A 67,205-nucleotide genomic window follows, 5' to 3' on the forward strand; every position below is an offset into this window, starting at 1 on the left:
GCTTCCTGTCAGGAGATGCATTTACTGTAATTACTTACAGAAAATAAATGCCTTTAGTTTCTTCATCTGATTCCTAAAGGTCCTAAAATCCATCTGTTGGATTCAAACCACGAAATGTCAGTTGAACTTTTCTCGCTCCATTGTTCAAGAGAAAACGTATAAGAACTTCCCCCCCTCTTCTTTGTTGCAGTTTACATCATCCTAACGTTCATGACTATTGAAGTTCGGCCAAAACAATAAATCATTGTGAAAAATGAGTTCTTGTCCATCGACGCAAGATGTCATGGCATCATTTTATTTCCAGATTTAGCGTAAATAATATGGCGTCATTATATATAATGATTGTGATACTGTTATGGTTTCCAAGTCTTGTGGGGGTTCATATCATATGAGCCTTTTGTGCCAACCTCCCACAGTACTATACAGGCAGACAGACTGAGGACTGTTTCATTGGTATTGATTTAACCCAGTGGTTCTTAACCTTGTTGGAGGTACTGACCCCCACCAGTTTCATATGCGCATACACCGAACCCTTCTTAATTGGAAAAATAAAATTCAAAACATAGGTATATATTTTACTGGTGCACAAAATGAACCGTGCATCAACATCAGTGTTCAAAGAACAAAACCATTAAAACATGATTTTCACACAAAAACAAAAACATACTAATGAATATTTACTGCAAATCAGTGTGACTTCTGCTGTTGCCTTTCAGAGACCAGTTCAGAAATGCGCGGCTTCACCTTGGCAAGTGCCACTCTCATGTCATTTTCGCAAAAAAGTCTGTTCCTTTTCTTCGTTTTTATGTCCAGCATCCTCGAAAAGGATTGCTCGCAAAGATATGTTGTAACAAACGGTACGAAAATCTCCAGAGCTTTCTTAGCAATAACAGGGTACGTTACCATTTGTTGACACCAAAACATTGAGAGCGCTGTTGTTCTGAAGAGTTGCTGTTGAACCTGGCTCTGCTGAATTTCAATGATTTCATCGAGGTATTCATCATTGACATCTGTTGTCTCAACACTAAACGTGAACGGCTGTCTCACCCATGCTGGATATGACTCTCTTGTAGGGAAGTATCCGTCGAGAGACTTTGCAAGCTCATCTAAGTGCGTGGCAATTGCTTGCTTCAGTTCCGCGGGTACAGAAATGTCTCCGATTCCAGATACATCTTCGATCTTACTTACACAGTCGTCCAGCAGGGGAAAGTTTGCGAAGTTATCGTTCTCTGTTCGTCGTTTCCATAACGGTAGTTTTTTTTTTAAAAGCCTTCAGGTTTTCTTCCGCTTCGATGGTGTTGACTCCACCGCCCTGCATCTGTTGATTGAGATGATTGAGAGCTGCGAAGATATCAGCCATGTACGCTAAAATGAGAATGAACTCAGAATTTTTTAAGCAATCTGCATGACGATGTTGGCGCTCTTGCAAAAACAGGGCTAATTCCACACGCACGGCAAAAACACGATTCAGCACCTGTCCCCGGGATAACCACCGAACGTTAGAATGGTACAGAAGTACCTTGAATTCAGAGCCCATTTCTTTACACAGCTCACTGAAGATGCGCTGCCTCAGAGCACTATTTCGCACATAGTTCACGCATTCCACTACAATTTTTAATACTTCTGCCAGTTTTGGAGGCAAGGTTTTTGTTGCCAACGCATGCCTGTGCAGAATACAATGCGTAACAATGATGTGTGGTGCATCGGCTTTCACTAGCACACCAAAACCAGACTTTCTTCCCAGCATGACTGGAGCTCCGTCCGAACAAACTGCAGAAACCATATCCCACGAAAGATTGTTGTCTTTGAAGAAGTCATCCACAAGTTTCTTCACATCGGCTGCCTTAGTTGTTGTCGTAAGAGGCTTACAAAATAAAAAATCTTCCTTTATCACGTCGTCTTTCACATAGCGCACAAATACAGCAAGCTGGCTTAGATTGGAAACGTCTGTGGTCTCGTCGAGTTGAAGGCTGAATTTTGCCGGGCTTGAAATCAGATCTGCAACTACTTGAGCCAAGATGTCTTTGCTCATGTCCTCTATTCTGTTGCTAATGGTGTCATTTGAAAGAGGAATTTGGGATAACTTAACTTCAGCCGCTTTTCCCAGCATGATATTCGCCATCTTCAACACAGCTGGTTTTATGAGTGTTTTACCAATGGTGTGTGGTTTGCCCTGCTTTGCGATCAGGTAAGCAACTTCGTACGATGCTGTGAGGATCGGTTTGTTGATGGGTACAAAGCCGAGAACAGGCAGAGTAGCCTTTTCATCGAATCTGGCTCTCTTCACCTTGAATTCAGCGAGCGTTGTGTTCTTGTATTGTCCATCTCCATGCAGCTTAAGGAAGTGTTCTCTTAGTTTTGCCGGTGCTAGACTAGAATTGCTCAACTTGGCATTGCAAATCATGCAGTTAGGACGCTGACTCTCACCACGTTCCGTTATACATGTGAATCCATATTGTACATATTCGTCCGACCACTTTCTTTTTTTGCTCGACATAGTTAGTATGAAGGGATTAAAATATTAAGAAAGAAATCACACGACGTACCATCACGACAGTCACAATTCGACTACTGAGCGCGCCAAATTTCCTGCAGCACAGATAGGCCAAGCGATGTTGCGTGATCACCTGCAGCCAATGATGGCCAAGCGGGGCGTGTCATCACGAATCATATGAGTCGGGTGTGTGTCTTGACCTCCGCCGAACCCCTGAGACTGACTCACCGAACCCCTGGGGTTCGATCGAACCCAGGTTAAGAACCACTGATTTAACCTCATGCCTCTGGACGTGACAATGATTATAAAAAATGGCGTCACCATGTCTGTCTATATCACATCTCTCATAATCCTTATGGTATCCTCCCCAGGCTTTCAGATGATGTAAGCGCCAAAGGGCATAATAACTGCATGTTTATTATTTGAATTAATGGACATTCTTGGCCTTTCATTTTGATGTAATCACAGTGTTCTGCCACAATTAACAGGGAGCAGACAGGGTGTAAAGTCCCATCAGAGACAAAGCAATTTGACAGCCCTTTTATTTCTATGTAGTTGGCTGCTGCATCCAACTGAATCTCCCCTGCCAAGAAAACACAGATAAATAAAATGCTGAGAAGGCGTGTGTGTGTGTGTGTGTGTGTGTGTGTGGGGGGGGGGGGGGGGGGGTGTACAGCAGGGACTCTCAGAGAGATGCCGTGGCTCCTTCCCCTCCATGCTTCCCCGCTTCTTCAAACAGAGAAAACACACCATGAAGTGATGTTGGGGGGGATAACGTTGGGCAATAACACATCATGGTTTTCTAAGACTGCTCACCGGAGGCCTGCCTTTTCATGGAACGATTCCAGAAAATAGTATAACCTTCCCCTGCCCTGACTCGTAATAATGACAAATTCCAGTAAATTCCACTTTTGAAATATCTTTTTGCATTCATGGTTCATGGTCTGTCTCATGAAATGTCCTGAAGTGCATGGTATTAAAGCAGACTTTCTTCCCAGGCTTTTGACCAGATCATTTCAAGTAACGTTCTATTTATTTAGAACCGTGAGGAGTCGCCTCACCCTGAAAACACACACAGGGGCTCGCTGAACAACCACAGAACACAGCCTACATGAAGATGAACAGGGCACAGGAAAGTATCGGACTTCTGTGGAGCGACACAGATCGGCTACTAAAAGCACCAGAGAGGAGCATGGGATGGGACCGGACAGCACTGGCTTGTGTTGCCAATTAACAGGCATCTGGATGTAGTTGCTCCCCCCAGGCCAGCGGGGCTGGATCCCCAGCAGGGCCAGGCAGGGCTCTGCTCTGCTCACTAAACAAACAGCCAGACCTGCCATGATTAGAACCAGAGGTCCAGCCCCTCTCTCTTAGATACACTCGTGTGCTTGTCAAAGGACCAGTTTTAATAACACTTCCTGCAGAGGGGAGAGTTCCTTTCCTGCCCAGGTAGCTCTGTGGTCAGAGTAGAGAGGGTGGGCTCCGTAGAAGAGAGACAGATCTGGTAGTCCAACCTTGAGTTGGTTAGAACATTTTTGTGAATGAGGAATAAAAACAGTGCGTGTTTGGGCCTGGGTTTGGGCCTTCTGATTCAAGGCTGAATCATTACTCTGTGGGCTTTTAGATTCCCTCTGAGAAGGAAGTCATAACACAGTAGTTCCTGCTAATCGCAATTATCATAAAATGTTGTATTTACATTTGGAAAAATATATCAACCATCCAATATGGACTCTGAGCTGTTATTCAGGGGTTGAGGCCAGATGGCTGTAGTAAACTTATCCATTAAAACAGATCCTCTCTCTCCTATAAAGTCTGTAGTCAACAGGAACAAATTATGAGAATATAACAGGACCCTATTAAGCAACATATGAGAGTAAATGATGTAGGTCTCAAAGCCTCGGCTCAATGACACACACAATTTCCACTCCTTTTCATCCCAACTTAGTGCAAGCTAGATTTGACCAGCATTAGCATTGGGGAGCCCGTGCCAGGGAGCGGGAGGAGAGGAGCGTACAGCACCGAGCCACACTGGGGATGGAGGTTTAGCATTAGATGGCAGGTCCTTCAGGAAAGCCGAGCTCGCCACATGTCATCCACATGACAGAGAAACAGAGTGCAGCACTGAACGGCGAAGCCACAATTCCACACAGCCTGCCGCTGTGGTTGTGGGGGCTGACGAGAGCAGATCGTGAGTGTTGGCAGCAGCCTCGGTGGTCCCTTATGAGTCAACGATGACATCCATCAGGCTGAGGAGAGCCTACGATGTGGGATTTAGGCTAAATCCATGGCTGGACCGGTGGATACACACAAACGCTTGGCATGTTGGGGACATGTTGCTACGTGCTTTAGAGTACAATGTTGGTCCAGATGTGTTTTCTCTCCCAGGCGTGTTGTTCCACTGTGCCAGTGTCTCTATGGTCTGCCTTTGGCACACTACAAATACACAAAGTTGGAACACATGGAAATTCTGTTCAATTATTGCTAATAAGGATTACTTGATATGGAGTTTGTATACTGTACCAATGTGACAGCATGTTGTGCAGAGCGTGATAAGCTGAAACCCCAAGAACATGTGACTTCATTGTGATGGAATGAGCTCGACTCACATACAGCATACATCAGGCCATGGATTTGGAATCCTGTCAAATCATTCCAAATGTTCTGCAGCAGGCAGCAGTAGGAGGGATTGAAGTCAGGGCCCGTTTCCCTGACAGGAAACCAACCCCAAAGACTCTGTATACAGCATGTCTTGCCAGAATGTTCTTCTCTCACGGCACATATCATCCCTAATGTCGATATGGACTGTCATTCAGTCATGAACTACATGTTGAGGGCCTACGGTTAGTCCTCACCTGTAGCACTCATGTGGGATGTTCATTTCCAACAGGAAAAACATGTGTTCCCAGTCGGAGCTGGAGTCAGGTTCACAGGACTATGGAACTAAAGTGGACAGCTGAGCGAGTTGAGACACATGGTTTCTCTATGTGCTTTGAGAGAATGTTAGGATAACATTTTAACAGCTGTTCCTGCCTTAATCAAAACCTTCCAACCCACCTCCCCTTTGCCACACCCTCATCCCTCTGCTGTCGAACCGCCCATTCAAGCCTCCTGCCCTGGATGAGTTGGAGGTTGGGCTGGATGGTGGATGGGTGTCATCCAGGCCTGGAGAGGTCTGGGTCTTGAGTCCCTGGGTCTTGTTTCTCTGTGGTCTGATGAAGGTCTGGGCCGGGGCATGAGAGAGAGTGAAGTTGACATAATAAACTGTTCCTCGGACACACGTACTGTACCCACTACAGCACCCTCGTGACCATGACGCTAGAGAGAGAGGCTGTGTGTGTTGGAATCTGTGTTTCTCACTCACACTGAGGTCCCTAGTGGGAAGGCTCCCTGAGTAGATTCCCACAGCCTCCATGTCCTGGTCCCACCAGGAGTCCGCGAGGTCACAGGAGGAGAAGAAAGAGCTCTTTCTAAGCCTGCGTCTCCCTCACGCCACAGAACGTTTTACTGGGGGGCGTTTTGTGGTGCTTTTAATGAACTGGAGGAGCATTTCCTCCAGGTTCAGACTTGACCTTTTTGAACCCCACAGCCAGGTCTCAGACAGACAGACTGACAGTCAGGCCTCAAACAGACAGACTGACTTAAGGGTCGCACAATTCCGGTAACTTTCACAAAAGTCAACTCAAAACTCCGAGACATTTGGAGACAGTTGCTTTTGTATTACTTTTGTCTCCGCTCGTCCTGAAATGTGTATCTCGCCCTCTCAGTGTTGTGCGCCAGTGTTAGCGGTGCGATGGAGGCATGTGAGGCACTTCACATGCACTGACTGGCACTTGACCAACAGGACTGAATGACTAGCTTTATACTAACATAATGTACTACACTTGTTGTCCCCCTGCACTTCAATCTTTACATTCATCCAATACTGATTAGGCTACACTGTTCAACAAGGAATGACGTAATCTGATCAACAGTACGCAGTGTCATTTTATCAAGAAGGTTTGGAAACTATTACTGTCTGTTTAGTGTTTCCACATCTTAATTGTTTTAATTCTATGATCCAGTTTGTGTATATTAGCAAAACTAGCATGACTGCTTTTCCATGTTAGGGAAGTCAAGGCAGTCTGCTGACCTTGACATGAACCAGGAGATTACATCTATGGCAACTGGATGCATTCTTTCTCATTCACTGCTGGTGGTCATGGATGCGGTTGTCTTTGTTACTTGCTGATCATCAAAGACATCAAAGAGGGAGTTGTGAAAACTTTGGCTTGGGGACTGACCACTTGACCCTCGGATGCCCTCTTCGTGAAGAACTGTAGTAGGAAATGAACTGAAGATTACTACCACCACAGTGTCAATGGATGATTGTGGGCTTTACATCATAGGGCTAATGCCGATTCAGAGAGGAGAAAAGAGAACGGGAGGGGGGGCATCCAGAGACAAATACGAGGGTGGGGTGCATCCAGAGACAAATACGAGGGTGGGGGGCATCCAGAGATAAATACGAGGGAGGGGGGCATCCAGAGATAAATACGAGGGTGGGGGGCATCCAGAGATAAATACGAGGGTGGGGGGCATCCAGAGATAAATACGAGGGTGGGGGGCATCCAGAGATAAATACGAGGGAGGGGGGCATCCAGAGATAAATACGAGGGTGGGGGGCATCCAGAGACAAATACGAGGGTGGGGGGCATCCAGAGATAAATACAAAGGTGGTGGTCCTTCAAATTCAATTAATACTGACTCTGGTGGTGACTGGACTGCTCATTCATTCTTCTCTTAGTTTTTTTTTGGTAAGATATATGATTTCTTTTTTACAATACAAAAAATCCTTCTCTTTCTATACACGTTCATTAGACAGACATGAAAAGCCGAGATAGAAAGAAGGAAGACCAATAAAGTGCTCTGGTCAAAGTGTCATCTCTGAAGTCACCTCGGTCCCTGATGTGATGGTGTGGTTTAGATTTGCATTAGTTTCGACTCCTTCAGTTCAGTTCCATGTGAGTTGATCACCATGCAACCACCCCAGACTAATCCTCACTCTGTGAAATTCTGCTCACTGCCAATAAATGATTTAATAACAAACTCATGCGATATAATTTAGACGGATGCATTAAGCTCAAAACAAATCTGAAGTTATAACAAGCTGGAAAATACGGTATATAGACAAGTACTCTGGAAGTCCCTTTGATTTCTAACCTCTGATTATGTTTGTGAGGTTTGTGAGGTTTGAGCTAGATGTAAAGTTACAGATTGCTCAGCGCGGCGGCTGAGTCTAACTGTTTGGGGCGTGTGTGCTGTAGCAGAAAGCCTGGGCGCTGATGTGTGTGCAAGGGGCCAGTGGAGGGAACCACAGTGTCTGTGAAAAGCAGAGCTGAATAGGTAAGCAGACGATTCATGTGGACAGGCCATGCCACAACATTGTGTACTGCTCTACAGAGGCCTACAGATTGCCCCCAGTCCAAAGAGAGGAAAACTCAGGCTGCTTTCATTCCGGTACTAAAAATGAACGTCTCGCAGCACTTCAAAAGGTTTTCTGGGATTGGTTGAGCAGCTTCACTTTCAAAATGTTCTCATCTTTATTTTGGAGACTTTGTTTTTGCAGTTTTGCCACTCTCATCACAGTGAATGGACCAGCAATTGGCTGCAGGCAGAGGGAAAAAACTAACAAACAAGGTTGTCAATATGTTGTGATTTGATTGCCTATATAAGGATGGGAGCCAACATTGATCAGGCCAGCTGAAGGCCCTAGAGTCAATAGGAATTGTGAGGCAAAACATGTTTCCCACTGCTGGCTTCTGTCCATTCCATTTCTGAGAAAATGTCAGCCACAGAAACACAAGGACCAGGGGAGAATCAGATGCAGCTCATGTGATGCCTTCCTTGTATTTTTCTGGCTGGAATTATGCAGAAATAGATCCTGTGGCTGAACTGGAGGGAGCACTCATATAGAGCTCTATTCAGAAAGGCCGCAATGAAAAATGGTTATGTGCTCATTGTAAACAACCTTGCGCATATGTCTTCAGTCATGATTTTTTAGCCTTGGGGTGCTTTCTACGTTCTATAAAATGTTATGTTTTCTTACCTAGAACTCATTTACTGCTTACAGTCTGGTGGTAGGACAATAGTGTCTTCTGATTATTGTTTACCACGTGTATAGCTAGTGTAATCATAGGTCTGTACATGAACACCAGCTTTATGATATACACCTAGATAATGAGATACCTCATTCCTCCACAGTTTCCCTCTTCCTCCTTGATTCCTTGATTCCTTCATGCCTTCCTTCCTTCCTTCCCCTTCCCCTTCCCCTTCCCCTTCCCCTTCCCCTTCCCCTTCCCCTCCCTCCCTCCCTCCTTTTCTCTGAGCTGTTGTGGTTGTGCCCGGGCGTCCTGTGTGGAGCCATAGGGGTGACTCTGCAGTTCTGTGGCCCCATGCCAAGTGGTTGGGAGCAGACTCTGCAGTTCTGTGGCCCCATTTAAGCGGCTCAGTGGAGGCGAGGCGCTGGGCTCGGCCCCTGTCCAGCCCTGTCCCAGCTGCATTCCTCCGGGCGAGCTGTCCAATATCATTTCTGCTCTCTCTGCCAGGGGCCCCCGAAACCACAAAGGACCCGCTGTGTTTGCCTCTCCTCACCCTGGCCCCTCCAGGCCACCATCTCCACTGGAGAGGAGAGGCTGGAGCTCTGAAATATATGTAACTATCCCGACGCCACGGCCAAACCGTCTCCCTTCTGCAGACCACAACCAAAGAGTCTTTCAACAGGTGTCTGGGCCCACGTTGTGTGTCCCGGGCCAGAGAGGACACTATTTGTGGGAAACTCATTAGGCCCTGTCAGTTCAAAACACAGTGTTTCTGACACATTGGTCTTGATCACATTTTCAATCACTAATAAGAATATTTCTTGGCTGGGTGGATTTCCCCCCCAGTGGCATTACATTATTCATTGCTCCAGTAACTTCTTGTTTAGAAGATACATGTTAAGGGAGGAGGGGGTTCTTTCTACTGTAAGTTTCAGTTTTTGATACAGCTGCACTGTATCAAAGACACACACACACAGCAGACTGGAAGTTCCCAGTGAGTCGGGCTTTGCTATCACTATACAGGTCTGAACACGAACAGAGTAAAGTGCCCTCTGCCTATAAATCCCAGATGTAAATATATCTTCTATGATATCATGACTAAGCCTGCAGAGGAACAGGCTTCCCAGGTAGCCCAGACAGCATGGGACGCTGCAGGTGTGTGTGCTTTCATCAGAGAGAGAGAGAGAGAGAGAGAGAGAGAGAGAGAGAGAAGAGAGAGAGAGAGAGAGAGAGAGAGAGAGAGAGAGAGAGAGAGAGAGAGAGAGAGAGAGAGAGAGAGACGCTCTGGGTTGGCCTGAGTTCCAGAGCAGGGATCTATAGTGTTGCATTTCTGTGGGGGAATTAGGGTTGTCTGATATGAGATGGGCATGTGAGATCACAGTGTTGTTAAACGTACCTGACAGAGACCCAGCCAGGCCAGGACCCAGTGGAGGAGCAGCAGCAGCCATCCCGAAGCTCACAACTCTGCCAACATTCCTAGGGATCAACACCAGTCCTATTCTTCCCACTCACTCTAAACCCACTCTCTCTCTCACTGCCTAAACTTACACAATACATTACACAGGCGGTTGGCGGCACCTTAATTTGGGAGGATGGGTCCATAGAAATGGCTTGAATGGAATAAATGGAATGGTATTAAACACATCAAACAAATGGTTTCAGTGTGTTTGATATAATTCCATTCACTTCATTCCTTCAGTTATTATGAGCCTCCTGTGATACAGTCCCTGATGAAGTCAACTCAGTATATTCAAAGACCAGACAATGTTTAACTTACTGTATATAGATCTCTGACTCACTTGGCTTCCAATATGTTTCCATATTTACATAACGGTATATACTCTACTAGCCTAGCTACCCAGTGGGCAAAGCTGGTTTTAATGACGTCATGGCAACAAGTTTTCCCGGTGGGGGAATCATAGCCTACATGTAGAACATTCAAATCAATCCCTCTACTGTGATTTGTTTGTTCCTATGTTTAATTTGCTCAGTTTGTGTAGCTATCAGAGGAAGCTCCTCAGAGGAGGAAGGGGAGGACCTCGGTGAATTTCATAAAAATAAAAATAGTGAAACATTATAAAAGTTGTCATTTTCAGATAAAACTATACAAAATATAGTCACGTCACTAAATAATTGATTAAAACACAATATTTTGCAATGAAGGTCTGCAGTAGTCTCAACAGCACTCTGTTGGGCAGTACCACGGTGTAGCCGGAGGACAGCTAATTTCCGTCCTCCTCTGGGTACATTGACTTCTATACAAAACCTAGGAGGCTCGCGGTTCTCACCTCCTTCCATAGACTTATACAGTAACTATGACAACTTCCGGAGGACGTCCTCCAACCTATCAGAGCTCCTGCAGCATGAACTGGCATGTTGTTCACCCAATCAAAGGATCAGAGAATGAATCTGGTACTGAAAGCATAAGCTACAGCTAGCTAGCACTGCAGTGCATAACATGTGGTGAGTAGTTGACTAAAAGAGAGAGAAAGACAATAGTTGGACAGTTTTCAATAAATGAATTTCTTCAAAAATGAAGGAGAAGCAAGAGAGAGGGAGAGAGAGCCAACTATATTTATTTGTATTTTTTGTTCACTTTCACTTAGCTAGTGAATGCAGCTAGCTAGTTTAGCCTACTCAAACACCCAACTCAAATAGAGAGGGATGCTTTGTTAGCTAGCTGGCTATATAATATTTAGTTTTTATTATTTTATTGCCACCGGGGCCTGCTGGTGTAACTGCTAAACTGCTTGCTGGCTGTACGCTGTAATGGCATGATTGTAGTGGGTTTACTAATGTGTTAGTTCTAGTAGCTAGAACGATGTAGGTAGGCTGTGTGTAGTGATTAGTCATTATGATAGGAAGGTTTGGCTTGGAAAGGTTTTTTCGCCTGGTCACAGACAGCTGATGTGTTGTGCACTGAAGTCCACAAGCGAAGGGAAGAGGTGGAGAGTGTGTAGATGCAAGAAGGAATTCTACAACGAGCAAAACGATCATGCTGTTTGGATGTGGCTGCTATGAAAGTGAACTGTGTTTGGGTCTGGGGTGTATTCATTCTGCGTATTCGTTTCTTAAACTGAAGCAAATGGAACGAAACTGGGATAAACATACCTGAATTTGTCCAATAGAAACTCTCGTTTGCAATTGTTGGACTAATGATTACACCCTAGATCAGTTTGATGCAGGCAAGAGTGTGAAAGGTGGTCTGTCACCTCGATTACTTACATTTTTCTCTCGACCTATGCACCTACGTTGTAAACTTTCATTCATAGACTGAGGTCCTGAGCGCTCTGGAGCAGGCTCTGTCTGTACTTTGCTCTGTTCATCTTTCCCTCAATCCTGACTAGTCTCCCAGTCCCTGCCACTGAAAAACATCCCCACAGCATGATGCTGCCACCACCATGCTTCACCATAGGGATGGTGCAAGGTTTCCTCCAAACATGATGCTTGGCATTCAGGCCAAAGTGTTCAATCTTGGTTTCATCAGACCAGAGAATCTTGTTTTGATGGTCTGAGAGTCCTTTAGGTGCCTTTTGGCAAACTCCAAGCGGGCTGTCATGTGCCTTTTACTGAGGAGTGGCTTCTGTCTGGCCACTGTACCATAAAGGCCTGATTGGTGGAATGCTGCAGAGATGGTTGTCCTTTTATAAGGCTCTCACATCTCCACAGAGGAACTCTGGAGCTCTGTCAGAGTGATCATCGGGTTCTTGGTCACCTCCCTGACCAAGGCCTTTCTCCCCCAATTGCTCAGTTTGGTGGTTCCAAACTTCTTCCATTTAAGAATGATGGTGGCCACTGTGTTCTACAGGGACCTTCAATGCTGCAGAAATGTTTTGGTACCCTTCTCCAGATCCTGTCATGAGCCCTACGGACAATTATTTTGACCTCATGGCTTGGTTTATGCTCTGACATGCACTGTCAACTGTGGGACCTTATATAGACAGGTGTGTGCCTTTCCAAATCATGTCCAATCAATTGCATTCACCACAGGTGGACTCCAATCAAGTTGTAGAAACATCTCAAGGATGATCAATGGAAACAGGATGCATCTACAGTGAGGGAAAAAAGTATTTGATCCCCTGCTGATTTTGTACGTTTGCCCACTGACAAAGAAATGATCAGCCTATAATTTTAATGGTAGATTTATTTGAACAGTGAGAGACAGAATAACAAAACAAAAATACAGAAAAATGCATGTCAAAAATGTTATAAATTAATTTACATTTTAATGAGGGAAATAGGTATTTGACCCCCTCTCAATCAGAAAGATTTCTGGCTCCCAGGTGTCTTTTATACAGGTAACGAGCTGAGATTAGGAGCACACTCTTAAAGGGAGTGCTCCTAATCTCAGCTTGTTACCTGTATAAAAGACACCTGTCCACAGAAGCGATCAATCAATCAGATTCCAAACTCTCTGCCATGGCCAAGACCAAAGAGCTCTCCAAGGATGTCAGGGACAAGATTGTAGACCTACACAAGGCTGGAATGGGCTACAAGACCATCGCCAAGCAGCTTGGTGAGAAGGTGACAACAGTTGGTGCGATTATTCGCAAATGGAAGAAACACAAAAGAACTGTCAATCTCCCTCGGCCTGGGGCTCCATGCAAGATCTCATCTCGTGGAGTTGCAATGATCATGAGAACGGTGAGGAATCAGCCCAGAACTATACGGAAGGATCTTGTCAATGATCTCAAGGCAGCTGGGACCATAGTCACCAAGAAAACAATTGGTAACACACTACGCCGTGAAGGACTGAAATCCTGCAGCGCCTGCAAGGTCCCCCTGCTCAAGAAAGCACATACACATGCCAATCTGAAGTTTGCCAATGAACATCTGAATGATTCAGAGGACAACTGGGTGAAAGTGTTGTGGTCAGATGAGACCAAAATGGAGCTCTTTGGCATCAACTCAACTCGCCATTTTTGGAGGAGGAGGAATGCTGCCTATGACCCCAAGAACACCATCCCCACCGTCAAACATGGAGGTGGAAACATTATGCTTTGGGGGTGTTTTTCTGCTAAGGGGACAGGACAACTTCACCGCATCAAAGGGACGACGGACGGGGCCATGTACCGTCAAATCTTGGGTGAGAACCTCCTTCCATTGAAAATGGGTCGTGGACGGGTATTCCAGCATGACAATGACCCAAAACACACGGCCAAGGCAACAAAGGAGTGGCTCAAGAAGAAGCACATTAAGGTCCTGGAGTGGCCTAGCCAGTCTCCAGACCTTAATCCCATAGAAAATCTGTGGAGGGAGCTGAAGGTTCGAGTTGCCAAACATCAGCCTCAAAACCTTAATGACTTGGAGAAGATCTGCAAAGAGGAGTGGGACAAAATCCCTCCTGAGATGTGTGCAAACCTGGTGGCCAACTACAAGAAACGTCTGACCTCTGTGATTGCCAACAAGGGTTTTGCCACCAAGTACTAAGTCGTGTTTTGCAGAGGGGTCAAATACTTATTTCCCTCATTAAAATGCAAATCAATTTATAACATTTTTGACATGCCTTTTTCTGGATTTTTTTGTTGTTATTCTGTCTCTCACTGTTCAAATAAACATACAATTAAAATTATAGCCTGCTCATTTCTTTGTCAGTGGGCAAACGTACAAAATCAGCAGGGGATCAAATACTTTTTTCCCTCACTGTGAGCTCATTTTCAAGTCGGGTCTGAATACTTATGTAAATAAGGTATTTCTGTTTTTTATTTTTAATACATTTGCTAACATTTCTAAAAACCTGTTTTCACTTTGTCAGTATGGGGTATTATGTGTAGATTGATGAGGGGAAAACATTTTTAAATCCATTTTCCAACAAGGCTGTAACGTAACAAAAAGTGGAAAAAGTCAAGGGGTCTGAATTCTTTCCGAAGACACTGTATGACAGGTTACACAAGGATAGCAACGATAGGATAACACAACGTACAGTAAATCATGTGTGTGTTACTGTATCCACATCTCTCCTTCTCCTCTGGTTCCATCTGTTTTGTATTTCTATGGCCTCAGGAGGAGTCCTCTCCATGGAGCTGTCTGTCCCTGACACACATAGAGAGGGAGCCATGACCCACAGCAGGCCCACTGTGGTCCCTCTCTCTCCCATCATACGTGTGCTCTGTGGAGGGTCAGAGCCCTGTGGGGGGCTGGGCCAGCAGAAACAAGGATAAGGCACAGTCCTCCTGGTTTGCCCTAAAATACCTCAACCTCCACTGAGTCTGAGCCCCTGAAGAGGCCCATATAGACCATGCCAGGAAGGGCACAATAGAAGTGGATAGAATCCAACATGTATCCTACAAGTAGGGAAAAATACAATCCCTACCCAGATGGGAAGTGGGTTTGTCACCAGCATGAGACACTGCCTGAGGAGAGAGACTGCTCTTCCCCTTCAGGAGGCTGAAAATATTTGGCATGGGCTCTCAGATCCTCAAAATCTTATACAGTGGCACCATTGAGAGCATCTTGATTGGCTGCATCACCGCTTGGTATGGCAATTGCTTGGCATCCGACCACAAAGTGCTATAGAGGGTAGTGCACATGGCCCAGTACATCACTGGGGCCGAGCTCCCTGCCATCCAGGACCTCTATATAAGGCGGTGTCAGAGGATGGCCCTGAAAATTGTCAAAGACTTCAGCCACCGTAGTCATAGACTGTTCTCTCTGCTACCGCAAGGAAAGTGGTACCGATGGACCAGGTCTGGAACCAATAGGACTCTGAACAGCTTCTACCCCCAAACCATAAGACTGCCAAATAGTTAGTTAAATAGTTAACCAAATACTGTAGCTACTTGGACTATCTGCATTTACATTTGTTTTTTTGACTCATCACATACACTGCTGCTACTGTTTATTATCTGTCACTTTATTCCTAGTTATATGTACATATCTACCTCAATTACCTCATACCCCTGCACATTGACTCTGTACTGGTACCCTGTGTATATAGTCAACTCATTATGTATCTATTATTCATTTATTATTATGTGTTTTACTTTTCTACTTTTCAATTTTATTTCTCTCTGCATTGTTAGGAAGGGCCCATAAGTAAGCATTCCACTGTTAGTCCACACCTGTTGTTTAGGAAGCTTGTGATGAATACAATTTGATTTGATAGGACCAAAACATTCTTGGTAAATCAACATTTATTTACTGTATCAACATTTGACTGCTAAATGTTTTAGACTTGTTCCTCCCCCACTCTAGTTCCACCTCCAGCTGTAGTTCATCTCTCTGCAAGGCCTTGAATCAGAGGCCGTGGGACGATGAGGCTTTGTTACCATGGTGCCTGATGACCTGGGAGCTCCCAGCAGGGTGGTTCAGCGATCCTGTTGCTCAGCGATCCTGTTGCTCAGCGATCCTGTTGCTCAGCAAACCTGTTGCTCAGCACAGATGTAGAGAGACACAAGGATGACCAGAGACATGCTGTTATTGTGACTTAGTAATGAGTTCAACCAATAGAGATCCTGCATGGATCACCAAGTATAGTGCCATGTGCCACCTAACAGTCAGAATAGTGAACTGATTAAAAAGTGGTTTGTGAAACTATGGGGACACCTAGTGGTTAAAGCTCTTACTGTCTGGGCATCAACGCAAATGCTGTTTTGAGCATCCTCTCACCCAACCCAATAATCATTATCTCCACTGGAAAATAGATTAACTTAATTAACTTTTTAGCGATACAGCTACCACATGGGCAGCATTCCTTGAGTGTCAATAGCCTTTAGCTCATTGTGTGAATGTTACGTGTTGTTACATTGATGTTCTTATTTATTTTACTTGTATTTAACTAGGCAAGTCAGTGAGGAACAAATTCTCATTTACAATGACGGCCTAGGAACAGTGGGTTAACTGCCTTGTTCAGGGGCAAAATGGCAGATTTTTACCTTGTCAGCTCGGAGATTTCATATAGCAACCTTTCGGTTACTGGCTCACCGCTCTAACCACTAGGCTACCTTTCATGTATAATCTACAGAAATATATTTGGTCATACTATATATTAAATTCCCTCCATTTGCTTCTCTGTGTTGCTGCATCAACAAACGACATACTAAAAGCATGCCTGTTGGTTTGGAGCTGTAGTGTAGATTCCTGTCGCAGTACAGTGAACCAATCAGAGGGTGGGAGAGTGAGGCTGTGGAATGGAATGGTAATGAAGCTGAATGGAATGGTAATGACGCTGAAGCTGTCAGATGGCATGATAGCTACATTAAACAGGTTCTGACCACAGGGCAGGACGTCTGGGTTACAGAACCATGAGATGTCTGCTCCCCAACACACCTGAGACACCACAGCACTGGCCACACTCAATCCAATACCAGCTACTCAGCATTGGGCTTGGTGATTTTATTCGGGGGGGGGGGTTGTTTGATTGATTGATAATACCAAATAAACACTCCCTGTCTCTGTAAAACATCCCAACATATCCATCAAAACACTACCGATCTATATCTATCTATCTTAGCCCATATTATTGCGGAAGTCCATCAGTCACAAACACGTCGGACTGTGTGTAGGCGGATGGGGATGTAACCAGGTCACTGGGGTTCAGACTTTTATGATTTGATAGATTAGACATAATCAACATAAACTTGCTGCCCTTATTACTGGACTCTGAGTGTTTCTCTTTGGGGTCACTGTAGTCGTGCAGCAGCGTGTTTTCCATCCAAGGTGGCTCTCTTCAGGTGAGTGAAGGTCTGAAAGGTCAAGAGGGGAACCGGAAGAGGACTGTGATAGAGGGAACACTGTGGAGGAAGAGGGAGAGGGGAAGGATAATGGAGGTGGAGGTGGGGGGAGCAGACAGGCCTGCATCTGAGAATGATATTCGTGAGGGAAGTGAGGAGAGTGCCTATAAACAGACATCTGCTGTTTCCTTTTGTAAGCCTTGAAACTAAGTGACAAGAGCAGAGAGAGAGAGAGAGCGAGATAGTGAGAGCGAGAGAGGGGGGAGGGTAGAGATAGACAGAGTGAGAAAAGCAAAATAGACAGAGAAGCAAGAGAACATGCAGACACAAGACCGACAGAGACGGAATCTTTCGGTCTGGAAGAAATCGAAATTACCCCGGGCATTTAGAGCTAAACACAAAGAACCGTTTTTTTCTAGGTGTCTAGTGCTACTATATGTTTGTGAGTCCATTTAGTTTCCATTTAGAAAAAGACTCATGCAACATGAAGAGCAACATGTTGATGTCATATGGGAAAGTCCACTACAAAGAAGGAAACATATTTTTCTAAGGAGAACAACATGTGGTAAGAGCTAGTGAACCATATTCAAATACAATCTTTATTTATAGACATCTTCATCTGAATGGTACAATAAACAGCAGCACAATCCATTACAATTCAAGGACAAGTAGTTCACATTTACAATATAACAAATAGAGGACTAATACTCTTTTCTTCAGGGATATGGTTCATAATCTGAAGAGATATAAACATCCAATTATCAATCATTAATGAGCACAGATGGTGTCACATAGGCTGCGTTTACACGGGCAGCCAAATTGTGATCTCTTTTCTTTAACTTATTGTTTTTTTTTACTAATCAGATCAGCTCTGAAAAAGAGCTGGTGTGAAAAGATCTGAAACATTTCAGAATTGGGCTGCCTGTGTAAACGCAGCCATTTGTGACACTACTCCTTGTGTTGACTTACAAAACCTGGCTACAGATGGCTTTTCCTTGCAGTGTTACATCCTTGTGCTACTTCGCCATAAACTCAGAAACGGTAGTGAGTATATATTTTTTCAACGATTGATCCACCCACATAATTCGACTGAATACATATCAGTTACAAAATCGTTTTTGATTCAGTTAGATGTTAGAGATGTAATACAACAAAGATAATATAACAAAGATAATATAACTAAGATAACATTCAATGAGCTCTTTAGAAAACAAAATAATCACTATAGGATAAGCTATTTCTCAGAGAGGACCCTTAGATTTTTCTTACTTTTAACTCCACATTGTTGGGAAAGGGCTTGTAAGTAAGCACTTCACGGTAAAGTCTACACCTGTTGTATTCGGCGCATGTGACAAATAGCATTTGATTTGAGGCATAAAAATACAGCAGAGAGACAGGACATTCGTATTTCAATTTAAAAAGATATGCCTTACTGTGTTTTGTTCAGCATTACATTTTCAGTGCACGTACAAGAGGATTTGAAAACTGTAAACATTGTAAACATACGGTAGTACAACAAGTACAAAAGCACATGTGGCAAAGACATGGTCAGAATACACCAATACACCAGACCAGTGCTGACAGCTTCACTCCTCTTCCATGGATTTCTCAATCTCCTTTAGCTTCCTCACAAACTCCTGAGCCTCTCCGTCTCCTGTCCGTGCGTCCAAAATCCTCATGATTGGCTTCTCTGGATGGAGAGAGCAAACAGAGACGTAAGTGCATCCATCCAATGCCTGCCACAATTACCTTTAGATTGTACAGGTCGCTAGGTAAGATTACAGAAGTAATAGGAAACCTTTCCCAGACTTAACAGGCTCTCCTCCCTGGGGGCCCATTCCCGCTCAGTGAGGAGTAGAGGGGTGGTGTTATGTACTGTAGTCTATCCGGCGGACTGTCCTACCAGGGTTGGGGTCAATTCCTTTCAATTCAGTAAATTCAGGAAGTAAACTGAAATTACAATTCAAATGTTCCTAAATTCTTTTCAATGAGGAAAACGTGGAATTAGAATATGGGTTTACTTAATTAATTGACTGAATTGAAATCAAATTGACCCTAACCCTGCTCCCTACCGCTGGGTTTGCTCCGGGCCAAGTGCAGAATGGTCGGCTGGATGGTCTTTCCGGCCGCTGAGGCGTTGGGTCTCCCTGGCCAACAGAAGTCACTGAGCGGGGCCAAGGCCTCCCCGGCAAAATCGTTGGTGGACAGCCAATCATAGTCCATCACAGTAAAAGTCAGACAGGCAAACCTGTGCCTGTACTGCTCTGGGCTGACATGGCTGTGGGACAGCAGATGGAGGAAAATGAGTCAAACTGAAGTCTACATCTCCATGTTTTGCTTTTCAATCTAGCTGCTGTCAAGAGGGAATTATCATATCATCCACCAATTCCAACATTTCCTTCTATGTTAGTGCATACAGATGGCGGATTAGACACTCACAAATAGAAGAGCTCATCAAATACTGGGTGCAGGGTCTTGAGCTTCACTTGGGTGCGCTGGCTCTTGGCCATGGGGAAGAGGTGGTGGGGACAGAGCTCCACGATGACAAAGGGGTCACTCAGCCCTGTGTGGCACCAGAGAGAGAGAGAGAGAGGAACAGGAACGAATGAGGGGCTCATACAGAAGATTGGTTTGGCATTCTTTCTGCATATGGAGCTGCATGCCAATGGAACTCTGATATTTACCGTTGGCGTCCAAGGCAATGAGATCGGCAGCATGCAGGATCTCCACCGTGAGTCTCTGCTCAGAAGCATCATAGTAACACTTCACACTGACGCGGCCAAAGCGGGTGTGCTTCAGTGTTCTCTGAAAGGCAGATCCATATTATAAATCATACATAAACAGATGATTGATTGGATTGGATTGTTATACATCCATTCAGTATGATGAATCCTGGACATCAAATCACATTCTATTTGTGACATATACACGGTTACCAGATGTTAATGCGAGTGTAGCGAAATGCTTGTAGTAAGTGGACATGCCTGTAAAGTTGTTCTGGTGTTGTAAAATAAACCCGCTGTTACAGAATACAGCTAGCGACCACATTAGCATTAAAGAGATAAAGAAAAAGAAAATGTGTTGTGGTCTTTCAGCTCCTAATCAACACTCCCCCACTACACTAGCCTGGGGGTTAGAGTCACATGTGGCAGCCCAGCAGGCTGCAGACTACCTGCTGAGAGATCTTCTCCAGGAAGTACTGCTCGATTAGCTCAAAGGACGAACACTTGTTCAGCCTCAGCTCCTCGTCAAGAGCCTATAGGAACAGCAGTAAAGAGGGGGCTCGTCAGGAACCAGCTGAACAACCCCCACTAAAAGACGCTCTCTACCACGGTCAGGCATTAAGTAGCTAAATGGTACATAAACCCTTGATGCTCTCACCTTGTAGTCGACATGGTTCTTCAGATCTTCTATGGCGAGTCCCTCTCCATCAGCATAGAAGAACTGCACCAAGGCCTGAAAGGAGCATTGTGGTGGGGAAAGTCTCAGTTTTCAGGTTACATGTTCCGATACTCCGCTCTCTTTGACTGGCATGGCTAGCTAATTAGCGGTGGTAACTATAAGTAACGCCTTTGGTTGGAGCATATGTCAGAGGATATTAGCAGACCGGTATGTATCCTCGCTGACAGCGTGAAGCCCCCAGAAGGAGAAGGAGATCACCATGGAACACACCACATGTTCTACCCACGCAGCTTTGCATTTTCAGGACTTTTCATCCAAATCTGTCCTGTGTCCCTTGCCAGCTCTATGCTCCATTAGAATACAGGAACTGTCACATTGCCATTCTAGTGGGGACTCTCCTCAGCAGGGACTGAGCAGCCAAGAGACCTGATGAATACCAGTGGTATGGAAATTATACCACACAAGTGATTAGCAAGGATACAGTATCTGATGATGGTGAAAAGGAGGAGGAAGATGAGGAAGAAGGGGAAATAGGCCCCTACTGTGATTCTCCCTATCTCTGGGGTCAACTGAGAGAGTGAGAAAGAGAGAGAGAGAGACACACACACAGACCACTGACCTCCACAGTGTACTGGAAGCGGTTGTAGAACTCAACCTGGACTCCCATGTTCTCTGCCACCGTGTCGAGGATCATTCTGAGGAGCAGCTCCCACATGCCGAGGAGAACTCTGTGCAGAACACAGTTAGACAACAATCCGCTGTATGTCAAGTGATCCTAATGGCTAGATAATGACCAGTACTACAGCATGGTGTGTCAGAGGGGTATCGTTATTGTGTGCATGTCTAAGATGCTCATCTAGATAAAGACGTGACACAGCAGGTAATTACCTAGCCAGATTCTCCTTCACCAGAGACTCGCTGAGGATGACTAAAGTGTCACGTAAGTACTTCATGAGGGGGGACACGGCCTGAAACAGAACAATGTCACAGAACAGTGTCCCGTCTTAGGGGGAAGCCTATAGAGGAATTGTCTTATCATTTTACATTTACATTTTAGTCATTTAGCAGACGCTCTTATCCAGAGCGACTTACAGTAGTGAATACATACATTTCATGCATTTCTTTTTTTGTACTGGCCCCTGTGGGAATCGAACCAGAAAGGACAAAGAAAGAAAGCAGAGAGGTTGCTGCTACATAACAGAAGCAGAGCACAATGTACTGTTCAGTCTTACATCATCGTTGTTGATGGAGTCAGGGGACAGGCTGATGTGTTGGAGGTACCTCTTCAGCTCTGAAAACATCTAGACAAAAACACACAATATCACAATGCACTGGTTTACCTCTCTGTTCAAACCAATGTGACAATGGTTACCAGGCAGGACCCAATTTGAGTATGCCATATCATACAGTATTATGTAACCAGACCTGGGTTCACATAGTATTTGTTTTCTTTGAAATACTTTAGCTGAGCTGGATTAAAGTTGCCTGACGCAATGGAACCAATGGAATAGTCCCAAATGTGAAACTCCCGAACGTCTTGCACTCCAAACAAGCTCCATCAAACGTCCAAAAAAAACAAGAAAACAAATACTATTTGAACCAAGGTCTGTATAATTTATGTAACCCGTTCTCATGGAAACTGATATTGACGTGCATGACTGTGTCCCTTGCCTGTGTCAACATTCACAAGACCACAGGGCCAGATTGATTACCAGGACGTGTACTGCAAGCATGCGCTGACCAACTGGCAAGTGTCTTCACTGACCCTTTCCAGTTGGTCAGCTAACACTGTCGTAGTCCATGTGGGGTCAAACGACATAAGGAGGGTTAGCTCGGAACATTTGAAAATTGATTTTAAAAGAACTGATTTTAGCATTAAAAGACTCCAAAAAATGGCCAATAATTTCAGGTCCAGTACCATCGTTAGGCAGCGGGTGTGAAAGATTCAGCTGACTGCTGGCATTGCACATCTGGCTAAAAGACTACTGTAGCTCTGCTGGGGTCACTTTTATTAATAACTTTGATACCTTCTGGAAACAGAAGATACTCTACAGGAATGACGGAGTCCATCCAAATCATCTTGGCTCCTGGACTCCTGTCCACGCATTTCAAGGCTACATTGAAACAATAACTGGTAAATGATCCAGGACCAGCTCAGTTAATCCCTACCATTGTGACAATGAGTCATCATAATGCTGCATCAAATGTACATGATCTTAGGGGCATTGGCAAACACAATGTAAGTAATTTAATTTATGTACCCCTAATTGCACCGAACACATCTGTTTATCCTACAGCTATTGTAAGCAGTAATCATGAGCCTATAAACCAGAGTTACACTGTTAGCACTGAGGCGGTGTGCAATAGTAGGAAGGCCAATTTATGCAGCTCACCCTGCACTATCAGCTCCAATGTAAATAACATGAGTAAGTCTACCTCTGATAAGCTTCCCAGTAAAGCATTAAAAACAATCAAGCAACCCAGAGAAGTGCTAAAAATAGCCCATATTAACATATGTAGCCTAAGAAACAAGGTCCATGAAGTCAATAACTTGCTTGTAACAGATGACATTCATATTCTGACTATCTCTGAAACTCACTTAGATAATACCTTTGATGATACAGTGGTAGCAATACATGGTGATAACATCTACCGAAAAGACAGAAATGCCAACGGAGGCAGTGTTGCTGTCTATATTCAGAACCACATTCCTGTAAAGCTTAGAGACGATCTAATGTTAAATACTGTTGAAGTAATATGGCTACAGGTTCATCTGCCTCACCTAAAGCCCATTCTTGTGGGAAGCTGCTATAGACCACCAAGTGCTAACAGTCAGTATCTGGATAATATGTGTGAAATGCTTGATAATGTATGTGATATCATCAGAGAAGTATATTTTCTGGGTGATTTAAATATTGACTGGCTTTCATCAAGCTGCCCACTCAGGAAAAAACTTCAAACTGTAACCAGTGCCTGCAACCTGGTTCAGGTTGTCAGTCAACCTACCAGGGTAGTTACAAACAGCACAGGAATTAAATCATCAACATGTATTGATCACATTTTTACTAATGCTGCAGATATTTGCATTAAAGCAGTATCCAAATCCATAGGATGTAGTGATCACAATATAATAGCCATATCTAGGAAAACCAAAGTTCCAAAGGCTGGGCCTAATATATTGTATAAGAGGTCATACAATAAGTTTTGTCGTGATTAATATGTTGATGATGTAAAGAATATTTGCTGGTCTGTCGTGTGTAATGATGAGCAACCAGACGCTGCACTTGACGCATTTATGAAAATACTTATTCCAGTTACTAATAAGCATGCACCCATTAAGAAAATGACCAGTACTACATGTAAAAACTGTTAAATCCCCTTGGATTGATGAGGAATTGAAAAGGTGTATGGTTGAGGGGTTGAGGCAAAAGGTATGGCAATTAAGTCTGGCAGCCCAACTGACTGGCAAATGTACTTCAAATTAAGAAATCATGTGACTAAACTAAATAAAAAAGAAACTACACTATGAAACAAAGATAAATTATATAAAAAAATGATAATAAAAAGCTTTGGGGCACCTTAAATCCATTTTTTTGGGGAAAAAAAGCCAACTCGGCTCCTTTATTTATTGAATCAGATGGCTCATTCATCACAAAGTCCACTGATATTGCAAACTACTTTAATTACTTTTTCATTGGCAAGATAGGCAAACTTAGGGATGACATGCCAGAAACAAAAGCTGACGCTACACATCCAAGTATATCAGACCAAATTATGAAAGACAAGAATTGTACTTTTGAATTCCGTAAAGTCAGTGTGGAAGAGGTGAAAAGATTATTGTTGTCTATCAACAATGACAAGCCACCAGGGTCTGACAATCTAGATGGAAAATTACTGAGGATAATAGCAGACGATATTGCCACATCTTCAATTTAAGCCTACTAGAAAGTGTGTGCCCTCAGGCCTAGAGGGAAGCTAAAGTCATTCCGCTACCCAAGAATAGTAAAGCCCCCTTTACTGGCTCAAATAGTCAACTAATCAGCCTGTTACCAACCCTTAGTAAACTTATTGAAAAAATAGTGTTTGACCAGATACAATGCTATTTTACAGTAAACAAATTGACAACAGAATTTCAGAATGCTTATAGGGAAGGGCACTCAACAAGCACAGCACTTACACAAATGACTGATGATTGGCTGAGAGAAATAGATGATAAAATGATTGTGGGGGCTGTCTTGTTAGACTTCAGTGCAGCTTTTGACATTATTGATCCTAGTCTACTGCTGGAAAAACTTGTGTGTTATGGCTTTACACCCCCTGCTATAATGTGGATAAAGAATTACTTGTCTATCAGAACACAGAGGGTGTTCTTTAATGGAAGCCTATCAAATATAATCCAGTCAGAATAAGGAATTCCCCAGGGTAGCTGTTTAGGCCCCTTTTTTCAATTTTTACTAACGACATGCCACTGACTTTGAGTAAAGCCAGAGTTTCTATGTATGCCGATGACTCAAACTATACACGTCAGCTACTACAGCAACTGAAATTACTGCAACACTCAACAAAGAGCTGCAGTTAGTTTCAGAGTGGGTGGCAAGGAATAAGTTAGCCCTAAATATTTCTAAAACTAAAATAATTCTATTTGGAACAAAACACTAAACCCTAAACCTCAACTAAATCTTGATAAGGAATAATAATGTGGAAATTAAGCAAGTTGAAATGACTAAACTGCTTGGAGTAACACTAGATTGTAAACTGTCATGCTCAAAACATATTGATGCAGAAGTAGCTAAGATGGGGAGAAGTCTGTCTATAATAATGCAATGATCTGCCTTCTTAACAACACTATCAACAAGGCAGGTCCTACAGGCCCTAGTTTTGTCGCACCTTGACTACTGTTCAGTCGTGTGGTCAGGTGCCACAAAAAAGGACTTAGAAAAAAGGAAAATTGCAATTAGCTCAGAACAGGGCAGCATGGCTGGCCCTTGGATGTACACAGAGAGCTAATATTAATAATATGCATGTCAATCTCTCCTGGTTGAAAGTGGAGGAGAGATTGACTTCATCACTACTTGTATTTATGAGAGGTATTGACATGTTGAATGCACTGAGCTGTCTGTCTAAACTACTGGCACACAGCTCGGACACCCATGCATACCCCCCAAGACATACCGCAAGAGGTCTCTTCACAGTCACCAAGTCCAGAAGAGACTATGGGATGCACACAGTACCACATAGAGCCATGACTACATGGAACTCTATTCCACATCAAGTAACTGACGCAAGCAGTAAAATTAGATTTTAAAAAACAGATAAAAAAAACACCTTATGAAACAGCGGGGGCTGTGAAGCAACACAAACATTGGCGCAGACGCACACACACACACACACACACACACACACACACACACACACACACACACACACACACACACGGATTTAGTAATGTAGATATGTGGTAGTGGTGGAGTAGGGGCCTGAGGACACACAGTGTGTTGTGAAATCTGTGAATGTATTGTAATGTTTTAAAATTGTATAAACTGCTTTAATTTTGCTGGACCCCAGGAAGAGGAGCTGCTGCTTTGGCAGCAGCTAATGGGGATCCATAATAAATACAAATACAAAAATACTGACATTTTCAGCCTCTCCCTGTCTGAGTTCGTAATACCAACATGTTTTAAGCAGACCACCATAGTCCCTGTGACCAAGAACACTATGGTAACCTGCCTAAATGACACGTCTGTAGCCATGAAGTGCTTTGAAAGGCTGGCCATGGCTCACATCAACACCATTATCCCAGAAACCCTAGACCCACTCCAATTTGCCCTAACAGATCCACAGATGATGCAATCTCTATTGCACTCTACACTGCCCTTTCCCACCTGGAAAAAAGGAACACCTATGTGAGAATGCTATTCATTGACTACAGCTCCGCGTTCAGCACCATAGTGCCATCAAAGCTCATCAATAAGCTAAGGACCCTGGGACTAAACACCTCCCTCTGCAACTGGATCCTGGACTTCCTGATGGGCCGCCCCCAGGTGGTAAGGGTAGATAATAACACATCTGCCACGCTGATCCTCAACACAGGGGCCCCTCAGGGGTGCGTGCTCAGTCCCCTCCTGTACTCCCTGTTCACTCATGACTGCACGGCCAGACACGACTCCAACACCATCATTAAGTTTGCCGATCACACAACAGTGGTAGGCCTGATCACCGACAACGACGAGACAGCCTATAGGGAGGAGGTCAGAGACCTGGCTGTGTGGTGCCAGGACAACAACCTCTACCTCAATGTGATCAAAACAAAGGAAATGATTGTGGACTACTGGAAAAAGAGGACTGAGCACACCCCCATTCTCATCGACGGGGCTGTAGTGGAGCAGGTTGAGAGCTTTAAGTTCCTTGGTGTCCACATCACCAACAAACTAACATGGTCCAAACACCAAGACAGTCGTGAAGAGGGTACGACAAAACCTATTCCCCCTTAGGAGACTGAAAAGATTTGGCATGGGTCCTCAGATCCTCAAAAGGTTCTACAGCTGCACCATTGAGAGCATCCTGACTGGTTACATCACTGCCTGATATGGTAACTGCTGGGCCTCTGACCGCAAGGCTCTACAGAGGGTAGTACTGGGGCCAAGCTTCCTGCCATCCAGGACCTCTATACCACACGGTGTCAGAGGAAGGTCTTAAAAATTGTCAAAGACTCCAGCCACCCTAGTCATAGACTGTTCTCTCTGCTACCACACAGCAAGTGGTACCGGAGCGCCAAGTCTAGGTCCAAGAGGCTTCTAAACAGCTTCTACCCCCAAGCCAAAAGACTCCTGAACATCTAATCAAATGGCTACCCAGACTATTTGCATTGCCCCCCCCCCCTCTTTTACTCTCTGTTGTTATCATCTATGCATAGTCACTTTAATAACTTTACCTACAGGTACATATTACCTCAATTACCATGACTAACCGGTGCCCCCGCACATTGACTGAATATAGTCTCGCTATTGTTATTTTACTGCTGCTCTTTAATTACTTCTTTCTTTTATTTCTTATTCTTATTCAATAATGTTTATTTTATTTATTTTTTAAGCTGCATTGTTGGTTTGGGGCTCGTAAGTAAGCATTTCACTGTAAGGTGTTGTATTCGGTGCATGTGACTAATACAATTTGATGACTGGTTACTAAGTATGACTGACAGAGAGGACTGTTCAGTGAGATGGAGGGACCTTGTTTGTGAGGTGGGTGATGAGGCGCTTGGCCTCCCTCTGTAGGTCCGCATCCACGTTGTAGAGCTGTCCATTCAGGGCCTTGTTGACCTGCTCCTTCCCCTCCGCCCCGCAAGACTCCTCCATGGCCTGCTCCACGCCCTGCCAGTCCAGGTCCCGAGGTAGGTGGCCCAGGAACACACGCACATGCTCTGTGTTGTTCAGGGCGATGCACAGCTAGCCCACAACAAGATCCAGGAAGTACATTAGTAGAGGGAAGAAGAGAAAGCCAGAGGAAAGGTCGAGAATGGTTGAAGGAAACAAAGGACGAAAAAGAGGCAGGGCTAAAAAAAGAGGCAGGTAGGGGATTGGGGGAGGGAGTGAATGATTGACAATGAAAATAGGCAGGATGGTAAGTAGACCAGTGGAGGCTGCTGGGGGCTCATAATAATGGCTGGAATGGATTCTAATGGACGGAATGGAGTGAATGAAATGGTATCAAACCCATGAAAACCATGTTTATGATACCATTCCATTTACTCTATTCCAGTCTTTATTATGATCCGTTCTCCTCTAAGCAGCTTCCACTGAAGTAGACCAAACATATTACGCTACAGACAACCCGCTGAGGTCTTTGTGTTGCCAGGGAAAGAACACTCGCTGACATTTACTTCCCACGTCATCCTGAAGCCCCCCTTCCTTCCTGCCTTCCCACAGGCGTTACCTGCACTGTCAGGCTCTTGATGTCTCGACCCTGCTGGCTCCTCTCAATCTTGCGCTTTATCATCTCTGAGTAACACACGGCCTCGCTGCAGAAATTCTGCAACACAGACAACATCTCACTCACCATCATCATCATCGAGAGTGAAACCCTCAATTAGCATTATTTTCTTTCTGCTCTGGTTGTTTGTGATTGTGGCTTGCCACCTGTAGAGCTTCTTACACTGTCTCTAAATGTGTAGCGTGTGTGAAAGCATGCACTTGTGTGTGCATGGGTGTGTGTGTGTTTGTGTATGTGTGGCGGTGGCGGTGGCACTCACGTCTGTCAGGCGGGTGACAAAGATGAAGGCCCCTGCAGAGTCTGGCCAGGACATCTGTTTCCAGAACTCCCGCACCTGGCTGAAACATGCTGTCACATCCACCGCCGAGGAGCTGTGTTTGGCCTGCTGTACTGGCTCCAGCTGTCCAGTACACACACACACACATTCTATGAACAACAACTTATAGAAAGTCATACACATGTACTGTACTAGAAATACACTGACACACAGGTACAGTACACAGAAACAAACTCATATTCAGAGTACATTAGATAGAAACATCATGGTGGGTTACGGATCATCAGTGGGTTCTGCAGAAGAAGTGTAATGGATATCCTGATTGCCGTATGTTTTCATGGAAAATCAATCTCTACAGACACTTCCATAAAACGCCTTTCTCACCTGGTCCATGTCTACTGCTCTGCGGATCCTGTCACAAGCCTTGTCATGGACTATCTGCAGCCACTTGTGGATAGACGTCTTGAACCAGTTGTGATAGCCAGTCAATGCCATCATCTTAGCGTCCCTGAGAGAGAAATACTCATTAACCACCTGACATTTAGCTAATCTACTGTATGTTCAAGCATATGGAGAAGTTCAATGCAAGATCAAATCACCAAGCAATAACAACATCTAATCCATTTTTCTGTTTTTCTAAAAGTGCAATGCAACCAAGCTGAACATCCACCATCCACCAGTCTGACCGGGGTGACAGGGTGTTCAAACTCACCTGAGAGGGAGGAACTCTCTGAAGCGTTTGAGTATTTTCAGAGACATGTAGAGCTCTAACAGAGTCTCTCCCATGGTCTGAGTTAGCCTGGAGCTCTCCTGTTCCAGAGTGCCACACACCTTCTCCATGGCAACGCTCACGTCGTCAGCGACCTGGGGGAGCACAGGGGTCAGTCACCCCATTTCAGAGGTCAAGGGTCAACGGTGAGGATACATGCATGTTGAACATACAGGAACACTATATGCATCAGTATACTGTATCGGGGCAGCTTGGGGCAGCAGGTAGCCTAGTGGTTAGAGCGTTCGGCCAGTAACCGAAAGGTTGCTAGATCGAATCCCCAAGCTGTCAAGGTAAAAATATGTTGTTCTACCCCTGAACAAGGCAGCTAACCCACTTTTCCTAGGCTGTCATTGTAAATAAGAATTTGTTCTTAACTGACTTGCCTAGTTAAATAAAGGTAAAGATAAATGTCATGTGTGGATAAAGATGTTGGCAGGTTCTATCCCTTTTGGTTTCAAAGGAATTCTCACCAGTTTCTCCAACTGTCTATACGCGATGCTGAAGAAATCCACTTTCACCGCACTGGGGGGTTTAAAAAGACAAAACAAAGAACAGGATTCACTTGTTATTTGACATAATCAACAGGATTCTACTTAAAAGTCAAGTTCGCCCTGTCACCGTCTTCAATTAACACAAACTGCAGGGACTGTCTGTGTACCTGTAGAAGAGCTTGTTGTAGATGTTCTGTCCCCTCTGTACATCTGCACACACTGCATCCACCACCTGGACCAGTCTCCTCAGCTGCTCCTCTAGAGCCTATAGAATCAACACACTACAGCTCACACACAACCCCGACGGGCCCACCCATGTGTTACCCAATAAATGACTGGGAGTTTATATATAGAACGCGCGACTCTCTTTATTTGGATGACTTTGTGTGTTATCAATTCTTATGGCGTCAACTTACCCCCTCCTCTGGTTTGAATTGTGAAATTGTGCTCTCGTACCACTCCACTGTACCTTTCTGTTGAAATCAAAGACTGCAGTCATTCGAGTTAGTCAGGCAACAGTGCTAACACTAACAGGTCTTCCTTATATTTACGTTGTACCTTGACAACAGTGGCAATTTCCAAATGCAGTTCATTTCGAAGGGGGCACACAGTCTTGAAGGCCGGCATGGTCTGCATGTGTCCTACACCCCTGAGTCACAAACACAAAGGGAGAGAAACATGGGCCTGTTATTGTAGCCCAACAACTCATTACTGAGTAAAAGACAAAAGGCACAATGCAAGGTGATTTGTAGGTAATCAAAACGACTGTTGGACACAAATGTTCCAAATGATTGCTGGAACAGACAATCCTGACTGACCTAACCTGTCATTTCTGTCAGCCTTTTAACGTTAAGGTGACTGACAGCAAGAACGATTAGTATGTGTTTGAGTACATCTTTTTTTGTGTGTTATCTGTGTCCACAATACACAGAGATCTCGGTAGGAGTGTCAATCACTGGGCAGACTTTGAAATCTCATTGGAAAAGGCCCTGCAGGATCTCGATTCATCTGGTCTGTGCGACACAGAAGTACAGTGCCCCGTGGGGCTGCTCACAGAGAAAGAGCATAGCAACATGAGCCTCAACATGAGCCTGCTTTTATTGGCACAGTCACCACCATTCAAGTAGAAAAGCCTCCTATTGGCTTGACTGTTCTAGGTACTCTGTCTGTGGTTTTATTCTAGTGACTTGGTTGAGTGTTTGGTCTGGTATGACAGCGCTGGCGAGTGTTTGATGCCGTGATATGGTGAGAGACGGGGGGGTGGTGGGAGTCACAGGTGGCTGATGACACCTTAATTGGGGAGCACGTGCGCATAGTAACGGCTGGAACGGAATGGTATCAAACACATGAAACACATTTTCCATATGGTTTAATGTGATTCCATTCCAGCCATTACTATGAACCATCCTCCCCTCACCAGCCTCCTGTGGTATGAGTTTACCTCAGCATGAGCTCGCAGCGTGTGACGGCGGCTGGACTGGCGCAGGGGAACACCTGGCGCATTCTCTTCATCAGACACAGACAGTGGTCCGTGTACAGCCTGAAGCTGTCCGACAGCTGCCGCTCCTGAACACAGGAAGTACATCATCACATCCCTCAACCTCACAATGATCAATCTAGCCAATAACAGCACATTCAGACAGACTTCTGGGCTTCAGTCTAGTTTCCAGAAAAACTATGGCACCGAAACAACCAGGTTTTGATTGAATAACAGATCCCTAGGTCATAGGATGATGGATGTTGAGTGGTGAGTTAATGAGGTGTCCTAATGCCAGACGAAAGGTGATTGTGAGCCAGAGGGGAGCTGTGAGGAGACAGTAGGCCTACCAGGTCTCCCTGCATAGCTTGGGGATCCCACTCTGCATCGATGGTCCTCAGCAGCCTCAGCAGCAGGGTGTAACACATCCTCTGGGACCGGTGGTGGCTGCTATAGCACTGCCAGCGACTGCAGACCAGAGCAATACATACTACTATACATCTACTGTACATAACATGACCCTCACCTCTCGGCTGAGATGAATGGTTTCAGACCTAAAAGGACTAGGAAGGAAAAGATGCAACTCATAAATAAAGATGTGAAACTTTATTGGCACAGGCTCCACCAGCTTGGCATAACTTAGATTTTCTCATTTGGACCACCGCAATACCTTTGGCATATGATCTACATTGAAGTGTTACTATTGTAGCTACTTACATGATGGCCTGTTGCAGGGGTGAGAGGTCAGTTTGCACAGCATGATGGGACAGCACAGTCCATGCTGGAGGACTCACCTGCCCATTCCAGTTATAAGGCTCTTTCTGGAGAGAAAAACAAGATGATTTACATGGATAGCATAAGGAAACCATCCAGAGCCATTTCTGTCATTTCACTTGATAATAGGATGCACTGTATAGTAGAGTTTCACCTGAATATGAGCATGCTCGTACTCCAGAATCTGACTCAGCATCTTCTTATGAATGACTTCTTTGGATTCCCTCTTACTCAGTGTAGTGTCTCTCTGGGGAACAAAATGAAATGATCAAGAGACTTGGGTAGACTACACAGGTACTGTGGAGCAGAGAGACTGTAGTAGCTACCTGGGTAGTGAAGAGCCTCAGAATCAGGTGACATTCTCCCTGGACCTTGGAGGCACTGGACCGAGGCTCCAGCTTAAACCACTTGTCATATCCCATCACAGGAATCTCCTACAGGCGAACAACAAACAGGCTAGACCAGGGATTGGCAACTTTGATGAGGGTGGGGACCACAAAAAGACTGAACTCATCATGAGGGGCAGCAGTTGCTCGCTGGTCTGCGTACCCACATCCTGTTTCACAGCTAATTTCCTGCAATTCTACACATTCTTCCATGGGGTGGAGAGAAATGTTAGCAGTTTTTAATATGATATCTGAGTGAGACTGATAAAAAAGTTTAGATAGCTGGCTGCTAAGCTAACTTAGCAATCTACATTTTTTTGCAGAAATGGGCTAATTGACTTGACTATCAGTGACTGACATAACAAGAGAAAAATTGCCAAAGTTCGAAACTGCACTTTTTCTCAACAGTAAGTTGAGACCCCGACTGAGTTCCTAAATATATATATATATATATAGAGAGAGATTTTTTTTATATTGATCCGAGGGCCTGCCCATGGGCTAGACACTAAGCCAGGGAAAAAAGGGTTTTGTGCTCAAACAACTGAAACAGAGGTGCTGCCTTAAATAATAGTGGATTTCTTTAGAGGTGCGACACTCTCTCCATTATAAAACGATCATTTATTCTAAATCCATTAAAACCGAGTGACGTTCCGGTCTGATGAAGGTGAAGACCGAAACTTCACACTCTTTTATGATGGATTTACAATAAATGAATAACGGGTGTTTGCGCCTCTCTGATAGACAGTGAGCCAGGAATTAATAAACGTTAGTTAACACTTATAATACCTAATAGATACAAATATTAGAATAAACTGCATCAAGTAAAATGTATTACTACTGTATAAAATAAGAAACATTACCAGTAAACAGCAGTTGGGAAGTGAAAGCACTGTAACTTTAAAGAATTACATTCAGTGGAATGTTGATGCAGCCCAGGAAGTCATCAACATTGTCCTCAGATGATCCTGATGACGACGTCCCATTGGACCGCACCGATTTGGCAATCTGCTTAAAATACCTGGTGGGATAAGGCACTGATGAATACATGAAATATAACACAGAGCAATCAACCAGCACTGCGTCTCAATGACCTGACAGTCAAGACCTCCATTCACTATATTGAAGGTCCTATTTCACTGACTTTATAATTAGCAAATAGAAGCCTGTTCTACCTGCCCATTCCTCTAAGTCCACTGACTTCATTCAGTTTTTTGCAGGCCTCTGCGACGGAGACGTCATCGTCATGGTCCCTGAGAAGAAGAGGAAAGGTTAGTAGGACAGTTGGTTAGTAGGATGTTTTCAGGAATCTGGAATTTGGACTGAAAGTGGAAAGGCCCACACTGTGTTTAATCTTACCATATGTCCATATGCAGTAGATCACCGTGGACATCATCAATGTCACTATTGGAGGAAAGAAATAGAATAATTTAACATTGTTTAAACAAACATTGTTACCGTTAGGGCTCTGAGACACATACAAATGTCAAGCATTCTGCCAACAACTTCCAGAGTCGGCGTACTGTCAGTACTGTACTTACAAAACAAAGTGCTCATTCCAGACTGGGTTGAGCGTCTCTGGCTTGACCTCAGTCACCTGGATGCACGTGGCTGCTAGAACCTCCTTGGTACTGGACCTCTTCTCCAGCTTCTCCTTCCTCTTCCTGAAGCTGAACTTCCTCTCCTTCTTCTCCTCTGTCTCCCGGGGGCTCTGGCCCAGGAGGATTCCCAGCATGCAATAGGGGTCGCTGTACCCTACCCAGGCACAGTAAGGGTTAAACTAATATAGAGACACACTGAGATTATACTGTTAGAACGACGGCGATGTACCTTATTGAGGTTCAGGAATCAAAAGCAATTGGTCTGCTAGTAATAGCAGCCTGTGTCCTTTTAGACAAAGTGGTCCAGTGTTGTCTAAAGTGGACAGTGACGTGATGATGGTTCTAGTGTCTTGGTTGAACCACTGTATCATCAGAGGTTTTTATTTTTCTTCCAGACGGAAAGAACAATGTGTCTCACTCAATATAGTTGATCTGAAAATGTTCTAATCTTATTTCAATAATAAACAATTGCATTCATTGTCAATGGGGTGTTGGAGTTGGCAAATGGACACGATGACATTTCATATCCACGCACAGAAAACAAATGCTGCTTCCCATCAATAGCAGTAAACGAACACAAACACCCCTCACCATTTGCATCCTTTGCCATTAGATTTTTCCCTTTCATGACAGATACTCTCAGGGTGAAACTGGCTCTCTGCAAAACAAAGTGCACAAAGTAACAGTAGTACACAGGCTAAGAGTCATGCATTAGTGAGACATCTCGCTGAAACGATCCATAAGCACGCTGCATTCCAAAACCGGGCCTTGAACATGGCATAGAGTGCACTTTGAAAACAACAGCTAGTCTGTGAACTTTATTTTTATTCGGATTCTTTAACTCGACAAATACACTTTCATCAGTGGTAAACAAAATACCAGCAATCACTGCAGCGTGAGACGTGAGTCTGTCAAGAGAGAATAATCAATGTGTGTTTTCTTTGTCTGGTGTATAATGCTAGGGCTTTGTGTGTCACTAAGGTGGAAAGACACTGCTGTGCCGGCGAGAAACAGAGATCATTGTAGGATGGAACATTTAAATGGCACAATATGTTCTTCTCTGCACACAAGCTTTCAAGGAGTCTTGCAGAAGAGCCCAGCATCTCTTTCAAACTGACATTTGAAAGGTTGCTGGTAGTCAAGGGCATCATACAAAGTGGGCTTTCACAGATCATTATGTCTCCTGGTGCACAGTGAGCCTCACTATGGCTATCAATACACTCCATCAGCAGTCTCTCCGGGTACATAGGGCTGTTAGTGCTTTCCATGCATTTCAACCTTGTGAATGCAACGTGCTATACACTGAGTATAGCAAACATTAGGAACAACTTCCTAATACTGAGCCCCCCCCCCCCCCCCTCCCCCTCAGAACAGCCTCAATTCATCGGGGCATGGACTCTACAAGGTGTCGAAAGCGTTTCACAGGGATGCGGGCCCATGTAGACTCCAATGATTTGACACAACTGTGTCAAGTTGGCTGGATGTCTTGATACACATGACAAACTGTTGAGTGGTAAAAACCCAGCAGCGTTTCAGTTCTTGACACAAACCGGTGCACCTGGCACCGACTACCATGCCCCGTTCAAAGGCACTTAAATATTTTGTCTTGCCCAATCACCCTCTGAATGGCACACACAATTCAGTTCTCAATTGTCTCAAGGCTTCAAAATCCTTCTTTAACCTGTCTCCTCCCTTTCATCTACACTGATTGAATTGAATTTAACAAGTGACATCAATATGGATCATAGCTTTCACCTGGATTCACCTGGTCAGTCTATGTCATGGAAAGAGCAGTTTTGTAAACTCAGTGTATATCTAAACACAAAAGAAAGGCACATTATATGGTGCAGACTTGAAGATCCTCACAGTGACAACTCAGTGGTGCTATCTTGTTCATACAGCTTACATGGCCTGTGTCTGCGGATGGGAGATACAGGAAGTGACAGGAGAGGAGTCAGGAGATGGAAATTGACAAGATGGGAGTGGAACACAGCATCTCACCTTGGATTCTTGGACTCTCTGCAGAATGATGTCATGTTCCTCCTGACCCATATCAAATACCTAGGAGAGGGACGACAGTGGAAAAGGGTGCTCTTTGCAAGAGAGCCTCATAGGTCTGTGAGCATATTTGCAATACACATCCAACTATACTCCTGCCTGCATTATTACCTGTACGCTTTATAAATCCCATTATAACTTTAAAACTATTTGAAACAATAATACAATGATGATAAGCATTACATCCCTTGCCAATGATTTGCGTTCTCATAAGCCCGATCCAAGATGGCTGTACAGGTTCAATCTCACTATCTTCAAAAGTCCAAAGTGAACCAGGGGTCACTTCAAAGCATGGGGACATGTGCCCCGGTCCACCACCTCAAGCAGAGAGCGACAGAGGAAGCAAGGATGCAGCTTTGGAGTGACAGACTCTGAATGGATGTAATATTACAGCTGAACATCAAAACTCAGTGGGCCTGGGCTTTGATGTTTAATCAGCTCTAAGCCAAAGCACATCTGCTCAGTCTCCTACAGATGTCTCAAAGCAAACAAGGCTCTCTACCGCCAGACTGAACCTCTAGGATCAGTTGGTGAGGACAGAGATTAGAGGAGGGGTTTACAACAGGAATCACATGACAAGACAATCTGATTTCTGCTGTTGGTTTTCTAGGACAGTAATTATTTCAGCTTACTTGGCTCTTTCTGGTCTTGTCTATTTTATTAGTCAGTATTTGAAGTGTAAATTACAGCACACTAGGGTGCGTTCATAAGTGTGTGTGCTTATGTGTATGAGAATAAGTGTTTGTTGGTTTCTGCCGTGATGCGTGAGAGTTTGGCCAGGTGAGCTGTTCAGTAAACGGATTTAGCCGATCAAAGGAGTGTGTGTACCTTCAGTAGATAACTGAAAATGTCGCCTTCATTGGTGACGTACTCTGGCGAGGGCACGCCCACCCTGTTGACTACCGTGTAAACGGCCTCTTCATACAGGAGGTCCAGCTGGAAGAAAACAACCTCAGTGAATGCCTTAACCACCGTTTTTCTTTCTTAAAGCAGGGTCACTGCTAAATAAGAGTTGGGAAACATGTCTCTGTCAATAGAATGATGTGACCTTACTAGAGGTCGACCGATTAATCGGAATGGCCGATTAATTAGGGCCGATTTCAAGTTTTTATAACAATCGGTAATCGCTATTTTTGGACACCGATTTGCCAATTTCTTATTTATTTTTTTCACCTTTATTTAACTAGGCAAGTCAGATTAAGAACACATTCTTATTTTCAATGACGGCCTAGGAACGGGGGTTAACTGCCTTGTTCAGGGGCAGAACAACAGATTTTTACCTTGTCACCTCGGGGATTCGTTTTTGCAACCTTCTGGTTACTAGTCCAACGTACTAACCACCTGCCTTACATTGCACTCCACGAGGAGCCTGCGTGGCAGGCTGACTACCTGTTACGCGAGGGCAACAAGAAGCCAAGGTAAGTTGCTAGCTAGCATTAAGCTTATCTAATAAAAAACTATCAATCTTAACATAATCACTAGTTAACTACACATGGTTGATGATATTACTAGTTTATCTAACGTGTCCTGCGTTGCATATAATCGATGCGGTGCCTGTTAATTTCTCATCGAATCACAGCCTACTTCGACAAACGGGTGATGATTTAACAAGCGCATTTGTGAAAGAAGCACTGTCGTTGCACCAATGTACCAAACAATAAACATCAATGCCTTTCTTTAAAATCAATACACAAGTATATATTTTTAAACCTGCATATTTAGTTAATATTGCCTGCTAACATAAATTTCTTATAACTAGGGAAGTTGTGTCACTTCTCTTGCTTTCCGTGCAAGCAGTCAGGGTATATACAGCAGTTTGGGCCGCCTGGCTCATTGCGAACTGTGTGAAGTCCATTTATTCCTAACAAAGGCCGTAATTCATTTGACAGAATTATGACATAACATTGAAGGTTGTGCAATGTAACAGGAATATTTAGACTTAGGGATGCCACCCGTTAGATAAAATACAGAACGGTTCCGTATTTCACTGAAATAATAAACGTTTCGTTTTCGAAATGATAGTTTCCGGATTCGACCATATTAATGACCAAAGGCTCGTATTTCTGTGTGTTATTATGTTATAATTAAGTCTAGTATTTGATATTTGATAGAGCAGTCTGGCTGAGCGATGGTAGGCAGCAGCAGGCTCGTAAGCATTCATTCAAACAGCACCTTCGTGCGTTTGCCAGCAGCTCTTCGCAATTCTTCAAGCATTGCGCTGTTTATGACTTCAAGCCTATCAACCCCCGAGATTAGGCTGGTGTGACCGATGTGAAATGGCTAGCTAGTTAGCGGGGTGTGCACTAATAGCGTTTCAAACATCACTCGCTCTGAGACTTGGGAGTGGTTGTTCCCCTTGCTCTACATGGGTAACGCTGCTTCGAGGGTGGCTGTTGTCGATGTGTTCCTGGTTCGAGCCCAGGTAGGAGCGAGGAGAGGGACGGAAGCTATACTGTTACACTGGCAATACTAAAGTGCCTATAAGAACATCCAATAGTCAAAGGTATATGAAATACAAATCGTATAGAGAGAAATAGTCCTATAATTCCTATAATAACTACAACCTAAAACTTCTTACCTGGGAATATTGAAGACTCATGTTAAAAGGAACCACCAGCTTTCATATGTTCTCATGTTCTGAGCAAGGAACTTAAACGTTAGCTTTTTTACATGGCACATACTGTACTTTTACTTTCTTCTCCAACACTTTGTTTTTGCATTATTTGAACCAAATTGAACATGTTTCATTATTTATTTGAGGCTAAATTGACAGTATTTATGTATTATATTAAGTTAAAATAAGTGTTCATTCAGTATTGTTGTAATTGTCATTATTACAAATAAAAAAACGTGGGGGAAAAAAATCGGCCGATTAATTGGCATCGGCTTTTTTGGTCCACCAATAACCGGTATCGGTATCGGTGTTGAAAAATCATAATCGGTCGACCTCTAGACCTTACTGTAGCTAACAATGTGTGAGGTTTACGCAACAGTGTAGCTAGCTACAGCCGTGTGAGGATAGAGGCAAACTGGGTCAGGACACTAGATTCTAGTTGGGGAGCTAGATATGAGAAAAGGCCAATAACAAGTAAAATACACCTCCATCGCTAGAGCTTAATGTTCTACCCTAGGGAGCCCAGGCTACTCACCTCTCTCCTGCTGGACCGCTCTGGAACGAAGGCTTGGTCTACGTGCTCTGCTGGTGGTGCGGCTGTGTTACCTTCCCCTTCACACTGCGGAGACACACAGATAGATAACTTTAAACCTCAGAGCCACACAATCTCCCTTAAGCAGGCTCCATCACCATGACTGCTTCAATAAGGCTTGGAAAGGGTTGTGAGGTTAAGTCACAATGAGCTGTTATCGCCAACCAAACACTTTCGCTTTCAATCGCGGCACACAAGCAGACAGAGGCAATGAATGCATCATTGATTTTCTTTTGGTTCCCCTTTCACCACTTTAATAGCTGAAGAGGGTGGAAAACAAGTGGTCTCAGATAAACATCTTAATAGCGCCCCATTCAATCCCAGTCTCTTTCCTCTTGTGTGGGAAGTGAGGGGGTAGAGAGCCATGGAGAGCAGCTTCTTGTGACAGCTGAGCCTCCAGCCTTTTGAGCGGCCTTCTCAACCTTGTCCGTCTGTCCCCACAGCCCACTGTGTAACACAGAGTTACGAACGTACCGTAAGCTAGCTCCACAAATAGCTTGAAATGTACCAGACCGAGGGATCCAGTCGGTACCTTTTGGGTGGTTCAACCCATTGGAACGTTGTTAAGGAGGGCAGTCACATGTTTTGCGAAGCAGAGATCGTTGGTTCGAGCCCAGTCGGACAGTGGACGAAGTTAAGCTGTTAGCAGCACATTAACCCCCGTTACATAGACATAGCAGAGAGGACCGGCGAGAGCAAAGTATTTGTATAGCCTTTCCTCTATAGTCTCCTTAAAAAAAAATATTTTCATTTTAAGGAACTTCCTGCTTAAAGCCCCCATGCAGTCTTTTTTTTTTTTTTTTTTTTTTTAAATCATCACTGTATGTCTAAAAAATCCCTGTGTGTGGTTACTTCATGAAAATAACTCCAAATATACTTTTTATCATTGCTCAATCTGATTGTGTGGGTATGTTGACACAAATGTAAATATATTTATATGCACAGCCCTGACTGGCAGATAGGATCGTCTAGACTCTAGAGCCTACCCCTTCAAAGTAAGAGAATACATATGCAAATAAAAGATGACTGGTCATTGGTCAGAATAATCAGATCAGATTGTGATGTCATGCTGTGGGCCAAAAACTCCATCCCACCTGAACAGGCTGAAATTCCAGTCGTTTTTTGTTGTTAGTTTTTTAAAGCTCCAAAACTAAAATGGCCTGTTATTTCAACCTCATAGCATGGAAATGTCTAGTTTTTTTTACAAGAAAATCACGTTTTTGACTGCACTGCCCCTTCAAATAAACATAAGGAGGTTTAAGGTTTACCTCAGCCTGGGCAGCACGCAGCAGATTCTCTTGTTTCTGGAGGATGCCATTCATACGCACAAAGAACTCTCCATTCCCCTCAGACAGCCTGTAAAACATACAGAGGGATAACACTGTCAATTAAATTCTCATTTGACACGTTCTGTTAAATATGATTTATGAATTTTCTGTTAAGATTATAGAAAAAAAAACTGTCCTAACGGGTTTATATAGAGAAATGCTTTCTTAACCCCTCAGTAAACACTGTTACTCACAGATGCTTCTATCGTCCTTAGTAAATGTGGATGAGCTTTATTATGCCTGGTTTCCATTTAGCAAAAGACTAAAGGAGACCTAATGCTGAGCTGTCAATCACAACCAGCAGCACATACAGTAGAGTATCATGAACAAACTGTTACATTATACATGATTCAGTACCCCTGGTCTTTCACTAGACTAGACAGACATTCCTTCCTGCAGCAACAAGTCTGAGGGGAATTGTCTGTCATTGTTTAACGGGTGGGTCTAATCCTGAATGCTGATTGGTTAAAAGCGCATTCCAGACGGTGTCTATTCCACAAGTTACCACCAGCGAAATCTATGACATTAAAATGCTTATTTACTCTGATCCATCTGACTGCGCAATCCACTGTCTCATCAGCCCAGGCAGGGAAGTTATACACTTGATCTCCACTATAAAAAGCATCTAGACATTATCTCACATTTCTTTTAGACTAACATTTCGTTTTCAACAGAGGAGATTTGTATAAACCAACATTTGCAACATTGTTTCAATGTTCAAATTCGATATACAACTGTCCCATAGTAATGAACGTGTAGGGGTCGGGAGTCGGGACGAGAGAGAGAGGCAAGCAGCGTTTCTCAGCCAGTCTAAATCATGAATCAGCTGGCATAATTTTTTGTGGATATTTACAAAGAAATGTCAATTGAAAAAAGGTCAAACGAAATGAAGTGCAGCTAGTTTGCAGTCTTTCCAGCTTCAGTTTCAAGTTATTGTCTTAGCTGTGTTGTTGGCTAGCTTCTCTAAACAACAGAGTCCTAACGAGAGAGCACATTTTCTATGCCAGCGAAATCGTGCCTCATTAACTCATTGTTAAATGTCACTAGAAAACAGTATAAACAAATTGCTATTGTTATTCTGTCTGCACTGTTTGACGTGACTGTAAGCTAGTCGTAGTTGGTTAGCTAGCAAGCAAGGGATAAGAACGTTGCCAGACAGTATGGCAATGGAACATTTAGAAAGAACGACTGGGTCGCGTCCATAGATACAGGACTGAATGACTGGGTCGCGTCTCTGGCAACCGAACCAATAGAACTAACGACCAGCCGGCTTGGGTAGCAACCCTAGATTTGTTTCGGGACTATATCTTGTGGAAGGATGAAATAGTATGAATAAATTGATTTTAATGAAAATATGTCAATTATTATTTTAATATGTTGGGAACCCGTTGTATAAACAGACTCAATAGTCTTGGTTTCTCAAATGATTGCCTGGCCTGGTTCACCAACTACTTCTCTGATAGAGTTCAGTGTGTCAAATCGGAGGGCCTGTTGTCCGGACCTCTGGCAGTCTCTATGGGGGTGCCACAGGGTTCAATTCTTGGGCCGACTCTCTTCTCTGTATACATCAATGATGTCGCTCTTGCTGCTGGTGAGTCTCTGATCCACCTCTACGCAGACGACACCATTCTGTATACTTCTGGCCCTTCTTTGGACACTGTGTTAACAACCCTCCAGACGAACTTCAATGCCATACAACTCTCCTTCCGTGGCCTCCAACTGCTCTTAAATACAAGTTAAACTAAATGCATGCTCTTCAACCGATCGCTGCCTGCACCTGCCCGCCCGTCCAGCATCACTACTCTGGACGGTTCTGACTTAGAATATGTAGACAACTACAAATACTTAGGTGTCTGGTTAGACTGTAAACTCGCCTTCCAGACTCACATCAAACATCTCCAATCCAAAGTTAAATCTAGAATTGGCTTCCTATTTCGCAACAAAGCATCCTTCACTCATGCTGCCATACATACCCTTGTAAAACTGACCATCCTACCGATCCTCGACTTCGGCGATGTCATTTACAAAATAGCCTCCAATACCCTACTCAATCTATCACAGTGCCATCCGTTTTGTCACCAAAGCCCCATATACTACCCATCACTGTGACCTGTACGCTCTCGTTGGCTGGCCCTCGCTTCATACCCGTCGCCAAACCCACTGGCTACAGGTCACCTACAAGACCCTGCTAGGTAAAGTCCCCCCTTATCTCAGCTCGCTCGTCACCATAGCAGCACCCACATGTAGCACGCGCTCCAGCAGGTATACCTCTCTGGTCACCCCCAAAGCCAATTCCTCCTTCGGCCGCCTCTCCTTCCAGTTCTCTGCTGCCAATGACTGGAACGAACTACAAAAATCTCTGAAACTGGAAACACTTATCTCCCTCACTAGCTTTAAGCACCAGCTGTCAGAGCAGCTCACAGATTACTGCACCTGTACATAGCCCATCTATAATTTCGCCCAAACAACTACCTCTTCCCCTACTGTATTTATTTATTTATTTTGCTCCTTTGCACCCCATTATTTATATTTCTACTTGCACTTTCTTCCTCTGCAAATCTACCAAATCTACCATTCCAGTGTTCTACTTGCTATATTGTATTTACTTCGCCACCATGGCCTTTTTTTGCCTTTACCTCCCTTATCTCACCTCATTTGCTCACTTTGTATATAGACTTATTTTTCTAATGTATTATTGACTGTATGTTTGTTTTACTCCATGTGTAACTCTGTGTTGTTGTATGTCTCGAACTGCTTTGCTTTATATTGGCCAGGTTGCAATTGTAAATGAGAACTTGTTCTCAACTTGCCTACCTGGTTAAATAAAGGTGAAATAATTAAACGTGATATTGCCCTCGAAGCCGGTGGTTGGAGGATATATTGGCACAGTTTTCCAGCCCCCGACTTCGTCTCGGGCCTAACAACACCCGTGCCAATACATCCTCCAAATAACGGCTTCTCTGGCATTATCACTTAAATAACGCGTGTGTCTGGGAACTTATGGTAGCCTAAGACCAGTATAAACAGACAGTGGATAGAAGGTGAGACAGCAGCCCATCTATGTGGTGAATCATTCAATAAGAATCATCTCACTGCACTACCTTTAATATGAAGCTCAACAAAGATTCAAAGCCACCCTACCATGTCTGCCATAGAACGTTATTCTAATCTAGGGAAGATACAAAATACATTCGATTTTTTTCTCTCTCTGAGCTGGTCAACTCCTGGACTCCTGCCACTTGCTAATTTCATAGCCCCAGTCGCCATGGTGATGAGGCACATTCGTGGTTGGAGGGATTCACTGGCACAGCTGAACACCTTGGGAATACCCCCTCCCCCTCCCTTTCTTCCCCTCCCTTTCTCCCCCTCCCCTCTTTTCCTCCCTCCCCAGACTAGAGGAGTGTTCTGGAATGAGTTGTATGGCAGAGCACCAGGAGCAACAATACAGGCCTGACACCTCCACCCCACCCCCCTGTCCCCCACCTGTCTCCTAGCCCAGACCCCCTGTCTCATTATGCAGAGAGAGGACAGAGGAGCTGTCCACATGGCCCCCTCTCAGTCACGCGCCTTTATTAACGCTGCCTGTCACATCACAGTGGGTGCGTGGCAGTCTGGTGGCAGCCGACACAGTGCCCACTGATCTCCCCATGCATTGCATTCCACGCCCCTGTCTGAGTCTGAGACAGTGTCTCCAGGGAGCAGGAGGTAGTGGGTGGTAACACCCCTGATTATTTGTGGCCATGGTACGTTTAGTGTGGGACGAGGATGACAGAGGAATGAGAATGTCTGTCTGTCTTGACAATGGAAGCTTGACAGAATCCCCAAAGAGCTAAAATACCTCATTTCTGTACACATCTAATTAATGTGCATGAAAAACATTCCTTCAATACAGTGACAAAATTGAAGGTACAGATATTTTATTTATGTTAGAAAATGGTAGTCTTGTAACATGTCAGCCCCATTAAATAGGTACTTTCATATCTGACAGCTAGCCTGACATTTTTGTGAAGGCATGCCAAGCTTGTCTGCTTTGTTACCAGGTTGGTTACATCATGAGTCATATGGTGATTAAATAGGTTATTTGAGTCTATCAACATTTAACACTATGTATCCAAAACAAGACTTTGGCTCAATGTTTAGTGTACCACCGGCACCTTTCGCTTTTAACCTTTGTAATTGTATTTTCTGACGTCTGGATTCTCTTTGCAGATTTGTGATTAAGAAAAACCCACAATCACAAATTATAGGGGTCTGTGTGAGTCAGTCAATCTCTTTCTCTCTCCCTCCTCTCTCTCTCCCTCTGTCTCACTCGCTCTCTCTCTCTCTCACACACACACACACACAAGCACGCACACACACACACAATTTTATGTTGCTAGGAAACAGCTTCTTCCAATACAGTTTATTATTAATATTCCATTTTATTTTGAATATTTATTCAAAAGCTTTGCTCATGTTTTGCTGTCTAAAAGGTGAATTATGAGATGAAACAGGCAACTAGACATGCAGACTCAGACGAACATATACAGATGAATATAGAGGAATACTTCATGTGTTTGGGTATATGCTGAAACATGACAACAACAAAAAAATGTTTACAAAATAAATGTTTTCTCTTACATTTATCTTACATAGTGTCTTACATATCTTACATAGTGTGACTTCCGCCGAAGTCGGCTCCTCTACTTGTTCGGGCGGCGTTCGGCAGTCGACGTCACCGGCTTTCTAGCCATCGCCGCTCCATTTCTTATATGTCCATTTGTTTTGTCTTGTTCCCTGCACACCTGGTTTTCATTCCCCAATCACACTACATGTATTTATTCCTCTGTTCCCCCTCATGTCTTTGTGTGAAATTGTTTGTGTTACGTGTTTTTGTACGCACTCTCCCGTGTTATTTCACGAAACCTGTTTGTATTGTTATACATTTGATGTTTTGTGACTGTTTTGCGCGTTATACACTTTGCCTTGTTGGCTGGAGGTTTTTTGACGCAGCTGCGTCCGTCTGTATCGCTCTCCTGCCGAAATAAAGTGTGCGCCTGTTCACAATTCTCTGCTTTCCTGCACCTGACTTCACCACAAGTACGCACACGCCTGACTGAATTTCACACCCACCATGGGTCAGCAGGAGCAGGTACCCCGGTCAGAGGAGTCGAGGAGCGCGTCCAGGAACACTCAGCAATGCTGCATCATCTCGGTGCCATGATGGATCGCGTTGTCCAGACTATGGACCGCTGGGAGAGACAGGAAGTCTCTCCAGCGCCTCGACCAGCGCAACCGGGGTTACCTCTACCCGTCCCGTCCGGATCCAGTTCCAGTGGGATGCGTCTCTCCCTTCCCAGGGAGTATGATGGTTGTTTCCTTGAGTTTTGCGCGCATTCCCAGCATAAGGCGCTCGTCGATTCAGGCGCAGCTGGGAATTTTATCAACAGAGCGTTAGCCCTTAGTTTAGGGATCCCCATTATTCCTGTGGTTAGACCTTTCGCGGTTCACGCTCTGGATAGTCAACCTTTAGGGTCCGGGCTAATCAGGGAAGCCACCATCTCCCTGGCCATGGAGACGCAGGGGGGTCACGAGGAGAGATCGGAGTGTCCCCATATTAATAGACATCATACGGGTTATGAGGATGCCGTTTCAAAGCTTCAGAAAGTATTTCCCAAAACACCACATAGAGAATGTTTGCTAGGTGTGAGTGTTCTGGTCTTTACTCCATTCTTAAATTTTATGATAATGAATTAAGACATTCAAATCCCTCTAATGGTGTTACAAATCAATGAGCTGGGAATAATTCGGTAATGCCTGAATAATTATGGCCCGTGTTTAAGGTGAGGACAGGACTTTGAAAAGAGCAAGTCATAGTCATTAGAAAATACAATCACCCTCAGGAAATGTCTGTCTATTGGTTAATAATCTCCTCTTCAGGGTACATTTCCTCACTGGGGATCTACAGTACTTCCTACATGTGATGTCTCTCTACTCACGACTAACATATGACTTCCTTCCAACCATGGATGAGAACCTACATTGTGATTATTTAGTTCTGACTGAAGAAACAACTGCGTATAATCTTTTCCCCCATGTGTGTTTGTCTCTGACCTGGAACTGACGTTACGTCAGACGCCCATCTGGGTAATTTACACACTGGGTCGTCTACACTGGGCCGGGCACTGGTGCTTTAGCCATGCCCCATTTGCATCCTTGGTATTAATGAGCGTCAGTGTGGATCATAGGTGTCGGCTCTCTCTCTATCCCTCTCTATGGCTAATGATGGACACAAACAGGCTTTCATGCAACCTAATGATGAGTGTCCAGCGGCTCAGTCAGACTTCACTCAGGGTTCGCTCTAGCAGTCTTCAGTGAGAGACGATGACCATGGTTGCTGCCTGCCTGGCAGAGGAAGACAAGTCTCTCTCTATCTCCTTCCTCCATCTCCCTCTTCCGCTCCCTCCTCCTTCTTCTCTCCGATTGGTGATAGAGTGAGTGATCGTTTAGAGCCATCATGGTGACACAGGGGCCAGGTCTAATTATAATCTCTCTCGTTGCAGTCCAGGTAGGTACAAAATGATGGATGGATGGATGGAGAATGTCACATTTTCAGTGCAAATCAATGGGTCAGATTGATGTGATACTGATCCAATTCATCTCCCATAGCTGGGTTGATAAAGGGGAGACGGGTTGATTGTCATACTTATTTTTTACTCTTGTGTGTATTTCTCAACATCAGTACTGTTAAGGTGTCAGCATGCCTCGGTCGAACCGAACGAGTGTGCTTGCATACTCCCTTAAAAGACCTTTGCTTGAAAAACTTGAAAAAGTGGCAATAGTACTGTTTGTTCATCTTGAGACGCCATAGCCAGTATGCACTTCCTCAAAATAACTCATGAAATGTGTCATACATTTTTTATTTTTGTTGAGATTTTAGATCTAAGACGTTTGGTGCAGTATTTCTCAAGTGAAACAATTTGCATAAAAACGAGTTGTCTCTCGTTGAATGACAACAAACACTTCATCGAAGAATCCCTACTGTTGACCAATCGCTGACAAAGGGACGTAGACTTAGGCTACCGACTTCGGCTTGCCTCGAGAGACATTTTTGTGTGCACGAACAGCCCAAAAAAACCTGTGCAGATGACCAAATGAACAAAACATCACAAAATGTTGTCATAATATATATAAACACACTGTTCCCAACCGTTTCGGATGGGAAGCATGCAGATGCCTTTACAAGACTTGTTTCAATATTAGGAGAAAGAACAATGTCTTGGGTTGAAATGGGGAGCCTTTAAAAAAAATCTTATTCCAATATGGAGTTAAGCCATCAAACACACTCAGCCCCAACATGGGGTTGGATGTCACAGTATGAGGTCGGTTGTTCGCTACTAGCTCATTCCTTTTGTAACAGGAAATGAAGCTATATAGGATACAGAGTCGAGTCCTAGAAATAGCAAAGCCTTTCTTTGAATTAACAATGTTCCGAACAAAATGAAGCTTTTTATGCCGTGAGAATACCATATGACATTTTAAGTAAATGTATGCGTGTGTTTGCACATGCATGTGTGCGTGTGTGACAGAAAATATATTTGTGAAAGAGGCAATGAAGGAAGCTAAAAGCACAACAACAAAAAAAGCACAAAAGAGCTTGGGATGTATTATAATGGAGTTGATAGTGACAACCCCCTTCCCCCCATGTAAATCAGACAGACAGACTTTCACATTTTGTTACGTAACAGCTTTATTCTAAAAATGATTACATTGTTTTTCCCCCCCGCATCAATCTATACACAATACCCAATAATGACAAAGCAAAAACAGGTTTTTAGAAATTGTTGCTAATTTATAAAAACATTTAAAAACTGAAATATCATACTTTACTAAGATTATATGAAGACACTTTCAATATTGCAACACCTACTAGTGACTGTATACTAGTGATTGTAGTGCCCTTGACAAAAGACTAGTATATTTACATGGGCTCTGGATGGGCCACTCAAGGACATTCAGAGACTTGTCCCAAAGCCACTTCTGCGTTGTCTTGGCTGTGTGCTCAGGGTTGTTGTCCTGTTGGAAGGTGAACCCTCGCCCCAGTCTGAGGTCCTGAGCTCTCTGGAGCAGGTTTTCATCAAGGATCTCTCTGTACTTTGCTCCATTTATCTTTCCCTCGATCCTGACTAGCCTCCCAGACCGTGCCGCTGAAAAACATCCCCACAGCATGATGATGCCACCACCATGCTTCACCGTAGGGATGGTGCCATGTTTCCTACAGACGTGATGCTTGGCATTCAGGTCAAAGAGTTCAATCTTTGTTTCATCAGATCAGAGAATCTTGTTTCTCATGGTCTGAGAGTCTTTAGGTGCCTTTTGGCAAACTCCAAGCGGGCTGTCATGTGCCTTTTACTGAGGAGTGGCTTCAGTCTGACCACTATACCATAAAGGCCTGATTGGTGGAGTGCTGCAGAGATGGTTATCCTTCTGGAAGGTTCTCACATCTCCACAGAGGAATTCTAGAGCTCTGTCAGAGTGACCATCGGGTTCTTGGTCACCTCCCTGACAAAGGCCTTTCTCCCCCGATTGCTCAGTTTGGGCCGGATGGCCAGCTCTAGGAAGAGTCTCGATAGTTCCAAACTTCTTCCATTTAAGAATGATGGAGGCCGCTTTGTTCTTGGGAACCTTCAAACCGGCAGTCATTTTTTGGTACCTTTCCCCAGATCTGTGCCTCGACATAATCCTGTCTCGGACCTCTACGGACAATTCCTTCGACCTCAGGGCTTGGTTTTTGCTCTGACATGCACTGTCAACTGTGGGACCTTATATAGACAGGTGTGTGCCTTTCCAAATCATGCCCAATCAATTGGTGGACTTCAATGAAGTTGCAGAAACATCTTAAGGATGATCAATGGAAACAGGATGCACCTGGTTTTGCTTTGTCATTATGGGGTATTGTGTGTAGATTGATGAGGAATACATGTAATTTAATCAATTTTAGAATAAGGCTGTAACGTAACAAAATGTGAAAAAAGTCAAGGGGTCTGAATACTTTCCGAATGCACGGGGTAGGTAGGTAGGTAGGTAGGTAGGTAGGTAGGTAGGTAGGTAGGTAGGTAGGTAGGTAGGTAGGTAGGTAGGTAGGTGCACTATCTATCTTCAAGGATGACACAAAAATGTTTGAAAACATTTTTCCATTGTGGTCCTCTTAAATAAATGGTTCAAACATTTACAAACAGACATAGTAGGCTTAGGCTACTAGGCATATAACACATATAACACATAACAAAACAAAAGACAGAATGACAATGTCATAGCCTAGAACATTGCATACAGACATCATGTTTTCTATTGGTCGAATGACGTTATGGTCGACATGGCTTTGAGTTGCTGTGGTAGCTTGTTCCACTCAACAGCGCCAGGATATAAAAAGGTGTTCTTCCCAGATAGACTCTTACATGTAAAAACGATTTAAGATGCTAGTTACCACATGGCTTGACCTAGAAACCTTTACAAAGAAAGCACCAATATATATACGTTTTGATTTTACCTATGAAAAACACATGAATTCCCCTCACCTTAATGTTTCCTTATGCTGACATAAATTGACCAGGTGGATGAGTTATTTTATACAATTCACACGTTACTCTTAAAGATATTAGATTGGGAGTAATTAGCCATTTAAATTGGGAGTAATTAACACTGTGACAACCAACTCACGATACAACCAACCTATGATACAACCAACCTATGAGATAACCCACCCCTGAGACAACCCACCCCTGAGACAACTCACCCCTGAGACAACTCACCCCTGAGACAACTCACCCCTGAGACAACTCACCCCAGAGACAACCCACCCCTGAGACAACTCACCCCTGAGACAATTCACCCCTGAGACAACCCACCCCTGAGACAACCCACCCCTGAGACAACCCACCCCTGAGACAACCAACCCCTGAGACAACCCACCCCTGAGACAACCCACCCCTGAGACAACTCACCCCTGAGACAACCCACCCCAATCTACCCTGTGTATCAATAGGGTTGGGTCGCTGTAGCGCCTCAAGTCTTTTAAAGAGCCAGTGTTTAATAATTCAACAGATCAAAGTAATAATTACAAAAGGTTCTGCTCAGAGCATCACAGGTGCTTTTCTACCTCGCAAATAAAATAGGCGCCGTCATTAACAATCTAGCTGTTCATATTTTAGGAGCAGGCTGTAACAAACAGACGTTGTTGGGTTGCTATAGAAACCTCAAGGTTCACATGCCCATTACTTATGGCTTTGACATTCAGCTGAAGAGGAATCAAAACAGAAGACTCGCTCCAAAGGATGAATGGAAAAACAATTGATTTATTCACCTGCGCCTGTCAATTCTTCTGCAAACAATTCATCTGCCAATATTCTTAGGATGACAGCTCATCACAACCATCTCAGTTTGGGGTTAATCAATCAAATAAATGTGTTAATCAATAACATAAGAAAATTCTGTTGACACGTATTGGATTCATTTGGTTCGTTCTTTTCCGATAAAAGTTCTGAAAAGTTCTAGAGTTATATATTAAAGATAAATGATAGACCATTTAATTATTTCTAAGTGTCGTTCCCCCCTAAAAACAATGTTCCCAATTCACTGAGTGTCTGACTGTGCATGTAGCTGGTGGTATTTTGGGATGTTTGATGTCTCCTTGGGGAAGACCTGCCTGATCGAGGCATTTTAGAAACAGGTCCCATCTCTGGAGTAGAGGAGAGGGACACATTAAACATATTGGGTTTGTCCAGAATATTTATAGTCCCCAGCACCAGACTAGGCCTTCTTCTCAGAAACAGAGGAACCTTTCCTTCATCCAGTCTGAATGTTTGTGTGTGTGTAGCTGTATCTGTCAGACTGACTTGCTCCCTGGCTAACCATCAATACCCCTCTCTCCACTCAAGCTACACCAGAGACTGACTGCCTTTTCAAACTGCCTATAAGGCTGACAAGAGACAGCTTTCGCTTTCCATTTTTTATAACTAGTTTCTTTGCAAGAGCTTTGAGATTCTATGTTGTAATGAAAAGTGCTAAATTATTATTATTACCTGAGTGAGTGAGTGTGTGAGTGAATATCTGTGTTAACATGCAAGTGTGCGATTATAACTTCTGTTGATTCTGTGTGCCACTGAGCCTCACCCGTGAGGTAGCTGGTCAGGGCAGAGTGTGACTCACCCCTGAGATAGTTGGTCAGGGCAGTGTGTGAGACTCACCCGTGAGGTAACTGGTCAGGGCAGTATGTGAGACTCACCCGTGAGGTAACTGGTCAGGGCAGTGTGTGAGACTCACCCCTGAGATAGTTGGTCAGGGCAGTGTGTGAGACTCACCCGTGAGGTAACTGGTCAGGGCAGTGTGTGAGACTCACCCGTGAGGTAACTGGTCAGGGCAGTGTGTGAGACTCACCTGTGAGGTAACTGGTCAGGGCAGTGTGTGAGACTCACCCGTGAGGTAACTGGTCAGGGCAGTGTGTGAGACTCACCCGTGAGGTAACTGGTCAGGGCAGTGTGTGACGGGGACGCTGCTGGCTGCTGAGGCTGCTGGCTCCCTCCTCCCCCTCAGAGACTGGCTCCTCTGCACCTGCCTCAGAACACTGCTCTTCAGGTCCAGCAACGTCGTCATGCTCATTCACTACCTGGGGTCACAAGGAGAATAATTCACATGAACATGAACCTAAAACAAGTGTCAGGTTGTACAACAATGTTCAATAAATGTCTGAAAATCCTTGTAATTGTATATCCCAGTGTTTATTTGAACTATAGTTGGATATACAGTATCTACCACAGTGTTATATCCACTTGAGGAGCTTCCCTTTGGCTACATAAACACAGGGCTAATCACAGTAATCACACCCTCTTAACTCAATTATACTCAACCCATGGCAGAAGGTACGTGCTATTTCTGTCCAAGGCTGACTGATATCGTATGCTGGGTGATTTCATCATAGACTTGCTGGTTGGCCACTGGTGTGACACGCCTACCTGCAATAACTCTTATTAAAGCAATGCTCTCTCAAATCCTCCTCCACCGACCCCCGTCTACTGTAGCAGAGAGAAGTGCTGCTAAGATAGAAGTATCATCACCACAGATTCATCCCTGACTTTGTTCTTAAGGGTCCTACAGTGGATATAAAAAGTCTACACACCCCTGTTAAAATGCCAGGATAAATCATGTCAGAACTTTTTCTACTGTTAATGTGACCTATAATGTGAACAATTCAATTGAAAAACAAACTGAAATCTTCGAGGGGGAAAAAAGAAAAAGAAAAACCTTACAATAACCTGGTTGCATAAGTGTGCACACCCTCTTATAACTGGGGATGTGGCTGTGTTCAGAATTAACCAATCACATTCAAAGTCATGTTAAATAGAAGTCATTACACACCTGCCATCATTTAAAGTGACTCTAATTAATCACAAATAAAGTTCAGCTGTTCTAGTAGGATTTTCCTGCCATTTTCTTAGTTGCATCTCAGAGCAAAAGCCATGGTACGCAGAGAGCTTCCAAAGCATCAGAGGGATCTCATTGTTGAAAGATGTCAGTCAGGAGAAGGGTACAAAAGAATTTCCAAAGCATTACATATACCATGGAACACAGTGAAGACAGTCATCATCAAGTGGAGAAAATATGGCACCACAGAGACATTACCAAGAACTGGACGTCCCTCCAAAATGTATGAAAAGACGAGAAAACTGGTCAGGGAGGCTTCCAAGAGGCCTACAGCAACATTAAAGGAACTGCAGGAATTTCTGGCAAGTACTAGCTGTGTGCTACATGTGACAACAATCTCCCGTATTCTTCATATGAATGGGCTATGGGGTAGGGTGGCAAGACGGAAGCCTTTTCTTACAATGAAAAACATCCAAGCCCGGCTAAAGTTTGCAAAAACAAACATCAAGTCCCGCAAAAGCATGTGGGAAAATGTGTTATGGTCTGATGAAACCAAGGTTGAACTTTTTGGCCATAATTCCAAAAGGTATGTTTGGCGCAAAAACAACACTGCACATCACCCAAAGAACACCATACCCACAATGTAGCATTGTGGTGGCAGCATCATGCTTTGGGGCTGTTTTTCTTCTGCTGGAACTGGGGCCTTAGTCAGGGTGGAGGGAATTATGAACAGTTCCAAATACCAGGCAATTTTCGCACAAAACCTTCAGGCGTCCGTTAGAAAGATGAAGAGGAAGTTCACCTTTCAGCACGACAACAACCCAAAGCACACATCCAAATCCACGAAAGCATGGCTTCACCAGAAGAAGATTAACGTTTTGGAATGGCTCAGACCTGAATCCAATTGAACATCTCTGGGGTGATCTGAAGAGGACTGTGCACAGGAGATGTCCTCGCAATCTGACAGATTTGGAGCGCTTTTGCAAAGAAGAGTGGGCAAATATTGCACATCAAGATGTGCCATGCTAATAGACTCCTACCCAAAAAGACCGAGTGCTGTAATAAAATCAAAAGGTGCTTCAACAAAGTATTAGTTTAAAGGTGTGCACACTTAGGCAACCAGGTTATTGTTAGTTTTTTATTTTTCCCCCTCAAAGATTTCAGTTTGTTTTTCAATTGAATTGTTCACGTTGTAGGTCACATTAAAGGTGGAAAAAGTTCTGACATGATTTATCTTTGTCTCATTATTTTACATCACAAAAACCTGGCATTTTAACAGGGGTGTGTAGACATTTTAAATCCACTGTAAAACTGTGATACGATATGAGATTTCTAAAGAACAAGGCCATCGTTAGGTTCCACCTCTGAGTATGAGTCACTCTCCAGCCTCTGCCAGCTTGTATGGTGGCTGACACCAGTAGACGCAGTAACAGTACAATACTGAGGTAGAGAAAAAACTAAAAGGCACTAAAAGACAAGAAATGACATGGATGCAAGAGAGAGGGTTTGATTGACGGCAAAGTTTTTTCAGGGGACTGATATACACTCTTTTCATCAGCTGACAGCAAATGTCTTTCTTTTGTCACATCTCTGAGGGAACAGGAAGAGAGACAGACTGGCAGCTCTGTGTTCTGCCTTCTTTTAAAACAGTGAAAGTGACACATTAAATAACAGCTAGCTAGACAATATATTTGTAATAGGAATTAACTCAATGTAACTGGTCGAGGCAGATAGTGCGCTTGCCTCGTACTTTTAGTTAGAATGCCAATAGTATCATCGATGTAGGTATTCATATGTCTATGTTGCCACCAGTGAGGAAGGTTCTGGATTGCAGTGTCCCTTGGATATGGGTCAAAAGAGTTACTGCCTATGAATGAAGTGGGTTTGAATCTCATGCCACTATTTCCTATACAGTGACAGCATGGTTAAACCCACATGATAAGAAGTACTGTTTTCATTTCACATTTTCATTTCTCAGGGGAGGCTTTTGTGAGAGAGATTTGTTCATATATTGGTCAATTGTGTGCATCGTTTCATGTTTCCCCAAGGTCATAGACACCTGATGCTGTTTTAACCGAGCAGACTACTAACACCAGATACCTGCTTGTGTCTCAGATCCAATACCTGACTGTTAGGTATACACTTGCAGCTCTGACTGGTGATAGTTAGCAAAGCATCACAGTCAGGGAGAAGCCTTCTTCCAGGTGAGCAGCTTATTTCAATTAGACGTGGCTGGCCTCCCAACTGGATGTCACGCTGTCTCAGTCATCAAGTCCCAGTGACAAAAACGGGTCAACGTGCCAAGGAAACACTCACAGCCAAGTGAATATCTCTTTGTCTCTCTCTCTCTCACTCTCTCACACACACATATATCACAGGTGCCCAAACCTTAACAGGGACTGACGGCGTTGCTCAACACTGTATTTCTCCTGTGAGAAGCCAGCGAGCCCCGGCAGCGAAAGGCTCCTTGCTGTTAGGGGATGGAGGGGTCTCTATGGTAACGGTGGAGGGAGAGAAAGGGGTTGGTAAATCCAGGTAGACAGAATTCTACCGAGGCAGGCTGCATAAATAATCACTTGATGTTATTATATCAGTCTTCCCCTGGCCAGGCTAGCTTAACACACCACAGCACCAATGAGGCAAAAGTGGGTCCCGATCCCAGCTGGATTCTCATCTCCTCAGCTCCATATTCAGGGAGGCTAAAGGACTGCAAATGCCCCATCATCAGACTCCCAGGGAGCCAGAATGACACGCTTCTTTCCAAAGCTAATTGTGATGGAGATAAAAATGGATTTATGACTCATATCTATAAAAAAATCTCCCATTCTGTCGCCGGGGACTCATCCTGCCGCTGATGTCATTATCATCCTTATAGATTGGTTAACCTACTGGTATCTATCAAATGACATCAGCCAGCCTAGACTGCTGCTGTAAAGTGTATCCATCAGTGGGACCCTGGAGTCTCACAGCAAGCTTTCTTGATCTCTTTTCTTCAGGCTTGAGTGAACAGATTCTGCCATGATATCATCTTCAAAATAGAGGGCAGGCATTTTTAGAAAATGTCATTTGAATGCCATTGTTATCAATTAGTCCCCAAGTGTTCTCTATTTAGCCATGTTTGGTGACGGTCCTCCCAGTCCCTCGGAATACAGATTGTTTAAATGATCTCGTTGGTCCTATGGGAGATCTACTTGATTATGTGCATGGACTGTACTGTATACGGCCTACTGTGTGTGTGTGTGTGTGTGTGTGTGTGTGTGTGTGTGTTTTTTCTTTCTCTTATCCAATTGTATTTTCCACAGTTGTCATTTCTCAATATTATTGTGGTTTTGGGACATACACTGGAAGTCATTCTTTATATTATTTATTATGTTATATATGTTCAGGTTGCTATACAAACCACTGAAATGTCAAGAATCTTTTTCATTAACGACTGGCAATCAAATGGACATTCTGCAAAATGATAATTAAATAAAGATATCCACATGTTGACCTTCCGCTTTGTCAAAATGTAATTACATTCAAAGACACACAAAAACAACATCATTATGGAACAAACCCAATTAACAACTATCTATTTGATTTATGAATCCTTTGTGTGTGGGCCAAACAAGTGGTCACTCAGGCCCACAGACTGAAACCTGTGTGAATGGCTCATCTACAGATAATCAGGGAGGAAAGGACCTTATTGATTTGACAAGGGCTCACTTATGTCCAACACAAACATAACAGCTATACTAGAGTCCTGGGCATTGTGACATGGCAGACAGAACGTGTTGGGCTGGGAGCTCCACATCAAGCCTTTACGGCTCTTGTTGAACATGGAGAGAAAATTCCTCACATGGAATGGGGAGACATAGCAACAGTATCATTGGGATCTGTGTGCATGTCTAGATAGATAAGGGCTCTGATCCCCTCCAGGCTTTGGAAGAACCACCGGATGACAATCAGAGGTTCCACGGTAGCAGCTTATTCTCAGCAGCCCCTGCAACGCCAATGAGCCAATCTGTTAGGGTGATCAGCGGGCGCTCAATTCAGGATTGACATAAGACTGACACTTTGCATCTGAGATCGATAGGCAGTGAATATTTGTCAGTGTTGGTGGGAAAGAGTCTAGGAGCTGTTTTACAGCCTGGGTAAAGGCTTTCTGTTATAGTTAGGCTATACAAAGCCACAACCTGGCAACACAGCAGAAACTACTTAGAGAGCCACATGAACAAGGGCATACTGCAGGGAGCAACAATTCTCTATTCAATGACAATTCACTTTTATGACTATTCTCTGAATACACTGGGTACATGCAATGCATTACATGATATGTAAAACAATACCGACTGGTTATGTTATGTAGATAAGGAAGGTCTCCTCTCTATTCTACTCAACTCAACTCTCAATACAAACACAACCTCAAACACAACACAATATCAACCATGGTGACTATGACAGGATATACTATATTATATGAAAGGTTGCATGATGGTGAGGGTAAATGCTTATGAGCTCGATCCTTTACAAAACCATGATCCTGTGTGAAGTGACAAATGAATGATTCACGGCGTGTTCGTCTCTCTTTAGAAAAAAGGACCAGGGAACCCTTCAACCAACATAATACGGCCTGGATCCTTAGAATCATAGTCATAAGTAGGCCTACTATAAGGGCCAAATTGACATACGGACACATCAAAATGAAGTTACTCTCTCACTCAACCTTTTCACAAGTTGCTCTTTGGATGTTTAAGGAGAGAGAGAGCGGTGCGGGGAATAGACAGGGTTAGCCAGTGTTTTTATAGCACCAGTAGTGCTGAGAGAGTGACTCATAGGGCTAGACTCTAGAATCAAGTAGCCTCTAACCTGCAGCAGGAGGCTTTCTCAAAGCTCTGAGGGAAGAAACTGTACCACACAGACAGATTTAAACTGTCAATCAATAAGAGAATGGAATTTCTTTATAGCCATAGATGTAACCATAGATGTGGGAACAACCATTCAAGTGACTGTTGTGTTTAGAATAACATCTCCGCAACAGCGATTTCTAATCAACCGTGTTTTTCATATCTCAAACTGAAGTGACCGTTACAGAACCAAGCAATCAAACAATCACGTGTTACAATACATTAGGCATAACCCAAAAATAACAACACTTTCAAACTGTGTGCTAATGTTACTCTCAATACAGCACTGAAAATGCACTGTGCAGACAGAAGATGACTATACTGTAATTGTTCTCTTTGTTTAAGATTGAGAGACCTATTTTCTCAAGAGAACTCAAGGGGGACTTCTAAGAATTATGTGAAACAAAATGGTCAAAGAAAATCGGATTCAGCGTTTTCTGTCTTCTGGGACATTACGATGTGTGTCCAGAGGCACATTTTGTTAAATTATTTTGATTAGTGTAATATGATGCAGGATTAATTACAGGCTATGAGGTTACTCATGTAGGATAGGCAAAATTCAGTGGAGGAAATAATATTTTCTTCACTGAATGCATCCACTGGGTACATGATGATGAAATGTAATTCATTATTACAACTCTAAGTGATTACTTTCTAGGTGCAGTGGAAATACAACAACACCTGTCTGAGTTATTTGTCTCCTTAAGATACTTAACGAGCTCCTTCTAAGTGAACACTTAGGACCCCGCTTGTTTTTGTTTACCTCTAAAGAGCTTCATTAAAAAAGGAAATCATATTCCTGCAATCTGCATAACAGTCGTTCACCTCTCTGGTACATGCAAATCCTCTGAGCGCAGAGCATATTGCCACAAAGACCAGACTGATTATGCATCAACCCTCTTCATTGAAATTCACAAATGAGGGCCAATATCGCACAATAATTGGAGAGAGACCATCGGTACTTTCAGAAGTATTGTTAAAAGTTAAAAGGGAGGTTACCAGGAGTGATTGCTATAACGAACACATCAACCAACCCTACATCAGGTTAGTCAGTTTCCAAGACAACTGCATGATATATACATAAGAAAGGTTCTCTTGGCGAATACATCCCTCATGCAGAAAACTATGCTTCATGACAATTTAGCAGGACTGGATGATTGGGGAAAAGTATGCTCTACAAAGGATTCTGATTGTACAGTAATGGAGATTTGTTGAGAGCACTAGAAGTGTAACTATGCAGTTATTATCAATTCACACATCTAGCCTTTAAGTGAAAATAATAATTGATATACATACTTGTGTATTTAAAAAAAGGTGTGTGCATCTCTGCCTGTCTGTTTCTTAAATTATTTCTACATGCCAAATAAGAGTTTCAGTTCAGCAAGGTTGGGTTGCCTTGACCAATGCAGGGAACAGGTTGCAGCTTTTCTAAACGTATCAGTGACATGAACAACTAAGATGGAACAATAGGATGAAATCCTTTGAAAGATCACATGCAGAGTGCATGTTAGAGAACACAAGATCCTCTGAAAGATAGTCGACTAATTATAGCCTACAAATAAATGACTGAATAATATATTTGTGCGTACCATTACCCAACATCTTGTTGAGGAAATGAAATCACCTGTTCGTACTTTTTTTCTGGTCAATAATCAACCAACAGATCAACCAAAAGCATCATGTATAACTAGGATTTCATTTTAAAACCGAAATTAATATTACTGGATTCTGAGGGGATGGATAAACAACTTTTTCTTAGAATAATAAACTAGCAGCTAACAAAAAGATAACAAAACGACATTCATACACATAAGATTTACCGTGGCATAAAATATGTATCTGTCAACTTATTAAAATATTCGTTGATTATGCACGCAAGTTGGTTACAATTAAAATCAACAGGTATGAATGAAATGTCCCCTCCAAAATGTTCACATATTGAAACAGAATAATGCAAAGTGCTCTTTTCATCTTTAAAACAGACATGGAATAGAGAAGGTATACGTGCAACTAAATAAAGTTGAAATGCTGTAGATAATGAAAAATAATGCTCACCTGTAGCTTTCTCATTCACAGTTGCGATGTGCGTATGTTTTTGCTTGCGTCTCTGAGTTCCTGTTTTGGCACAACAAAATCGACGGAAAATACGTGCTTGTCTCTTTAAGATAGGAGATAGTCATCGGCCGCAATAAACGTTAATTTATTTTATTTGATCACAGACAAACGCTCTCATTTTTTCCCGGAGCCGTTTTCTTCTTCACTCATGCTATACCGGTGGTCTCCATATATAGTCACAGGAAGTGAAGGCACACTTTCGCCGCCTCGGGCTGTTGCGGAGGGATGTAAGAAATACACTGTGAGGAAGAGGGTAGATCCACCTGTCACATTTAGCTAGCTCTACCTGTGTCTACTGTCATAATCATCTGCTATAGCTTCAAAATTATACAATAATAAAGGATATTTTTGTTCAGCCAACTACACCAGCATTAACACAACAGGTTATTGTTTATTTGGTACAGGGAACAGTAGATGGAATACTTACCTGAAGTCAAACATTATCAAGTCAACCTGTAAACGGGCCAGATTTGGCCTGCAAGTGGTTTTATTATTAGACATAAAAGACAGTAAAACACCATGAAACCAACTCCAAGTGATTTAAATTTTGGAAATCTGTTCCCAAGTATTCCCACGCATAATACAGAGAAACATGTAACTGTACACAGATGTAAGCAAGGTTTGAAATGATTGTTTTAGTCAAATATTGTATCTGTTGGGCTTCTTGGGGTCAATTTGCGGTCTACAAATTATTTATAATTATGTTCCGGCCCCCTGACCATCCGCTCAAGAAACAAATCGAACCACGACTTAATATAGTTGATGATCCCTTCTGTGAATGATGGACATTCTAAATAATAGGCTATAACATGACAACAGGTATTGAGGTGGAACTGTCTGCCTCCCAACCAGATCCAAAATATACAAATTCTGGTAAAAGCTTACAAAACTCATGATATTCAAATAAGTGTGTACCTCAACTGAGTGAAGATGCCAAATAGACATCTATGGTATTTGTATTAAGGTCTAACATGGTGATTAACTTACAGGCTTGACATTTCTCAAGGTTGCTCCTTGTACTTAGACTACTGAGAAGAGGTGAGATCCTACAGAATTATACTGAAGACATTCATTAAAGGCATTGGGAGAAATAAAATTGACTGTGAGTTTGTTCCCTCATAACCAAACAATGAGTCAGGCAGAAAAAAAAGTGTTTTGAAATGTATAACGCAAATAGCATGACACAAGGTAGGTTCAGCGATGTGCACACTATCTATGGAATAAAAATATATCTTTCAGGTACACCAGACAATCTGACCTTAATGGCAATGTGCTGTTATAATCTCCAACTGGCACAGCCAAAAGAGGACTGGCCACCCCTCAGAGCCTGGTTCCTCTCTAGGTTTCTTCCTAGATTCCTGCCTTTCTAGGGAATTTTTCCTAGCCACTCTGCTTCTACATCTGCATTGCTTGCTGTTTGGGGTTTTAGGCTGGGTTTCTGTATAAGCAGTTTCTGACATCTGCTGATGTAAAAAGGGCTTTATAAATAAATGTGATTGATTGACAACAATTGTGTGGTGCAAAAGGAGAGGCAAGAATCAGAAGCATGTTTGACACAACTCCTAGGTCTCGCAAAAACATGTTTCAAACTGTCTATCGATTGGTTCAATAGTTCAATTTACACATCCTAGCATAGACCCCAGGGAATGAACCCGGTCATGAGGGTCAGGCTGAAGACGATCTACAATCACACTGAATGACTGTCACTCAGGGGGTCAGAGGTTCCACCCCCCAATGGGATGTAATATTGAGTGACATGGAAATGTACTGAGTTACAAATATATATATACACTGATCAAAAAAATAAAGGGAACACTTAAACAACTTTACATAGTTGAATGTGCTGACAACAAAATCACACAAAAATAATCAATGGAAATCCAATTTATCAACCCATGGAGGTCTGGATTTGGAGTCACACTCAAAATTAAAGTGGAAAACCACACTACAGGCTGATCCAACTTTGATGTAATGTCCTTAAAAAAAGTCAAAATGAGGCTCAGTAGTGTGTGTGGCCTGCACGTGCCTGTATGACCTCCCTACAACGCCTGGGCATGCTCCTGATGAGGTGGCGGATGGTCTCCTGAGGGATCTCCTCCCAGACCTGGACTAAAGCACTCGCTAACTCCTGGACAGTCTGTGGTGCAACGTGGCGTTGGTGGATGGAGCAAGACATGATGTCCCAGATGTGCTCAATTGGATTCAGGTCTGGGTAACGGGCGGGCCAGTCCATAGCATCAATGCCTTCCTCTTGCAGGAACTGCTGACACACTCCAGCCACATGAGGTCTAGCATTGTCTTGCATTAGGAGGAACCCAGGGCCAACCGCACCAGCATATGGTCTCACAAGGGGTCTGAGGATCTCATCTCGGTACCTAATGGCAGTTAGACTACCTCTGGCGAGTAAATGGAGGGCTATGCGGACCCCCAAAGAAATGCCACCCCACACCATGACTGACCCACCGCCAAACCGGTCATGCTGGAGGATGTTGCAGGCAGCAGAACGTTCTCCACGGCGTCTCCAGACTCTGTCACGTCTGTCACGTGCTCAGTGTGAACCTGCTTTCATCTGTGAAGAGCACAGGGCGCCAGTGGCGAATTTGCCAATCTTGTTGTTCTCTGGCAAATGCCAAACGTCCTGCATGATGTTGGGCTGTAAGCACAACCCCCACCTGTGGACGTCGGGCCCTCATACCACCCTCATGGAGTCTGTTTCTGACTGTTTGAGCAGACACATGCACATTTGTGGCCTGCTGGAGGTCATTTTGCAGGGCTCTGGCAGTGCTCCTCCTGCTCCTCCTTGCACAAAGGCGGAGGTAGCGGTCCTGCTGCTGGGTTGTTGCCCTCCTACGGCCTCCTCCACGTCTGCTGATGTACTGACCTGTCTCCTGGTAGCGCCTCCATGCTCTGGACACTACGCTGACAGACACAGCAAACCTTCTTGCCACAGCTCGCATTGATGTGCCATCCTGGATGAGCTGCACTACCTGAGCCACTTGTGTGGGTTGTAGACTCCGTCTCATGCTACCACTAGAGTGAAAGCACCGCCAGCATTCAAAAGTGACCAAAACATCAGCCAGGAAGCATAGGAACTGAGAAGTGGTCTGTGGTCTCCACCTGCAGAACCACTCCTTTATTGGGGGTGTCTTGCTTATTGCCTATAATTTCCACCTGTTGTCTATTCCATTTGCACAACAGCATGTGAAATTTATTGTCAATCAGTGTTGCTTCCTAAGTGGACAGTGTGATTGACTTGGAGTTACATTGTGTTGTTTAAGTGTTCCCTTTATTTTTTTGAGCAGTATATATATATATAATTTCACCTTTGTGTAACCAGGTAGGCCAGTTGAGAACAAGTTCTCATTTACAGCGGCAACCTGGCCAAGCTAAAGCAAAGCAGTGCGACAAAAACAACAACACAGAGTTACACATAAACAAAAGTACAGTCAATAACACAATAGAAAAATCTATGTATATGGTGTGCAAATGTAGAAGAGTAGGGAGGTAAGGCAATAAATAGGCCATGGAGGCGAAATAATTACAATTTAGCATTAACACTGAAGTGATAGATGTGCAGATGATGATGTGCAAGTAGAGATACTGGGGTGCAAAAGAGCAAGAGGATAAGTAACAATATGGGGATGTGGTAGTTGGGTGTACTATATACAGATTGGCTGTGTACAGGTACAGTGATCGGTAAGCTGCTCTGACAGCTGATGCTTAAAGTTAGAGAGGGCGACATAAGACTCCAGCTTCAGTGATTTTTGCAATTCGTTCCAGTCATTGGCAGCAGAGAACTGGAAGAAAAGGCGGCCAAAGGGAGTGTTGGCTTTGGGGGTGACCAGTGAAATATACCTGCTCTAGCGCATGCTACGGGTGGGTGTTGCTTTGGAGACCAGTGAGCTGAGATAAGGTGGGGCTTTACCTAGCATAGACTTATAGATGACCTGGAGCCAGTGGGTTTGGCGACAAATATGTAGTGAGGGCCAGCCAACGAGAGCATAGAGGTCGCAGTGGTGGGTAGTATATGGGGCTTTGGTGACAAACGGATGGCACTGTGATAGACTACATCCAGTTTTCTGAGTAGAGTGTTGGAGGCTATTTTGTAAATGACATCTCCGAAGTCAAGGATCGGTAGGATAGTCAGTGTTACGAGGGTATGTTTGGCAGCATGAGTGAAGGAGGCTTTGTTGCCAAATCGGAAGCCGATTCTAGATTTAATTTTGGATTGGAGATGCTTAATGTGAGTCTGGAAGGAGAGTTTACAGTCTAACCAGACACCTAGGTATTTGTAGTTGTCCACATATTCTAAGTCAGAACCGTCCAGAGTAGTGATGCTAGTCGGGCAGGAGGGTGTGAGCAGCAATCAGTTGAACAGCATGCACTTAGTTTTACTTGCATTTAAAAGCATTTGGAGGCCTCGGAAGGAGTGTTGTATGGCATTGAAGCTTGTTTTGGAGGTTTGTTAGCACAGTGTCCAAAGAAGGGCCAGATGTATACAGAATGGTGTTGTCTGCATAGAGGTGGATCAGAGAATCACCAGCAGCAAGAGCAACATCATTGATATATACAGAGAAAAGAGTCGGCCCGAGAATTGAACCCTGTGGCACCCCCATAGAGACTGCCAGAGGTCCGGACAACCGGCTCTCCGATTTGACACGCTGAACTCTATCTGAGAAGTAGTTGGTGAACCAGGCGAGGCAGTCATTTGAGAAGCCAAGGCTATTGAGTCTGCCGATAAGAGTGTGGTGATTGACAGAGTTGAAAGCCAGCTTTTGAAAGCTTTCAAAGATTTTAGAAAGGCAGGGCAGGATGGATATATGTCTATAACAGTTTGGGTCTAGAGTGTCTCCCCCTTTGAAGAGGGGGATGACCGCGGCAGCTTTCCAATCTTTGGGGATCTCAGACAATACGAAAGAGAGGTTGAATGGGGGGGGGGGGGTTATCATAGATTATCGTACATGACAATGTTTCCTATCCTCAGGTGCAGTTGGCAGCTGGGAGGAAGTGCTCTTATTCTCCATGGACTTTACAGTGTCCCAAAACTTTTTGGAATTAGTGCTACAGGATGCAAACTTAAATCCTTCCTCACACCATTACATTTTACATTTATCCAGAGCATACATTTTTATTTTTATTTTTCATACTGGTCCCTGTGGGAATCGAACCCACAACCATCGCCGCAGGAAGACGACTGAGCCACACGGGACCCAATGCCAGGCATTGATCTGTATGAGCTGTTAACTCAGAATGTGTGAACTCTGAATTGGTGTGAACTTTGAATCTCCTATACCCAATGCTTAACGCTTAATTGGCCCACATAGAAGAAAAGGCTTTCTGCTTGGTGTAACAGTTGTCTTTGGAAGAAGGAGTAGACCAAAGCACAGCGTGGTACGTGTTCATGATGTTTATTAATAACTTGAACACTGCAACAAAAAAACAAAGTGGAACAAAACGCAACAGCTCTGTCAGGTGAACACACCAAACAGAAAACAACTACCCACACCAACCCTGTGGGAAAAGGCTACCTAAGTATGGTTCTCAATCAGAGACAACAAATGACAGCTGTCCCTGATTGAGAACCATACCCGGCCAAAACAAAGAAATACCATAACATAGAAAAGGGAACATAGAATGCCCACCCTAGTCACACCCTGGCCTAACCAAAATAGAGAATAAAACCCTCTCTATGGCCAGGGCATGACAGTACCCGCCCCCCCCCCCCCCCCCCCCCCCCCCACCAAAGGTGCGGACTCCGGCCGCAAAAACCTGAACCTATAGGGGAGGGTCTGGGTAGGATTTTCTCCGTGGTGGCGGCTCTGGTGAGGGACGCAGACCGGGGACCCTCGCCGCCGACCCCGGACTGGGCACCGAATCTGGCAGCTCCGGACTGGCGGGCGACTCTGGCAGCTCCGGACAGGCGGGCGACTCTGGCAGCTCCGGACAGGCGGGCGACTCTGGCAGCTCCGGACAGGCGGGCGACTCTGGCAGCTCCGGACAGGCGGGCGACTCTGGCAGCTCCGGACAGGCGGGCGACTCTGGCAGCTCCGGACAGGCGGGTGACTCTGGCAGCTCCAGACTGGAGTCAGGCACAGGACTCAACAGGCTGGGGAGACTTGCAGGAGGCCTGGCTCTGGGCGCAGGCACAGGATTCACCAGGCTGGGGAGACATGCAGGAGGCCTGGCTCTGGGAGCAGGCACAGGACTCACCAGGCTGGGGAGACATGCAGGAGGCCTGGCTCTGGGAGCAGGCACAGGACTCACCAGGCTGGGGAGACCTACTGGAGGCCTGGTCCGTGGAGGAGGCACAGGATAGACCGGGCTGTGGGGGAGCACTGGAGATCTGGTGCGTAGGCTTGACACCACTCTTCCAGGCTGAATGCCTACTTTCGCCCGGCACGGGCGGAGTGCAGGCACAGGATGAACTGAGCCCTCCCAGCGTCCCGGAGACACAGTACACAGAGCCGGCGCAGGATACCCTGGGCCGAAACGGCGCACTGGAGACCAGACGCGATGAGCTGGCACAATCCGCCCTGGCTCGATGCCCACTCTAGCATGGCACTTGCGGGGGGCTGGCCTATAGCGCACCAGGCTATGAGCGAGTATTGGAGACACCGTGCGCTTCACCGCATAACACGGTGCCTGACCAGTATCACGCTGCTTCTGCTAAGCACGGGGAGTTGGGTCAGGTCTATCGCCTGACTCCGCCAATCTCCCCGTGTGCCCCCCCCAAAAAAAAATTGGGGGGCTGCCTCGCAGCCTCCTCCTGCCGTCTCAGCCGATCCTCCCAGAAACGCCATTCCG

General features: G+C 44.1%; 1 protein-coding gene across 3 annotated transcripts; it reads right to left on the reverse strand.

The window, feature by feature from the left end:
- Positions 1-17,824: 17,824 nt before the first annotated feature.
- On the reverse strand, positions 17,825-60,555 carry LOC106607356 (BAI1-associated protein 3). 3 transcript variants are annotated; one of them, XM_045720526.2, is made up of 34 exons: positions 60,342-60,555; positions 52,490-52,642; positions 40,939-41,026; positions 39,614-39,697; positions 37,293-37,400; positions 36,408-36,467; positions 34,998-35,064; positions 34,347-34,560; positions 34,165-34,209; positions 33,981-34,058; positions 33,718-33,826; positions 32,749-32,856; positions 32,577-32,669; positions 32,366-32,469; positions 31,999-32,116; positions 31,613-31,737; positions 30,730-30,820; positions 30,588-30,644; positions 30,339-30,436; positions 30,151-30,202; positions 29,621-29,772; positions 29,293-29,416; positions 28,891-29,031; positions 28,575-28,670; positions 27,872-28,087; positions 21,878-21,946; positions 21,534-21,613; positions 21,265-21,373; positions 20,625-20,699; positions 20,416-20,499; positions 19,928-20,048; positions 19,683-19,806; positions 19,316-19,521; positions 17,825-18,933 (listed from the first exon to the last, which is right to left on the reverse strand). In XM_045720526.2, exons 2-34 carry the CDS (start codon positions 52,633-52,635, stop codon positions 18,830-18,832), a joined length of 3,546 nt encoding a protein of 1,181 aa, XP_045576482.1. In that variant the 5' UTR covers positions 52,636-52,642; positions 60,342-60,555; the 3' UTR covers positions 17,825-18,829. The 3 variants fall into 3 exon arrangements, with proteins under 3 accessions (XP_045576482.1, XP_045576484.1, XP_045576483.1); XM_045720528.2 differs by lacking the exons at positions 40,939-41,026; positions 52,490-52,642; positions 60,342-60,555 and adding an exon at positions 40,203-40,457; XM_045720527.2 differs by lacking the exons at positions 40,939-41,026; positions 52,490-52,642; positions 60,342-60,555 and adding an exon at positions 40,145-40,457.
- Positions 60,556-67,205: the final 6,650 nt, after the last annotated feature.

This window comes from Salmo salar, chromosome 06 (assembly GCF_965601325.2).
Source record: "Salmo salar chromosome 06, fSalSal1, whole genome shotgun sequence".
In the NCBI taxonomy this organism is placed as follows: Eukaryota; Metazoa; Chordata; class Actinopteri; order Salmoniformes; family Salmonidae; genus Salmo; species Salmo salar.

Excerpts from the sequence above, each read along its gene's own strand:
- LOC106607356 (XM_045720526.2), bottom strand. The coding sequence starts at position 52,635 with ATGAGCATGACGACGTTGCTGGACCTGAAGAGCAGTGTTCTGAGGCAG. Across the intron at positions 34,210-34,346 it reads TGGAATGAGCACTTTGTTTT|TGACATTGATGATGTCCACG; the intron begins GTAAGTACAGTA and ends TTCCTCCAATAG. Across the intron at positions 34,059-34,164 it reads CTACTGCATATGGACATATG|GGACCATGACGATGACGTCT; the intron begins GTAAGATTAAAC and ends TCTTCTTCTCAG.